General features: G+C 40.9%; 1 pseudogene; it reads right to left on the reverse strand.

The window, feature by feature from the left end:
- Positions 1-245: 245 nt before the first annotated feature.
- Positions 246-40,140, reverse strand: LOC145505251 (thioredoxin-like; annotated as a pseudogene).
- Positions 40,141-72,089: the final 31,949 nt, after the last annotated feature.

A 72,089-nucleotide genomic window follows, 5' to 3' on the forward strand; every position in this document is an offset into this window, starting at 1 on the left:
ATCACTCTAAGGGCCTTAGGAGGATTTAGAGACAGTAGGAGAGACCCTATGTTTCTCTTCTCCCCTCTTTGAGGCTCCTTTTATCCCTAAGTATTTCCAGTACAGGAGAGGTTTGCCCTTTCATTCATAGTAAAATTGATCCCTAGTGTATCTTCTTATTCATCCTTCTGATCTTTCTTTTTTGTAAATAAAAACCTTACAAGTTGTAAGCAGCTATTGCTGGTTACATTTTTTAGGAAACTAGATTAGATTAATTCATTAATGGTGGCTTCCAGTTTTTCCTTATTAGCTCCAGAAAATTCACCTGCCTTTGGTCCCTTTTAAACAGCTGGGAGATTGGCATGTATTTTACTTTACACTCTGAAGCGACATCCTGGCAGTCACCCACAGCTATGTCAAGTTCAAAGGACGTTGCATTGGAGTACTTCTTTTATTTTATTTTATTTTATTTTTTTATTTTTAATAAATTTATTTATTTTAGTTGGGGGCTAATTACTTTACAATATTGTAGTGGTTTTTGCCATACATTGACATGAATCAGCCATGGGTTTACATGTGTTCCCCATCCTGAACCCCCCTCCCACCTCCCTCCCCATCCCATCCCTCTGGGTCATCCCATTGCCCCAGCCCTGAGCATTTGTCTCATGCATTGAACCTGGATAAGGAAGCTGTGGTACATATACACAACGGAATATTACTCAGCCATTAAAAATATACATTTGAATCGGTTCTATTGAGATGGATGAAACTGGAGCATTGGAGTACTTCTTACAGAGGAAATGAAAGGCAGGCTTGATCAGTTTGCAAGGCCCCTACCACGTGGCTAACTCAACTTCTTTGAGTTTATGTCCTGCATGTTGAAGACTTCCTGAAAATCATACTTTCTCTTCATCTGCTTCACCACTTTGACTGCAGCGTCTGACAAGCAACTATAAGAAATAACGGAGGTGGATCCAAAACACTGGACCAAGCTTCCCAATCCTTTCTCTATGCATATTTTTCTCAGTTAAAACATCGGTTGAAATCAACTGTGCAGAAACTCCCTGGTAGTCCAGTTGTTGTGACTCTGTGTCTTCACTGCTGAGGGCTGGGGTTCAATCACTGATTGGGGGAGCTAGGATCACACAAGAAGCAGTGCAATCAAAACATATATACATATATAGTGTATATGGTTGTGTATTCATTATTATGTAGCATTTTCTTATGTTACTAATACTCTTAAGAACAATTATTAATAGCTGCATAATTTTTCACTGTGAATATAACATACCTTTTTTTAAAAACCTATTCTGTGATTACAGATTTAAGGTGTTTTCAGGATTTTGCAATTGTAAATAATGCTGCAATGAACATCTTTATGCATTCATCTTTTTCTGTGAGAAATAAGATTAACTTCATTCAGGCTAGCTGGGTATTTTTTTTAATATACTGGATTGGTAATTAGTGAATGAATTAGTGGCCTAAAAATAATAAATGTGTTTAAATTGACTGTATTTAAAGAGGAACTTTTTTTCTTTTTGGAAGTATGTACATTTACCTATCATCATCAGGGCCGGACTCCTTGTCCCAGAGAATAATTGAGCACGTGTTCAGCAGCCTGGGATGAACACTGCCCTTTTCCCCTTTTCCAGAGTGGGGAAAGACATGGGTGAGTGAGAGAGGAGGAGTTTAGTGGACCAGCAGTGATTCTGTGCCTGAAAACTTCTGCTCTGTGGCCAGGAAATAGTCAAATACTGAAAAATATTTTGTGAATATCACTTTTTCCTGCATTTCCAATTAAATGATACATTCCATGAAAATCGAGTGAACCCCAGACCCCTATGCACTCTTCATCCCCTTGCAGCCATTACAGGACTACACGACTGTAGGATCTAGAAACCCAACACCATCAGGATCTGGGCCAGGAGACCGGGTTCTGGCCTGGGTGGGAGTAATCCCCTAGCTTGGCACCTAGTAGCTTCAAAGGATAATTTGATCCGAAAGCCCTTAGGTCACACTTTTTAACACAGCTGCTAGAACACACACCCTATAAACAGGAAATGCCTTAGGAAGTACAACTGAAGATTTATTTTTATTTTTTAAGAAACTACTAAAAAGCCTGAGCTGAGGATGACATTTATCTGACATTGCAGTTAACACGCTAGAAGTGCTTCCCCAAAAGCCTTGGTTTTATGTTTTGAGCAATTGTGTGCCCACTGCTGTTTAGTAGGTACTAAAATTCTTCCAGTAAATCTTTCACTCATTTTGCCTTGTAAAATGAGTATGTCTAGTCAGGGGATTTGTAAGTTGCATAGTTCATTTTTGCTTTCATAGAAAACAAAAAGATTTACTAAACCCTAAACCAATATTTAGATACCACTGTGCTTGGAATAAAGACAATTTAGCACCAAGAAAAAGGAAAACCGTATAAAACAGAGAATGAGGAGGCTCTAGCTAGTTGAATAGCATCAGGAAAGATTAAAATTAAGAACTGCCTACTTCTAGAAATGAATTATCTGTGTGGTGACAACACTACTCATCTACCCCTGTGCCAGCTTCCTTTCCTGCCCTGGCTGTGTTCCATTTGTTTCAGTCACACAGCCTCATCATCTAGGCTGTTTCACACCATAGGGTCTTTCCACATGCTTCACAGCACCTGGAATGCCACTGTTCCTCTCTTCTCTCTTTATTGAAGTCCTGCTCATCCTTTTTCTTTAAAACATTTTTTACTGGAGTACAGTTACTTTAAAAAGTTGCATTAGTTTCTGCTATGCAGCAAAGTGAGTCAGATATACATATACATATGTCCCCTCTTTTTTGGATTTCCCTCCCATTTAGGTCACCGTAGATTACTGAGTAATGTTCCCAGTGCTATACAGTGGGTTCTCATTTTATCTATTTTGTATATAGGATAAATAGTGTATATATTTCAATCCCAATATCCTGATTCATCCCATCCACTCCCACCTTTCCTCCTTGGTCTTCACACATTTGTTCTCTACATCTGTGCCTGTAATTTCTGCTTTGTAAATAAGATTGTCTATACCAATTTTTTCAGGTTTCACATATATTTGTTAATTACAGTATTTGTTTTTCTCTTTCTGACTTACTTCACTCTGTATGACAGTCTCTAGGCCCATCCATGACTCTACAAATGATCCAATTCCATTCCTTTCCACCATGGGCTTCTCAAGTGGCAAGGTGGTAAAGAATCTGCCTGCCAATGCAGGAGACACAAGAGATGCAGGTTCAATCCCTGGGTTGGGAGTAGGAAATGCCAACCCACTCCAATATTATTGCCTAGAGAATTCCATGGACAGAGGACTCTGGAGGGCTACAGTCCATAGTGTTGCAAAGAGTTGAACATGACTGAGTGACTTAGCACGCACACAATATTCTGTCATATATTAATATTCATACACATATTCTTTATCTATTCCTCTGTTGATGGATATTTAGGTTGTTACCATGTCAACACAATCAAAACATGGGTGGAAAACCTAGATAGACATTTCTCCAAAGAAGACATACAGATGGCCAAAAAGCACATGAAAAGATGCTCAACATTGCTAATTTTTAGAGAAATACAAATAAAAGTACAATGAGATATCACCTCACACTGGTCAGGATGGCCATTATCACAAACTCTACAAACAAGAAATTCTGGAGAGGGTGTGGAGAAAAGGGAACCCTCTTGCACTGCTGGTGAGAATGTAAATTGATACAGCCACTATGGAAAGCAGTATGGAGGTTCCTTTAAAAGCTAAAAACAGAACTACCATGTGACCTAGCAACCCCACTACTGGGCATATACCCAGAGAAAACCATAATTAAAAAGATACATCTACTCCAATGTTCATTGCAGTCCTGCTCATCCTCAAAGGCTAAGATGTCAGTTGATTTTTTTATAGCATGAAGACAGCATAGAATGAGAGATACATGTGTGCATGCTAAGTCGCTTCAATTGTGTCTAATTCTTTGAAACCCTGTGAATTGTAGCCTACCAGGCTCCTGTATCCATGGGATTCTCAAGGCAAGAATACTGGAGTGGGTTGCCATGCCCTCCTCCAGGGGATCTTCCTGACCCAGGGGTTGAAACTGTGTCTCCTGTAGCTCTTGCATTGTAGCCAGATTCTTTACTGCTGAGCCACTGGGGAAGCCCTAGAGTGAGACATAACTGGATTTAAATCTTGGTACCCTTTTTAACTAGATGGATGACTTTAGGCAAGTTAACTTGAGTCCGTTTCTTCCTTAGTTAATAGAGTTAATACCTTGCTCACCGAAGTGTAGTAAATGTTAAGTCATAATATATACAGTGCTTGGCATACAGTAGATACTCAGTAAATGTCAGTGTCCTTGTGCCATGCCTGTCTTCTAAGCCTTCCTTGATTCTCTAGGCAGCATCATTTTATTCAAATCTTAGAGTATGAGCTTGTGTCTTATCTCTGAGTTCCCAGAGATACACTGTATTCAAATTCTTCATGACCCATTTAAGTCATAAGGCTTCCAGATGGAATTTGTAATTCATTTATTTATTCAATAAATATTTGTTTGAGGAAATCAGATGGCAGTTCCTACCACTGTGTTCTTAATATGTTTTTTCTTCCTTTAGACTGCTGCTGCTGCTTCTGCTAAGTCGCTTCAGTTGTGTCCGACTCTGTGCGACCCACTGACGGCAGCCCACCAGGCTCCGCCATCCATGGGATTCTCCAGGCAAGAATACTGGAGTGGGTTGCCATTTCCTTCTCCAATGCACGAAAGTGAAAAGTGAAAGTGAAGTCGCTCAGTCGTGTCCGACTCTTTGTGACCCCATGGACTGCAGCCTACCAGGCTCCTCCGTCCATGGGATTTTCCAGGCAAGAGTACTGGAGTGGGGTGCCATTGCCTTCTCCTTTAGACTAGGGCTTCTCAACTTGGGCCAGATAATTCTTTGTTGTGGGGGGCTATCCCATGCACTGTGGGATGTTGAGAAGAATCTGTGGCCTCTATCAGCTAGAAAGTGGTACCAACTCCCCAACCCAGGTGTAACAACCCCAAATGTCTCCAGACATTGACTGCTCTTTGTTGAGAAAAACTTCTCTGGAACGTTGCTCCCTTGGCTATCCTCTCTCTCTCTCAGTTCAGTTCCGTTCCGTTCAGTTCAGTTGCTCAGTCGTGTCTGACTCTTTGTGACCCCCATGAACTACAGCACGCCAGGCCTCCCTGTCCATCGCCAACTTCCAGAGCTTGCTCAAACTCATGTCCATTGAATCAGTGATGCCATCCAACCATCTCATCCTCTGTTGTGTCCCCTTTTCCTCCTGCCTTCGATCTTTCCCAGCATCAGGGTCTTTTCAAATGAGTCAGCTCTTCGCATCAGGTGGCCAAAGTATTGGACCTTCAACTTCAACATCAGTCCTTCCAGTGAATATTAAGGACTGATTTCCTTTAGGAATGACTAGTTGGATCTCCTTGCTGTCCAAGGGACTTTCAAGAGTCTTCTTCACCACAGTTTAAAAGCATCAATACTTCAGCGTTCAGCTTTCTTTTTGGTCCAACTCTCACATCCATACATGACTACTGGAAAAACCATAGCTTTGACTATATAGACCTTTGTCGGTCAAGTAGTGTCTCTGCTTTTTAATATGCTGTCTAGGTTGGTCATAGCTTTTCTCCCAAGTAGCAAGCGTCTTTTAATTTCATGGCTGCAGTCACCATCTACAGTAATTTTGGAGCCCAAGAAAATAAAGTCTGTCACTGTTTCCATTGTTTTTCTATCTATTTGCCATGAAGTGATGGGACTGGATGCCATGATCTTAGCTTTTGAATGTTGAGTTTTAAGCCAGCTTTTTCACTCTCTTCTTTCACTTTCATCAAGAGGCTCTTTAGTTCCTCTTCACTTTCTGCCATTAAGGGTAGTGTTTTCTGCATATTTGAGGTTATTGATATTTCTCCCTGAATCTTGATTCCAGCTTATACTTCATCCAGCCTGGCACTTTGCATGATGTACTCGGCATCAAAGTTAAATAAGCAGGGTGACAATATACAGCTTTAACGTACTCCTTTCTCAATTTTGAACCAGTTCATTGTTCCATGTTCGGTTCTAACTGCTGCTTCCTGACCTGCATACAGATTTTTCAGGAGGCAAGTAAGGTGGTCTGGTATTCCCATCTCTTTAATAATTTTCCATGGTTTGTTGTGATCCACACAGTCAAAGGCTTTAGCATAGTCAATGAAGGAGAAGTAGATGTTTTTCTGGAATTCTCTTGCTTTTTCTTCCCTTGCAGGCTTCCCTTGTGGCCCAGCTGGTAAAGAATCTGCCTGTGATGCGGGAGATCTGGGTTCAATCCCTGGGTTGGAAAGATCCCCTGGAGAAGAGAAAGGCTACCCACTCCAGTATTCTGGCCTGGAAAATTCCATAGACTGTATAGTCCATGGGGTCCCAAAGAGTTGGACACGACTGAGAGACTTTCATTTTCACTTGCTTTTTCTGTGATCCAATGGATGTTGGCAATTTGATCTCTGGTTACCCTGCCTTTTCTGAATCCAGCTTGAACATCTGGAATTTCTCAGTTCATGTACTGTTGAAGCCTAACTTGGAGAATTTTGAGCATTACTTTGCTAGCGTATGAAATGAGTGCAATTGTGTGGTAGTTTGAACATTCTTTGGCATTGCCTTTCTTTGGGATTGGAATGAAAACTGACCTTTTCCAGGCCACTGCTGAGTTTTCCAAATTTGCTGCCATATGGAGTGCAGCACTTTAATAGCATCATCTTCAGCCTCTTGGCACCTTTCTCTCATGAAAATATACTATATTTTCTAGTCTTTCAAAACAAAACTAGTCAATCAAACAAGAAGCCCTCTCCCTTCACTGTCAAGCTCTCCAAAAGCATAGCCTGAACTTGTGGTCCCTTTCTACCCATTCTTCCACCTGCTGCAGTCAGGCTCCCTCACCCCCTTCATGAGTTGCTCCTACTGAATGGCTAAATCCTGTCTCCTCTTTCTACTGCTCACCTTACTTAACCTCCCTGACATTTGATGCTTCAGAAATTCCAAGATTTCTTTCTTTCCTGTTCTTCTTTGACCCTGTTTCACAAGCCCAAGTGGAGTCTCCTTTGCTCTGTCTTTTAAATTCTGTCATTCCCCGGGCCTCTGCTCTTGGTCTTCTCTCTTCTCTCTCCCTGGCACATGTTCACTTATTTTCAAGGCTTTAATTCTCACTTAAGCATCAATTCCACAATGCTTAGCTCCAGCCCAGATTTCTCTGCTGTGGAACTCACAGACTTCTCAAAGAGAACTTATTTTTCTCATCTCCTCATCCTAAAGTTGTTTCTCCTCCCATCTTCCCATGCCCCATCTCTTCTGACCAATGGATTACAGTATGCCCTTCTGGCCCTGGTGATGCAAACCCTAGATGGGCACTTCAGCAAAGACATTCATCTTAGGTAACTCAGTCACGCAAGACTGAGTTGGTTGCTTGGTGGCCCTCCTCACAACCCTCTGGCTGTAGCCAGTAACCTTAGAATTATATTAAATGATTTCCAGAAAGCACTTGGAACACAGTGGATACTCAGTACATGTTAACTCCCTTTCTTGTTATTTTCTTCTGGAAGATGCACTCCAGAACATTAAGAGTTGTATATGGGTAGTTAGATTATATGGGATGTTTTTTTATGTTCTCTAATACTTTTCCCACTGAAAAGAAATTATTTTTGCAACTAAAGAAAAATGTTTTGTTAAAATGCTCTTAGACAACTGATCATGCTACTTGCCTTTATTGGCTGTTCATTGTCCCTTGGTGAAGTCCAAAGCTCTAAGCATATCTTAAAAGACGACTTGTGATTTGGCCTTGATCTAGTTATGTAAACTTATTTCATGCTCTACCACTGCCCCACCAGTCATCACACACTCTGGCAACTCCAAACCTCTTCCAGATCCCTGAGCTGTTGCCTATTTCTGCAAAAGGTTCTTCCTCTGCTTGATGACTGACCCATGTCCTCCATCCCTTCCCTTCTATCCCACATCCATCACAAGTCCACACTTAGAATACTCTCAGACACCTGACCTACTCTCTTTTCTTAAAACTCAGTTCAAACACATCCTTGTTGGACCCTTTTTCTTTTTCATTCTTTTTCTCTCCTTTTTTTTTCCTTTTTAAGCATATATCCTTCTCAGCTTTATTATATCTGGGTTCAAGAGTGATTTTGCCTGCTAAACAAAATTAGTTCCATTTCTTAATTTTCAATAGTGGTTCAGGGCCTTCTTGCCTATGATGGTAGATCACATTAATGTCTGTTGAGTTCCACACAGTCAACCGCTCTAGGATTTCTGATGTGGCCGGTTGGACACTCCAATACCTTCCTTTATTTTCATTTAAGAGAGGAGATTGGACTTAGACCCTCTTTTCCACAGGGCTACAACAGATGCTGGTGCACAAGCTTGTCCCTGAAGGTCTGGGCCAGCTTGATTTAGTTCTTGATCTGCGTAGGTTGTTAATAAAAAGTGTAATGGGTCCACAAACACAGTTTTTGTGGTAGTGGTGTGTGCAGTGAGCATAAATCATTAGTTTGTCCTGGATCACTGGGACTGTCTGTGGCTTCTGCCAGAGTCCAGGCATAGGCACAGCCAATGGGGTTGTGGGGCCAATCAGGTACTTATAAAGGAGAGAGAGTCAGTCATCTAAGTTACCAGTTTATTAACATCCAGATGGAAGAGATACATACAGCAAGGTGTGGGGAAAGAGCGAGGTGCTTCCACCCTCTCTCCAGGAGTGCTTCTCTCCCCAAATCTCCACGCATTCACCAACCTGAAAGCTTCTGAACCCTGTTCCTATCTCCTAAGTCTCCAAGCTGAAAGTAAACATGCTCTGCTTTGTTGCTCTTTGTCCATTTAGACATTTGTCAGGGCACCTAGGGTACTTGATTATATTTATTTGTCCTCTGTCTCCCTCTAAGAGATGGTATTACTCCTTAAGGGCAAGGACTGTGTCTCTTGTTTGGCAAATAGAAGATGCTTATTTAGATTTTATCTCACTGAGAAGCACTGGGGTAGATTTTAGGGTTGAAAGAGAGAAAGGAAGTAAGCCACAGCCCCTACTGCCTTTATGGGGCTTGCAATGGGATCATGGAAATGAATGTGACTAACTGGGGTAAAGAAAGAAGAAATCATATAAAAAGCTAACACTTTAGGACTTTACTGGTGGCTCAGTGGTAAAGAATCTGCCTGCCTATGCAGGAGGCACAGGTTAGATTCTTGATCTGGGAAGATCCCACATGCTGTGGAACAGCTAAGTCTGTACACCACCATTAGTGAGACTGTGTTCTAGAGACTGGGAGCTGCAACTGCTGAAGCCAGCGCACCTGGAGCCCATGCTCTGTAACAAGAGAAGCCACCCCAATGAGAAGCATGCACACCATCACTAGAGAGTAGCCCCCCTCACTGCAATAGAGAAAAGCCTGCACAGCAATGAAGACCAAGCACAGCCAAAAATAAATAAATACATAAAAATTAAAAAGTTAACATTTTATATTTTTTATCTCTCAGTTAACCCATGATTTACTTGGTAATAAGTACTATTATTCCAGGATGTCTGGCTCTTGAGAGTCCCTTGCACAGCACGGAGATCAGACCAGTCAATCCTAAAGGAAATCAGTCCTGAATATTCATTGGATGTTCTGATTCTGAAGCTGAAACTCCAATACTTTGGCCACCTGATGCGAAGAACTGACTCATTTGAAAAGACCCTGATGCTGGGAAAGATTGAAGGCGGGAGGAGAAGGGGACGACAGAGGACGAGATGGTTGGATTGTATCACCAACTCAATGGACATGAGTTTGAGTAAACTCCAGGAGTTGGTGATGGCCAGGGACTCCTGGGGTGCTGCAGTGCATGGGGTTGCAAAGAGTCAGACACGACTGAGCGACTGAACTGAAGTACTATTATTTTGTAAATATGAAGAATTGAGAGTTTAATGAAGTTAGGTGATTTGACCAAGTAACTGGTAAATGTCCAAAATCCAATGTCCTAATCTAAATACAATAATGTATTTGATTTTCAGTTTGAAGTCCTCAAAAATCTATTTGAGGAAAATTGCCATCAGGGATCATTTTGATCACTTACTCTGCAAGAAACCTGGATTCCTGCAAAAGAATACCCAGACTGATAAACAATCAATCAATTGATTAATCCAGAGTTTCCAGGGGCTGCGATCTCTACTGCTCCACTCTGCCATCTCCAACTCTAGAAAAACATTAAAAAAAGAAGTTTTCCCCCAAGTTGCTGGATCCACCTCTGCTTGCCCGAGGGAAACTCCTGGGTCTCTGGGGGCCTCAGAGGACAAGGAAAATCTAACCTGTGCATGATCAGACAACTGGAAGCGATTACTTCTTGGGGCACAGTTAGAGCACTAAGCCATGACGATACAGATCTGGGGGCTCTACTAAAGATGTTCATCTTAGGTTACTCAGCAACCCAAGGCTGAGTCTGTCCTTCCTCCTCCCTAGGCCCTCTTCCTAAAGCTCTGGCTTCAGGCTCACGTGGAGACTTACCTCCTGATAGCTTTGCTAATGACTTTAAAGTCTGATTGAGATCAGGTAGCCTCCAAGCTGGCACCAACACCCATTATACTCTCCAAAGATAAGGAAACCAAACATTAGCTAGCTGGTGGAAAACAGTGCCATAAAAGCATCCACGCCTTCCTCCCCTCAAAGGAGCAGCAAAATGCCACTCCTGGCCTTATTTAGATAGGGAAATACAGAACTGAATATGACCTCAAGTAGACAGTTTAAGGTGACTTTAGAGAGGTTCTCCTACAGGGATAGCTTTCATTTACCCTGGAATCAAATGCCTTTCTTCCTTCCTTCCTTCAAGAATTCTCCAGATAACTTCACCTGCTCGAGCAGCTTCACTCTCCAACTCTGGATTATACATTCACTTACATAGCACTGAGAACTCTAATCATTATACATAGATACAGGATACAGCTTAGAGAGTATTTCCTTGATGTATTTTGTTTTGTGTCTTTATATCCCCTTGCGGCCTTGGCTTGCAGTCACTGGAAGCAGGATTTTGGTTCCCTGCCCGACATTGAAGTCAGGCTGTGGCAGTAAGACTGCTGAATTCTAGCCACTAGACCACCAGGGAGGGCTTCCCTGGTGGCTCAGATAGTAAAGAATCTGCCTGCAATGCAGGAGACCTGGGTTCGATCCCTGGGTCGAGAAGATCCCCTGGAGAAGGGAATGGTAACCCACTCCAGCATTCTTGCCTGGAAAATCCCACAGACAGAGGAGCCAGGCAGGCTACAGTCTATGGGGTTGCAAAGAGTCAGACCACCAGGGACCCGTAGTCAGTGACAAGGCCCCGGCCCCTTGGCTTTGTACAAATGAATTCCCACAAAAAGACAGAAAGTGAAACAAGTAACATGTTTATTAGGCAGAAAAAGTGTTCGTGTGAATAGATTCACACAGGCGGGCTTAGAGAGAGAGTTTCACTCTCGTTGTGGTTTGAATGATTTATTCTGGACATCTCTTCCAGGTTTCTTCTGGCTGATAATCTTGCTTTGCCTGGTTCTGAGTCTGTATTTGGTTTATCTCAGGTCCTCCCCCGTGTGTGCCTATCTCTTAGCCAAGATGGAGTCTAGCGAAGAGGCCTATGGTTAGGTTGAAATCATTTACTATGGGGTGACGCCCCCTTCCCTATTGACTTTCGAGGAAACATTCTTGGCATGTGTTGTCAGGAATGTCTCCTTGATCTTGAGAATGAGAAATATGTTGTCTCTTTATCTTGAATCTGGGCAGGGCTAAGCTCCTCTCTTGCGCCTGTCCCTCACTTCTGACCCACCTCCCCAGGGGACAAACTCCAGCTGCTCAGCCTGGGGCCCATCTAGCTCTTGCCTCACTTGGGATCAAACAACCAGCTTCTTCAGTGTTGCCTGGTGTGGTCCTCTGACCCGAAGCCTGAGAATCACTCCACCCTTATTAGAAATGCAGACTTGCTGGCCCCACACCCATCCCACTAAATCAGAATAATATCCTCATTTTAACAAGATCCTCAGGTGATTCACGTGCCCTTAATGCATGAGAAGCTCTGGGCTAGAATGTTGTTTACTGACACACAGACTCTTCTGTGATGCCAGCATGGTGGTCAGTATGCAGGGCATGGCAGTTTTCTACAGCCACCGCTCCAAGATTCACCAGTGTGGACAACAATTCCACCGATCCTTTCTGTATGGTTTTGTACATACTAAATAATTTTCGGTGCCCTGTGCAGATATTTTTATTAATCATAAATACTGATAATCATAAGAACAAGAAATGTTACTGAGCATTTGTGTGCTAGGTCATTTATGTGTGTTATTCTTTTAATCATTATCATATTAGTTTGCTGGGGTTGCTATAGCAAAGTACCACAGACTGAGTGGCTTAAACAACAGAAATTAATTTTCCCACAGTTCTGGAGGCTAGCAGTCCAAGACTGAGGTGCCAGCAGGTTTGGCTTCTACTAAGACCTCTCTCCTTGGCTGTATCTTTGCTGTGTCCTCACATGATCTTGTGCCTGTCTGGTGTGTTCAAACCTCCTCTTCTTATAAATCAGATTGGATTAGGGCCTCTGCTAAAGGCTTCCTTTTAACTTAATTACCTCTTTAAAGAACTTATCTCCAAATAAAGTTATCTTCTGAGGTACTGGAAGTTAGGACTTTAACATATGCATTTTGAAGGGGTATAATTGAACCCATAAAACTGTAAAGTGGCTGATAATTATAATCCCCATTTTATAGATGAAGAAACAGAGGCTTTCAAAAGTTGATTAACTTGATTAATGCCACATATCTAGTAATGATAGAGCCAGAACTAGACCTTTTCTGTTTACACATTTATTTACCAAACATTTATTGGATATCTGCTATGCATTGGGATAAGTGATAGGGATACAGAAGTCATAGTGCCTGCTCTCATAAACCTTATATTTTTGTGAATTATTTTTTATTCTGGAGTCTCTATGCTTGCCCTCTCAAATGCTATAGAGATTCATTTTGTATAACTCCATAAAATATTTACCGCCAAATCCAAGAAAACAGTATAACAATCTTAAAAAAATACCAGATCCTGAATCTAGCCTCATAAACGTCTATCTGAGACTGAGACTATTTGTTTCAGGTCAGTCCTGGCCATTTCCTCCAGTGACCAACTCATCATAGTTTGCCTGAAACTGTGGTCTTGGACTTCCTTGTTTTTTTCCCTTGCTTTAGAGCTTGGACTTCCATGGTTTTAGCACTGAAAGTCCTGTGTCCCAGGAACTTCAGCTCCACAAACCCATCAGAGTTGGTTTCCCCAATATTTCCTGATTTGTGCCTTGCTAGGATAGGAAGCAGCAGGAAAGAGCATACATCACATAAATAGAGCCCGATTTCAGATTTGAAATGAATTAACAGGACAACAAAACTTTAGTTTCACCCAGGCCTCTCTCTACTGCTGAGCCGGAAATTGTATGTCAGCCTTTTGCCTCCACAGATTGGAACTGAATCAGAGATTAATGGACTGTCTCCAGCTTCCACTATTCTTGATGTAAATATTAACACTGCAAGTGAACAAGGTATAATCTCTTGAGGTTCCTTAGCTGAAGATTCAGGAATTCCCGAGTACCAAATATCCAACTGTCCTTCCTTAGATAGTCCTCATTTCAGGTAACAACAGGTGACTCTAACCGGCCACCATGGTGGCCCAGGCAGGCGTCTCGGAGTAGCCATCTTGGGGACCGTGAGCCCCCTATGCTTTGTAACACAAGAGCCCTCAGAATGTGCAGAAAGGAGCTCCTAAACAGCAGCCAAATCCTCCTGCATAATGGATGACCATGGCTGGGCCCTGCTGACCTGCTCTGGTACTTTCCTGGTACTGATGCATTTCCACTGCCCCCTGCCTCTGAGATGCAGCTACTCGCCAGCCTATGGAAATGATAGGCTTCTCAGTGGCAGAAGTGCCAAGTGCACTGCACTCCAGCCTCTGCTTTTTGTTATCCTGTTAAAGCTCAAGGCTTCAACGAAGGGGTCAGAGAATAAGGAATAGTCAGGGAGCCTCAAAATTAATTAAATCTCTGCGTGCATGGGTGCTAAGTCACTTCAGTCCTGTTCGACTCTTTGCATCCCTATGGACTGTAGTCCGCCAGGCTCCTCCTTCCATAGGATTCTCTTATGGACAGCAAGAATACTGGAGTGGGTTACCATGCCCTCCTCCAGGATATCTTCCTGACCCAGGGATCAAAACCAAGTCTTCTGTGGCTCCTGCACAGAGCAGAATTCTTTACTGCTAAGCCACCAGGGAAACCCCAGTTAAATCTATGGAAACTCCTAAATAAGAGATTTAGCTTTTTAACAACAGCAAAAAAAAAAAAAAAAAAAAAAAGCCAAAATGTATGTTCTTTCACAAAATTCAAGTGGATGTATGGCAGCATACATTCTCCTGGCAGAATGGCCTGTCATAAACACAAGGGCCCTCCATGAACTTTCTGATTTCAGGGAAAGGGGGTTTCTTAGCCATATTTACTTCCTTATTTCCATTTACTTATGCTTTTTCAATTTCAAGTTAGTCAAGAAATTAACTGACACATGTTTCACTAAGAACATGTGTGTAATTGTGGTCTAATAAAAAATATATGTTTAGTCTTTGTCTCAGATTCTTGACATAGAGCTCCTAAAGCCCTTGGAATTTCCTAATATGAGCATCTTCTGTTATTTATAAAGAGCCTCTTTTGATCACACCTGAGTTTTTGCTAATGACCTGACCCAGGGTGGGACCTCTAGACAGCTTCAAGATGGAGGTTGGTCACTAGAAAGATCAAACTTCCAGCCTCACTCTCTGATGCCAGGGAGAGGAGGGGTCTGGAGATGGGTTACAGAAATAAGGGGACCCAGGGAGTTTCCATCTTGGTGAACATAATAATGTGCTGGAAGGGTGCTGTACCAGACAGAACATAAAGACTCCATGTACTCCCCCACCCCCACCTCACACTTTGCCTTATGTATTTCTTCCACATGGCTGTTCCTGAGTATCCCTTATAATAAACTGGTAAACAGAGTGTTTTCTTGAATTCTGTGAGTCATTCTAGCCAATTATGGAACCTGAGGGGGGTGGTTGTGGAAACCCTCAAATTTGCAGTTAGCCAAGCAGCGTAGCTTGGCACCTCATTTGTGTCTTGTGTCTGAAGTGGAGGCAGGCATGTGGGACATGAACTCCAGGAATTAGTGTCAGAATTGAACTAAATCAAATTGTTGGTGTTGGAGAACTGGAGCATTGATGTGAAAAACTCCCAAACCGCTGATGTCAGAGGCAGAGTTAAAAAACATAATTTGCGATGAACATACTAAGTATCAAGGAAGAGACATAAAAAAAATAGGTGGTCATTCAGAGCTTATAATCATTTGGGAATTTGGATGCCTATGAAAAAATTCATAATTCAAACTTATTTTGGTAAGTACCCAACAAGTGAATGGCTGTAACTTGTCCTTGAATTCTCTTTCAACTTCAATATAATTTCAATTTGTATATATTCTAAGGTGGGGACTTCCCTGGTGGCTCAGTGGTAAACAATCCACCTGCAATGCAGGAGCCACAGGAGACTCAAGTTTGATCCCTTGGTCAGGAAGATCCCCTGGAGGAGGGCATGGCAACCCACTCCAATATTCTTGCTGGAGGATCCTATGGACAGAGGAGCCTGGCGGGCCACAGTCCATAGGGTATCAGAGTTGGACATGACTGAAGTGACTTAGCATGCATGCATATTCTAAGGTGCACAGATTGCAGATTTATAAGAAGAGATGTTTCCTGCCTCCACATTACCTTAGAGAACCTGGGTTTCAGACCCTGCCACTTTGACTAGCTGCAACTCTGGCACATTGGCTCATACAGCGTTTGAATATGTAAGCCAAAATGAAGGTTAGATTGGCAAACTTTTGCACGTCCTTTGGGAAATTAAGACACTTACTTGCACCACACGCTCAGGACACCTCACTCAGCAATTTCTTCCCTGACATTTTATGCTTTGTTGTTGTTTTTTTTTTCAAGTGGAAGTTACACTGCAGAGACTCCTCCTATATCTGGGCAAAGACTTTCTCTATTTCTTGCTAATCAGAACCTTCCAGGGAAACCTCTGAACTCCCACCTCCCACGAATACATTGTGACTTCAAAAGTGCTGAAAAGCAGGAGACTCTGAGACTTCTGAGTAGATAGTAGAATTGTCTGTGCACCCCAGGGTGATTTGATGACCAGTGGGAAGGTCTCCTGGACAGAAGTGGGCTTCCCTGTTGGCTCAGACAGTAAAGAATCCATCTGCAGTGCAAGAGACCTGGGTTCGATCCCTGGGTTGGGAAGATCCCCTGGAGAAGGGCATGGCAACCCACTCCAGCATTATTGCCTGGGAAATCCCATAGACAGAGTAACCTGGTGGGCTACAGTCCATGGGGTTCCAAAGAGTTAGACATGCCTGTGCAACTAAGCACACAAGCATGGGGAGTTCTCCTGGCCAGAAGGATTCCTTCCTGTGGGACCTGGAGGCATTTCCATACTCACAGGCCCTTGAAAGTGACCATAGCTTAGAGTCCTAGAATCACTGAGGCAGAAGGGAGCTTAGGGATGGCTTACCCTACTTCCTCATTTCACAGTTCAGACAGGATTTGATTTGCCTGGGGTCTTATACCCAGGACAGTGGCCAAGCCAGGCTTTTTCTAAATATTACCAGGACTATAAGATAAAAATAAAATAAATTAAAAAGAATGATAACTTCCCTCACAGCCCAGTTAAGGCCAGCTAAGACTTCATGCTTCCACTGCAGGGGGTATGGGTTTGCCCCCTTGTCGGGAAACTAAATCCCACATACTGCTCAGTGCAGCCAAAATAAAATAAAAAGAAATAAACATTACCAGGACTCATTCAGCAATATTAGTCTACCTCCTTAATCTACAAGAATCATTTGCTAACTATGAACTTGACGCTTGGGAGGATGACTCTACCCCCTGGAGGGGCTAAATTGTCAGGAAGAAGGAGAAGGCCCCAAGAAGATGAGGGGACACCAGCCACAGTTCCTGCAACTCCCCTGGAAATACGGAGGGAGGCGAGCACTGGCCCACTGCTCCTGGCTCTTCTGCTTCGAGGCAAGTGTAGGGAGAAAATGACTGCATTGCTCTGGAGGCTTGTCTTGTCTGCTCAGCTGTCGTAACAAAGTACTTACGCCTGGGAGGCTTAAGCCACAGAAACTTATTTTCTCCCAGTTCTGGAGGTTATGAGTCCAAAAACAAGGTGTCACAAAACCTGGTTTCTGGTGAGGCCTGTCTTCCTGGTTTGCTGGGGACAGAGGGAGGGAGAGAGGAAGGGGGAGAGAGAGATAGACATCTATCTACTTATCTCCAGTGTCTCTTCCTCTTCTTATAGGGCTTCCAAGGTGGCACTAATGGTAAAGAACCCACCTGCCAATAGAGGAGACATAGGAGATGCAAGTTCGAACCCTGGGTGAGGAAGATTCCCTGGAGGAGGTTATGGCAACCCATTCCAGTATTCTTGCCTGGATAATCCCATGGACAGAGAAACCTGGTGGGCTACAGTCCATAGGGTCAAAAAGAGTCGGACACAACTGAAGCGACTTAGTACTCACTTCATCTTATAAGGATACCAGTCCTATTGGGTCAGGGCCCCACCCTTTTGACCTCATTTAACTTAATTACCTCCGTAAAGGCCCTACCTATATCCAAATACAGTCAAAAGGAGGCGTAGGGTTTCAAGATAGGAGTTTTGACAGGACACAGTTCAGTTTCCAGCAGGGTTGTCGTTTTACCCTGTGGAGGATCTCAGTCTTAGTAAGACATTTATCTTGACCATGATGAGACTGTCAGAACTAGGGTTGCCATTCTAGGCTCTTCTATTTTCAGTGGACAGATTTTGCAGCTTCATGGTACACAAGATGTTACGCACCCCACTCAGGAAGCCTCCCCAGCCACCCTGCCCCCAGGTGAGCCAGGTGCTCCTCTCTCTGCCCCCTCAACACCTGAGGAGAGAGCTCTTAGCTTCGCATTCCTGATGCAGTTCTATGCTGGCCTGTTTGCTATCTCCTCCACTTAATGCTGGACTTCTTGAGGGCAGGGCCTCTGTCTCATCCCATGCATGTGTCTGTCAGTGTCTTTAACCTTTAGATATTTGATAAATGTTTGAGGGATGAACGAAATGCCTCCTGAAACTATTGGAACCGAGCTAGACATACAGTGAAACTAATAAAGCTTAAGCATCAGGGCCTCTCATTTGCCTGAAGACTGATCTAGCAATTTCAAAGTCACAATTTGGTATTCTTTTCCTTAAAGAGATTGCTAATTCCCACCCCCTCCAAAACAAACAAACAAACAAAACACTACAAAATTCTGGCTCCATAAAACCCGGGTATGCCCCTGGATCGCTAATGTTGGGTGTGGCTCTCTCCTGTATTTAATATTTCTTCCCTACATAGCTTGCCCGTGGAGGGGAGGGAAACACCTCAAATACATTTTTCTTTCCTGAGGCTATTTTCGAGAGACATAATCTTGTTGCTAAGCCATCTATCTTATTATTATTTTAATTTTTACGGCAGTATATTTGATTTACAACGTGTGTTAGTTTCAGGTGTACAGCAAAGTGAATCAGTTATACACATATCCACAATTTTATTTTCTATTCCCATATAGGCCATTACAAAGTATTGAGTAGAGTTCCCTGTGCTAGTCAGTAGGTTCTTATTAGTTATCTATAGTAGTTATAGTAGTGTGTATATGTCAATCCACTCTCCCAATTTATCCCTCTCCCTTTCATCCCCTGGTAACCATAAGTTTGTTTTCTGTGACTCTACTTCTGTTTTGTAAATGAATTCATTTGTACCCTTGTTTTGGATTCCACATATAAGCAAAATCTTATGATACTTGCCCTTCTGTGTCTGAGCTAGTTCACTCAATATGACAATCTCTAGGTTCATCAATGTTGCTGCAAATAGCATTATTTTGCTCTTTTTTATGGCTGAATAATATTCCACTATAAATATGCAACACATCTCCTTTATCCATTCTTCTGTGAAGAATGTTTAGGCTGCTTCCATGTTCTAGCTATTGTAAACAGTGATACAATGAATACTGGGGTGCATATATCTTTTCAAATTATGGTTTTCTCTGGGTATATGCCTAGGAGTGGGATTGCTGGGTCACATGGTTGTTCTAGTTTTAGTTTTTTAAGGAACCTCCATACTGTTTCTCCATAGTGGCTGTACCAATTTACACCCACAGTGTAGGAGGGTTCCCTTTTCTCCACATCCTCTCTAGCATTTATTGTTTATAGATTTTTGATGATGGTCATTCTGACACTTGTGAGGTGATACCTCAACGTAGTTTTGATTGTATTTCTCTAATAATTAGTGATATTGAGCATCCTTTCATGTGCTTTCTGACCTTCTGTATGTCTTCTTTGATTGTTTGTTTTTTTGATATTGATCTGCATGAACTGTATATTTTGGAGATTATTTCTTTGTCAGTTTCTTTGTTTGCAGATATTTTATGCCATTCTGAGGGCTGTCGTTTGTTTTGTTTCTGGCTTCCTTTACTATGTAAAAGTTTTTAAGTATTATTATTATTTAAATTTTTATACATTTTTAAAGGCAACACTCCATTTACAATTATTAGAAAAGATTAGCTATATTTCCCATATTCACCCTGGTAGCCTCTCTTACACCCAATAGTTTGTATATTCCACTCTCCCACCCCTATACTTCCCCTCCTCTCCCTCTGCCCATTGGTAACCACTAGTCTGTTCTCTGTATCTGTGAGTCTATTAAGCCATCTTTTGATCAAAGGAAATGAAAATACTGGAGATGTGTGCCTGGCATCATGGGATATATAGACTTCTAAAATATTGTGTGTGTGTATGCTCAATCATGCCCGACTCTTTTCGACCCCATGGACTGCAGCCTGCCAGGCTCCTCTGTCCATGGAATTCTCCAGGCAAGAATACTGGAATGGGTTGCCATTTCCTTCTCCTCCAAAGTATTAAGGACTAGATAAAATGCCCAAGTGTAATTCCAGGAGGATTTTCCTCCCACCAACTATTACTCAGTGCCTTTCCAGAAAGGGGAAGCCCAGCCATGTGGGGCAGCCCTCACATTCTGAATCTGTTTAGGAGTTTAATTGTCTGCCTGGACATGGCTTCAGAGGGCAGGAATCTTCATACCCACTCAGTCGAAAGTCTAGCCAACCTGAACTCTCATTACTGCTTTATGTTAGCCCACTTCTTTCATTGTCTCCACTGTCACTGTCTTGCTCCCTTGCCTGGTTATTGCACTAACTGCCCTTCCTCCTTCGGCTCTTGCCCTCTTTAATTCATCCTTCACACAATAGCCAGAGAGACCTTTCAACAATTCCAAGCTGATCTTGTAGCTCTCCTGCTTGAATCCCTTGCTGACTCTCTATTATGCTCAAGATAAAGCTCAGATTCCGTGGCATTAGATACAGAGCTCTCAGGCGCTGGGTGCTGTCTGCCTTTCCCTCCTGTCTCCCTGCTGCCTCACTGGCATTTCAGGGCTCACCTCATTGAGTTACATGTAACCCCTGGAAGGTGCTGAGCTCACTCTGCTGTCTGGGCTTTGGCACACAGAGCCTGCTCTGCCTAGAGACTTCCCTTCTACTTTGCCTTGACTCATCTTTGCTTTCAGTTTGCTGCTGCTGCTGCTAAGTCGCTTCAGTCGTGTCTGACTCTGTGCGACCCCATAGACGGCAGCCCACCAGGCTCCGCCATCCCTGGGATTCTCCAGGCAAGAATACTGGAGTGGGTTGCCATTTCCTTCTCCAGTGCATGAAAGGGAAAAGTGGAAGTGAAGTCGCTCAGTCGTGTCCGACTCTTAGCGACCCCATGGACTGTAGCCTACCAGGTTCCTCTGTCCATGGGATTTTCCAGGCAAGAGTATTGGAGTGGGGTGCCATTGCCTTCTCCGGCTTTCAGTTTAGGTTAGTGCTATCTACAGAAAGGTTACAGGAGCCACACGATTTCTAGGAGCCATGTTTTTAAAAGTAAAAAAGCGCGTGAGCACCACAGCCCAACAATAATATCTTACATGATGCAATGGCAAAGGAATGTAGTCCTACCAAAACAATAAAGTTGTGTTTAATAGAAAAATATCCCACACTGTTTCAGCTTTTAAATTTCAACTTATAAAAATTACAAATCCCATTCCTATTCCTCAGTCATACTAGTCACATTTCAAGGGCTTGGTCACCCTATGTGGTCACCGTACGGACATCAGAGGTTTAGTTGTCACTTTCTCTGATGCGCCCAGTCGGCACTGGGTCCCCTCCCAAATATTACTACAGTATTCTGTGGTTAACTCAAGCATAGTGCTTATTACCTTGTGATAGAGTTGCATGCTTACTTGTCCCTGTTTTTCATTATAACCTTCTTGACAGTAGGACTTTGTCTTACAAATCTTGATATTTTCAGCAGCCAACAATCCTGGCTAAGATAGCTGCTCAGTTTGTTTGAATGATGTTGAATGCCTGAACAGCAGCAATCTCCTCAGAGCCTTTAAGGCACTACAGAATCTGGTCCCTGACTTGCTCTTCTCCTACCGCCCTCTCCTTGTTCACTGTGGCAGCCACACTGGCTCCATTCCTTGAATGGTCTGTGTATGTGCTAACCTCAGGCCTGTAGCACAACGTTCTCTGTCCCCAGAAAGCCCTTTTCCCTCATTGAATATATCTTTTTAAATTTTTTCATTTATTTATTTTTGGCTGTGTCAGGTCTTAGTTGCAGCACTCAGGATCTTTGATGAGTTATGCAGGATCTTTTCCTTGTAGTACATAGACTCTCTAATTGTGGTACATGCACTTCAAAGCACATGGGCTCTGGATTTGGGCTTAGTTGCCCTGTGGCATGTGAGATCTTAGTTCCCCATCCAGTGTTCAAACCTGTGTCCCCTGCATTGGAGGGCAGATTCTTAATCACTGGATCACCAGGCAAGTGTAAATGTCTTTAAAACAGCCTCATTCCGCCAGTCATTTTCTAACCCCTTAACTATTTTTCACCATGGTGCCCATCACCACCTGACTCTTCCTTCCAGAATTAATTATTATTTACTTATAGCTGACTCCTTTATATTTACTTGCATTATTTATTTATAATTATTGATCACTCCTAGAACAATAGATCACTGTCTTCCTTGGTGGCTCAACCAGGAAAGAAACCGCCTGCAATGTAGGAGACCCAGGTTCAGTCCCTGGGTTGGGAAGATCCCCTGGAGAAGGAAATGGCAGCCCACTCCACTGTTCTTGCCTGGAGAATCCCATGGACAGAGGGGCCTGGCAGGCTACAGTCCATGGAGTCACAGAGAGTCGGACACGACTGAGTGACTAACACTTTCACTTTTTCACTAGAACACAAGTTTCATGAGAGGAGGCACTTTTCTGTGATGTCCAATGCTATCTTTCCAGAACCGAGAACTGTTCGTGGCACCTAATAGGTGCTTATTAAACATTTGTTGGTTGCAAGTTTAGACTATCTATCTGAGGGGAGCTTAGGGAAATGGAAAAGGCACTCAGAAGCAGAGTTCCAGAAATTTCAGTATTTCTCCCCTTCAAATTTTAAAAAGTCCAAATGGCTTGAAAGTTATTCAACTTTCAGATTTTCTTTGGCTTGTGGTATAAAAGTTGCTGCAGGAGAAAAGGATAATTGTGAGTTAAGGAGGTAAAGTCTTCATGAGTAAGTCCTGTTTTTTGCCCCTGGAACAAGGGAACCCCTGATCCTCTAAAGGCAAAAGGGTTGGATGGGTAGAATGTGGCTGTTGGAAGCTTTAACAGCAGTTGGTAAGGGACACCAGTTGGACCAATACAGGGACTCCAGCAGGTTGCTTGGGAGAGAAAGAGACAAGGTAGGAAAGATGCTGGGAAAAGCAATCAGACCGACACTTGTCCTGAGTGGCAGTGAGACAGAGCAGAAATATGAGCTAGAGGCAAAGATCTCTGTGTCTGTGTCTGCACACTGATCACTTTGAAACACGACTCGGTGATGTGAGGCAAACCACTCAATCAGTGCTTCGTCCTCACTTGTGAATAGAGATAATTTGTATTTCACAGGGTTGTTGTGAAGATGACATGACGTGATATATGTGAAAGTGCTCTGTAAGCAGAGAAATATCAGTTTTTAGCACTGTAGGCATTTTCCCATGAGTTCTCTTGTCTGCCTGCACGACACATTCAATCATTGAATTTCTTTATTGTTTATAACTCAGGGCTCTTATAAACTTTTATTTTGTTATAAAACTCAGCCCTCTCCTCTTGAATGTCCCTCAGGGTTCAGAGAAATATCAATCTGGCTTGGAAAACCATCATAATTTGTGACTTAATGGACTACACTTTGGCATTTCACCAGATACTGCTTTCCATTGATTTCATATATGAATTTCTTCTACCCCAGATAAAGCATAGCTGCTTGGTGCTGAGGACACAGACTTACTGAGGACATTTACTCCTGGGTTTAAATTTTGGCTTTGCTACTTGCTTGCTCTGTAGGACTCTGGGTGGGGTTACTTATTCTCTTAAAACATTATTCTTTTCATCCACAATATTGACATTATAATAATATCATTTGTACTGTGAAGTGTTGTTGTGAGAATTCAGAGAGATAATGCATCAAAGTTGTTAACCCAATACCTAGTACGTGGTAAGAGCCTAGTCAATATTCTGAACAGGAGTTGCCAGCAAAACCCTTGGCACATACTAGTGCTGGGTTTTCCCACAATACTTAATTGAGAACTGGAAGTGAAGAAGAGAAAGAAAACAGTGATTCAAAGCCAGTTTTAGTTTTATTCTTCCAGCCTATCGATAGAAACTGAAAGCCTTATGGCTTCCTGACACAGGTAGAGACTTAAACAATAATATTAAGGCAATTTATTTTCTTGGGTTGACAACTGATAAATCTCACTTGAAATATGGCAATAGGTTTGGGTAGAAGGGGATAGTGGCTATATTAGTACTGAGATGTTGATGGATATACATAGGAGGCAGCATATTTTCAAGGATATTTTCCTATTACAAATCATCCTGCCCCATTTCCAGACCATGCATCTTGATTCTTGTTCAGAAATTTTGATGGATACAAATGTAGATATTATTGTACATCACCAAAAGTATGATTAGCATTATGTTTGTTTGTCTGGCTATTTGTTTAATTTATCCACACAATAAACAGTTTTTGAGCTACTGAGCTCCGTAGTAGGTTTTAGCTATCAAAGACAAGGCACCAATTTTGACCTTGTATTCTGATGCAGGAGACAGACACATAACCGATGGAATTAAAATGCTGCACAAAATTACATGGGGTATATTTTCCACTTATTTCTGTAAATTAAAAAAAAAAATGAGGAGTACATTTTTTTGTTGTTCAGTCACTAAGTTGTGTCCGACTCTTTGTGACTCCATACACTAGCATGCCAGGCTTCCCTGTCCTTGACTATCTCCCAGAGTTTGCTCAAGCTCATGTCCCTTGAGTCGGTGATGTCATCCAATCATCTCATCCTCTGTTACCCTCTTCTCCTTCTGCCCTCAATCTTTGCCAGCATCAGGGTCTTTTCCAATGAATTGGCTCTTTTGAATCAGGTGGCCAAAGTATTGGAACTTCAGCTTCAGCATCAGTCCTTCCAATGAATATTCAGGGTTGATCTCCTTTAGGTTGGACTGGTTTGGTCTCCTTGCAGTCCGAGGGACTCTCAAGAGTTTTCTCCAGCACCACAGTTCAAAAGCATCAGTTCTTCAGCGCTCAGTCTTCTTTATGTCCAACTCTCACATCCACACACGACTACTGGAAAAACCATAGCTTTGACTGTATGGATGTTTGTCAGCAAAGTGATGTCTCTGCTTTTTAATATGCTCTCTAGGTTTGTCATAACTTTTCTTCCAAGGAGCAAGAATCTTTTAATTTCATGGCTGCAGTCACCTCTGCAGTGATTTTTAGGTAGAATTATTTTTCATCTCAGTTTTTGAAAAACTTTATACTTCTCTATTCTGGCTTCCATAGTGGTATTGAGAAATCAGTTGTCAATCTTAATATCATTCCTCTGTAGTGATATCTTTTTGCTTTGACAGGTCTTAAAATGGTCTCTTTGTTAGTCTGTGGTTTCACTCCAACATACCTAGACATATATTTATTTTACTAGGGATTAATTGTCATTTCTTAAGTTTAACATCCCTGTCTTTTTATTGGTTCAGGAAAATTATCAGCCATTATCCTTCTTTAAGTTAAAAAACAATTGTGGTAATCTATAGATAACAAAATTTACTGTTTTAACCATTTTTAAGTGTACAATTCAGCAGCATTAAGTACATTCACATTGTTGTACAACCATTACCACCATCTGTCTCTGGAACATTTTTTCATCTTCTAAAACTTTAATTCTGTACTCATTAAACACTAACTCTCCCTTACACCAACCCCTGGCAATCACCATTCTACTTCTTGTTTCTGTGAATTTGACTACAGTATTCTAAATATCTTATATAACTGGAATCAAACAGTATTTTTCCTTTCACAGCTGCGTTATTTCACTCAAGATAATTTTCTCTATGTTCATTGGTATTATAGTGTGTGTCTTTCCTTTCTAAGACTGATTTTATTGTATTTCATTTCATTGTATGAATCTACCACATTCTGTTTATCCATTCATACAGATTAGACTGTATTTCCATCTTTGGGCTATTGTGAAGAATGCTGCTATGGGTATACCAATATCTGAGACCCTGCTTTCAATTCTTTTGGCTGTATAACCAGAAGTATCACATAACAATTTCATTTTTAATCTTTTGGAACCACCATACTATTTTCCACAGTGACTGTACCATATTAAATTTCTCTGAGCAGTGTACAAAATTTCCAATTTCTCTCCATCATCATCTATACTTGTTATTTTCCACCTGATTTTGTTCCATTTTTGTTTTCTTTTTTGATAATAGTCATCCTAATGGGTATGAAGTGGTTTCTTATTGTGGTTTTGATTTGCATTTCCCTAATGATTAATGATATTGAGCATCTTTTCATGTGCTTATTGATCATTTGTGTATTTTCTTTGGAGAAATATCTGTTCAAGCCCTTTGCCCTTTTTTTTTTTCGGTGTTGTTGTTGTTGAGTTGTTAAGAGTTCCTTACCTAGTCTAGATATTAATTCCTTATTAGATATATGACTTGCAAATATTTTCTCCCATTCCATGAGCTGCCTTTTTACTTTGTTAATAGTATCTTTTGATACTCAAAAATTTAAAGTCCTGATATAGTCCAATTTTTTTTTCTTTTGTTACCTATGTCTTTTTTTTTGGCCAGACCTTGTGGGATCTTTGTTCCCCAACCAGAGATCAAACCCGTGTCCCCTGCAATGGAAGACTAACCCTGGAGTCCTAACCACTGGACTGCTAGGGAATTTTCTGTTACCTACATTTTTGCTGTCATACCTAAGAAATCATTGCCCAGTCCAATGACTGAAAATTTTGCTCTATGTTTTCTTCTAAGAGTTTTATACTTTAAGTGCTTCCATTTAGATTTTTATCTGTTTTAAGTTAATTTTGATATATAATATAAAACTTCATTTTTTTGCATATGTGTATCCAGTTTTCCCAACACTATTTGTTGAGAAGACCATTGTCTCTTTAAATATTGCCTCTCCATTTTTCATTTCTAGTCCCTCCTCTGGAAAGCTATATAGACACAGATTCACTTCATCTTCCATGTTTCTTAGTACTTACTCTCAATTTCCTTTGTTTTTGTAATACTAATTCTGTTTAACTTCTTCTGCTTTGTTTTTCAATTTAATAATTCTTTGGGTTAGTCTACTATTTAACCTGTCCATTGAGTTTTAAATTCAATTATTTCATTTTTTTTTTTTAATTTCTAGAAGTTCTATTTAGTTCTTTCCCAAATATGTCTTGTCATTTTTGACAGTCTCTTACTCTTTGCTCATATTTTCAATTAATTCTCATACTTTTAAAACATATTATACATACTCATTAAATATTCTGTAACCATTAATACTCATACTTAAAATTCTGATTGGTGATTTTTCCCCTGCATACTTCTGCTCTCTCTCATGCACAGAATTTTGTGTACTCATCTGTTTTGTGATTTCTGATTGTGAGCTAACATCCTTTGGAGCTTTGTGGGAACTCTGAGATAACTGAGTGGAGAGAACTTGTGTCTGCTTTTACTAGAAGCTAGGGTACTACCAATCTGGGACCATTTTGAACTAAATTTTTTATTTGGTTTCTTTTTTTTTTTTTGGAACATGAAGGATATCTGAATTCAGGCCCCAATCTTATTTGAGATTTCACATGTGCTTAAAACTTTGCAAAGTTGGCTTTAGACCTTATACCAAATGCCACAAGTGAGATATATGTATACACATTAAACTGTATTCCTTTGACTGATATGTGTGTGTTTCTCGTAATTATTTACTTTGCATACAGATAGTTCTTTTCAACTCTTGGATAATGTTTGGGTCTCTTTTGTTACTCTAGAAATTATGTGGATTTGAGACTTACTGTGCTGCCTCCAAGTGGCCTTTAAAACAAATACTCTAGATTATCATGGATCAGCAAATGCTCGAGAACAGCCCCCTAGCTTTAGCATTCACCCTCCTATGGTTTCATCTTTGACTTTTGAATATTTAAAAAATTTTCTTTCTAAGCAGATGTTTACATTTTATCTGATGCTTATGAGATACTTATAGTAGAAAGGGTTTTCAAATATGAAAATCCTCATTTATAGGTTCTCATAGCTCTGAATTCTGGGTTTTTAACTTGATCTTTGGTGTGCTTCACTATGTTCTTATTACCTTTGGTGTATGGTGTTATTATTTTAATTCTTAAGACAGGTTTGTGAGGTAGGTGTTATTATTATCATCGTTCCCATTTTTAAAATGATGAAACTGAGACGTAGGAATATATGTTCAAACACCCAGGCTCATGAAGCAGAAGCTCTTCTTAAAGAAGAAATGAGCAGTTCAGTTGGACAGGTATAAGGAGCCTGAAAGTCAGATTTTTTAAAAAATTGGATATAAGAGGTAGAACTTAGGTTTAAGGAGAACACCCTGATAATAGCATACTAGATGGAAGTTATAAAAAACCATGTGGGTCTGACATTTTACTCTACCTGTAAGCCAAAAAAGTTAGCCTGCTGCATGGATACGGGCAGAAGACAGAAGGCTCCTGAGTCAGAGACAAAGGATTAAGTAAGCACAGTAAGCAGCATGAGTTTCAGTTTCACATTCTTTCTCCTTGTTCCCAGAGTTCCGCAAAAGTGATATATTGATAGACTTAATGCTCTATATGCCAGGGATTTGCACCACAGCTGAGGAACCTCAGGCCTAATGAACCCAAATCTTCTATAATGGGCTACAAGAAGACCTGCTTGATTTCTTCCAGGAGAGAGACATAATTTTTATTATATTAGACAATGAGCAAACCAGTTCTCTGTGCTAAAGAGAGACAGTCTAAAAGTAAGGCCATCTGTGCCTCTGCGTGCAAGATGGAAGCAACGTGAGAAACCCATGAAAAATTGTATCCCAACAGAAGGAATCTGAAAGATAGCAATATGACCATGAAGTATTTGCAACATTGTCAATAAGCTCTGTGAGACCAGGGATTTGACCTGTTGCTGTAGACTGAATGTCTGTGTCCCCACCAAATTCGTATTTTGTAGTTCTAGTGCCCAGTGTGATGATACCTGGGAGGCAGGGCCTTTGGGAGGTAATTAGGTCATAATCATGCATGGACTAGTTCAGTTCAGTTCAGTCACTCAGTCATGTTCGACTCTTTGCGACCCCATGAATTGCAGCACGCCAGGCCTCCCTGTCCATCACCAACTCCCGGAGTTTACCCAAACTCATGTCCATCGAGTCAGTGATGCCATCCAGCCATCTCATCCTCTGTTGTCTCCTTCTCTTCCTGCCCCCAGTCCTTCCCAGCATCAGGATCTTTTCCAATGAGTCAACTCTTCACATGAGGTGGCCAAAGTATTGGAGTTTCATCTTCAACATCAGTCCTTCAAAGAACACCCAGGACTGATCTCCTTTAGGATGGACTGGTTGGATGTCCTTGCAGTCCAAGGAACTCTCAAGAGTCTCCTCCAACACCACAGTTCAAAAGCATCAATTCTTCAGCACTCAGCTTTCTTCACAGTCCAACTCTCACATCCATACATGACTACTGGAAAAACCATAGCCTTGACTAGACGGACCTTTGTTGGCAAAGAAATATCTCTGCTTTTTAATATGCTGTCTGCTACTGCTAAGTCGCTTCAGTCGTGTCCGACTCTGTGCGACCCTATAGACGGCAGCCCACCAGGCTCCGCCGTCCCTAGGATTCTCCAGGCAAGAATACTGGAGTGGGTTGCCATTTCCTTCTCCAGTGCATGAAAGGGAAAAGTGAAAGTGAAGTCGCTCAGTCGTGTCCGACCCTTAGCGAACCCATGGACTGCAGCCTACCAGGCTCCTCTGTCCATAGGATTTTCCAGGCAAGAGTACTGGAGTGGGTTGCCATTTCCTTCTCTGATATGCTGTCTAGGTTGGTCATAACTTTCCTTCCAAGGAGTAAGCATCTTTTAATTTCATATGCTGTCTAGGTTGGTCATAACTTTCCTTCCAAGGAGTAAGCACCTTTTAATTTCATGGCTGCAATCACCATCAGCAGTGATTTTGGAGCCCCCCAAAATAAAGCCTGTCACTGTTTCCACTGTTTCACCATCTATTTCCCATGAAGTGATGGGACCAGATGCCATGATCTTAGTTTTCTAAATGTTGAGCTTTAAGCCAACTTTTTCACTCTCCTCTTTCACTTTCATCACTTATAAGAAAAGACACCAGAAAGATGATTTCCCTCTCTGTCTGCCATGTAAGGAGACAGCAAGAAGGAAACCATCTGAAAACCAAGAAAAGGACCCTTCACAGACACTGTATCTGCTAACACCTTGATCTTGGACTTCCCAGCCTCCAGAATTGTGAGAAATAAATGGTTATTATTTAAGTCACCCAATCTATGGTAGTTTGTTATAGCAACCCAGGCTGAGACATCTGTTGTCAGTCTCGTTCACTATAATAGTCTTAGAGACAAGAATATACCAGCCCATCAATAAATATTTGCTGAATGCATTTAGTGTGTAACAACTTTTTAATGTTTATCATTTGCTAGACCCAGGACTAATCACTTGACAAGTGTTAACTCATTTAATCCTCATAACAATAGGTACCCCACTTTACAGAGGGTAGAGTTGAAGCATAGAAAGTTTTTTTAACACTATATAATTTTTAAATTAATTAATTTTATTTGGCTGCATCGGGTCTTAATTGTGGCATGCAGGATCTTCATTGCATCACGTGGGATCTTTTGTCATGGTGCAAGGGCTCCAGGGCTTGAGGGCTCAGGAGTTGCTCTGTGGCATTCAGTTCAGTTGCTCAGTAGTGTCTGACTCTTTGTGACTCCATGGACTGCAGCATGCCAGGCCTCCCTGTCCATCACCAACTCCCAGAGCTTGCTCAAACTCACGTCCATTGAGTCAGTGATGCCATCCAACCACCTCATACTCTGTTGTCTGTTTCTCCTCCTGCCTTCAGTCTTCCCAGCATCAGGGTCTTTTCCAGTGAGTCAGTTCTTCACATCAGGTGGCCAAAGTATTGGAGTTTCAGCTTCAGGATCAGTCCTTCCAATGAATATTCAGGAATGATTTCCTTTAGGCTCTGTGGCATATGGGATATTAATTCCCTGACCAGGGATCAAACCCATGTCCTTTGCATTGCAAGATGGATTCTTAACCACTGGGCCACCAGGGAAGTCCTGAGGCATAGAAAGTTTTAATTAACTTACTCCAGATCATATATGTACGAAGTGGTAGAGCTGAGATTCAAACACCAACATATGATTCCAGAATCTGCTTTTAGTTAGTATGATAAACTACCTTTCATTGCCTGTCTGGTGGTGGTGCTGACTGGGAAAAACAGATGAAAAAGGAGTTTTAAAGGAAGAGTAGACTGGTTTCAGTGATTTCCTGGATTAGGGGATGAATAAAAAGGGATGAGTTTTGATCGTAGTGACAAGGGTGAAGTGGGATACTTCAAAAGTCCACCCCTCCGTAAAAGCAACTAAAAATCTGCCCCAAACTGTAAGAATAAACTTTTTTTCCAAACTCTGGAAAACAGATGCTTGCAGGAATTCAAGGAGCACATGTTCCAGAAAAAATAGCTGGATTTTGGGAAAAACAACTAGTTTTGTGGCATTTTAACTTGCCTTAGTCCCATCACCAGGTCCCCAGCTCAGTGGTGGCCTTGAAAATAGCAACCTGCATTCTGGTGGTAACACCAGATGGAGTACTCTGTGTATGCTCAGTCATGTCTGGTTCTTTGGGATCCCACAGATGGTAGCTCCCCAGGCTCCTTTGTCCATGGAATTTTCCAGGCAAGAACGCTGGAGTGGGTTGCCATTTCCTACTCCAAAGGGTCTTCCTGAGCCAAGGATCCAACCCACATCTCTTGTGTCTCCTTCCTTGGCAGGTGGATTTTTTACCATTGTGCCGCAGTGGTAAGAATCCACCTGCCAATGCTGGAGACCCGGTATCCATCCCTGGGTCATGAAGATCTCCTGGAGAAGGAAATGGCAACCCACTCCAATATTCTTGCCTGGGAAATCCTATGGACAGAAGAGCCTAGAGGACTACAGTCCATGGAGTAACAAAAGAGTCGGACACAACTGAGTAACTAAACAACAACAAATTATAGTAGCAATACCGGAAGGAGTAGAATAAATGTCTTTTGGCAATATTTGCCTTTGGTTAGTCTGTCTGGTGAAGACCAGCTCAAAAGGAACTTGCTCAGCTTTGAAGCCACTGTCTGGGATCATTCATTGAATACAGAGGCAAACATTTTAGCCTTTGCTACTAAGGCAAGGGATAACAGTTGGGCAAACAATAGATTAATCAAATACCTGGAAAGGAAAGGCTGGGGAATGAGATACATTTAGAGAATAAGGGCTTTGAAAAGTTCTGACACATTTCTGAAAATCTACAAAGCTGTTCTCATGCTCAAGAAAGACCAAAGAAGTTCTTGAAGTCTGACCTCTAGTTGGTCTGAACAAGCAGGAAGTGAAGGCCAAGGTACAGTTGTTAATTGCTTTGCTGAATATTGAAGGCATGCCCCAATAAGCACACAGAATCTCTGTGCAAAGACCAGGAGTACTTTTGGTGCTGGTGTTCCAGGTGTTTAAGAAAATTTCTGTACAATCATTAACTGTCTACTAAATTAACAGGTCAGAAATTGCAGTGGCTGCTCATGATGAAGAATACAGCCTTCACAAAACTGGTTCAGAGAAGTCAATTAAGAAACAAGGGCTACAGCAACAAAGCCTGTGGAAGGAGTAGAGTATGTTTTTAGAGTTGCCAAACTGTAACACCCAAAATTTCCAGTTTTCAATAAAAAATTATAAGACACACCTTGAAACAAAAGGTTATGGCCTATTCATAGGAAAAAAAAAACAATCGATAGAAAGTGTTCCTGAGGAAGCCCCAGGTATTAGACTTTCTAGTCAAAAACTTAACATTAGCCATTTTAATATGCTCAAAGGTCTAAAGGAAACCATATCTAAAGCATTAAACACGAGTATGAAAACAATGCCTCATCAAATATCAATAAAGAGGTAGACATAAAGATAAACCAAACAGAAATTCTGAAGTTGAAGAGTACAATAACTTAAATGAAAAGTCACTAACAGGGCTCAGCAACAAGTCTGAGGAAGCAGAAGAAAGAATCAACAACTTGAAGACAGGTCAGTTGAAATTATACAGAATTAGGAACGGAAAGAAGAAAGAATAAAGAAAAATGGCAGCACCTAGGAAATTTGTGTGACACCATTAAGTGACCTAACACATGTATAACGGGGAATTCCAGAAGGAAAGGAGAGACAAGAGCAGGAAAAAATGACTGAAGAAATCAAGTCCAAAATTTCCCAGATTTTCTGAAAAAATATGAATGTATACCTCCACAGAGCTCAATGAACTTCATGAAGGATAAACTCAAAGACTGAGATACATTACAATCTTTTTGTCTTGAGCTTTCAAGACAAAAGGATACTCTTGAAAGCAACAAGAAGAAATTTGCCAAGTTAAACTAATTTCTCATCAGAAAACACGGAGGCCAGAAGCCTGTGGGGAGATATATTTAAGTGCTGAGGAAAAAACTTGTCAACCAAAAATTCCACATTTAGCAGAAATATCCTTCAGAAATGGAGGAGAAATCAAGATATTCTCAGATAAACAAAAACTGCGGGAGTTTGTTTCTAGCAAAGCTGCCCAACAAGAGATGCTGAAGGCAATCATTTTGGCAAAAATGAAAGTATACTAGACTGTAACTCAAATCCATTGGTAATGTTAACTACATGGATGAATACAAAAGACAGTATTAACAGATTTTTACTCCTCTTTTTTCCTATCTGATTTAAAAGATGATGAAAACAATAATTATAAATCCATATTGATGGGCAAGCAATGTATAAGGATGTAATTTGTGACAATGACAGAATAAAGCAAGGGAGAGACTGAGATATATGAAGCAAAATTCTGTATAATATTGAAATTGATTGATGGATTAAACTCTCAATTAGAAGAGAGATTGGCAGAATGGCAATTCCACACAAAGAGTAATGGTAAGAGAGCTGGAGTAGCTATTCTAATTATCAAACAAGTATATCAGAGATTAGGACAGAAATTGTCACCAGAGACAACAGATATTTTATAATGATAAAAGGATCAACCCTTCAATTAGATACAGGAGTTATAAACACATGCATTTAACAACAGAACTGATATAAGCTCACAGAATTGATGGGAGAAATAGACAATTCTATAGTAATAGCTGGAAACTTTAGTATCCCACTTTCAATAATGTATAAAACGAAAAGACTAAAGTCCATCAAAGATGTAAAAGACTTTACAACACTATAAACCAACTATACCTAACAGATACCTGTAGGACACTACCTAATAACAGCAGAATCAACATTCTTCTCAAGTGCACAAGGTACGTTCTCTATATTAGACTATATGCTAGGCCACAAGCAAATCCCAATAGACTTTAAAAGATTGCAATCATACAAAATATGCTATCTTACCATAATAAAGAGAAATTAGAAATCAAAAACAGAAGCAAATCTAGATAACTGATGAAAATTTGAAAATGTACTCAATCAGTGGGTGAAAGAAGAAATCACAAGGGAAATTAGAAAATACTTTGAGATAAATGAAAATAAAAACACAGCATAGTAAAACTTATGGGATACAGAGAATGTTAGAGAAATGCTCAGAGGGAAATTCATGTTGTAAACACCTTACCTTCAGTAAGAAAAAAGAAAGACCCCAAGTTAGTAACAATCTTCCATCTTAGGAAATGAGAGAAAAGCAAACTAAGCCTAAATCAAGAAGAAGGAAGGAAATAATAAAGATCAGCGTGGAAATAAATGAAACAGAGAAAAGAAAAAAAAATAATAGAGGAAATCAACAAAACCAAAAGTTTATACTTTAAAAAGAGCAAGAAAATTGCAAAGCTTTATCTAGACTAACCAGAAAAATAGGGAGAAGGCTCAAATTACTAAAATCAGGAATAAAAATAAGCACCTTATCACTGACCTTAGAGATATGAGAATTATAAGAGAATTCTATGAACAACTGTATGCCAACAGATTAGACAACCTAGGTGAAATAGAGAAATTTATAGAAGCGTGTCAACCACCAAAACTGACTGAAGAAGAAGTGGAAAATCTGAACAGATCCGTAAAAAGTAAAGAGATTGAGTCAGTAATCAAAAAACTTCCAACAAAGAAAAACCCAGTATCAGATGGCTTCACTAGTTACTTCTATCAAGTGCTCAAAGAATTAGCACCAATCCAAAACAGATACTTCGAAAAAAATAAATAAAGTGCATCAATACTTCCTAACTTGTTCAAGAGGACAGTATTACCATGATACTCAAACCAGACAAAAACATCAGAAGAAAAAACTACAGATCAATTTTCCTTTCAAACATAGATGTAAAAAACTGAACTCAACAGCATATGACAATATTATAAAACATGACCAAGTAGGATTTATCCCAGAAATGAAAAATTGGTTTAATATATAAAAATCAATGCAGTAAAAACAAGATAATTTTAATAAAAATAGAAAAATATTTGACAAAATCCAATATTCTTTCACCATAATAGCACTTAACAAAATCAAAAATAGAAGGGAAATTCCTCAGTTTGATAAAGGTACCTATGAAAAATTCACAGCTAACATCAAACTTAAACGGTGAAAGGCTGAAATTTTTCCCCTTAAAATTAGGAAAAAAGACAAAAATGATCACCCTCAACATTCTATTGGAAGTTCTAGACAGGGCATTTAGGAACCAAAAGAAATAGAAGTCATTGAATTTGGAAAGAAAGACTAAAACTGTATTTATTCATAGCTGATATGATCTGGATACAATTTAAATATAAAAAACCCTTTAGGTTTTCTTTAAAATGTGCACATTGTGCACACACGCACACACACATTGCATACACACACAATTAGAGCTGGTAAATGAGCAGCAAAGTTGAAAGATATAAAATTAACATATAAAAGTTGTGTTTCTATACACTAACAGTAAACAATCCAAAAATCAGATTAAGAAAACAATTTCATTTATAATGCCATCAGAAAGAATAAGATAATCAGGAATAAATCATTGTTAAGGTGGCATTATTGCACTTCAAACCCCCCATTAGTATGACTGCTAGCAAAAAAGATAACTGAAGCTAACTAAAACAAAAAAATGGAAAATAAGTGTTAGTGAAGATGTAGAAAAACTGAATCTCTTGTGCATTGCTGGTGGGAATGTAAAATTGCTTAGCAGCTATGGAAAATGATATAGTGGCTCCCCCCAAAATTCAAAAATGGAATTATCATATGATCCAGCTTCTGGGTATAGAGCCAAAGGAATTGAAAGTAGGAACTCAGATAGGCATTTGTATACCCGTATTCATAGCATTATTCACAATAGCCCAAAGGTAAAAGCAGCTCAAATGCCCATTGACAGATAAACAGATTAACAATGTGTGGTATATACACACAATGGAATATTGTATGTATATATGTATACATATCTTTAAAAGGAAGGAAATCCTGATACATTACAACAGGGTGAATTTTAAAGACATTATGCTATGTGAAATAAGGCAGTCACGAAAGTGCAAATTCAGTATGGTTTCACTTACTTGAGGTACCCAGAACAGTCAAATTCACAGAGCCTAAGAGTAGAATGGTGGTTGCCAGTAACTGGGGGGAAAGAAGAATGGGGAGTTATTGTTTAGTGGATATGAAATTTCAGTTTTAGAAGGTGAAAAAAGTTCTGGAGATGGATAGTGGTGATGGTCAGAACAATAGAAATAAAGAAAATGTGGTATATCCATATAATGGAATATCGTTCAGTCATAAAAAAGGAAATGAAGTACTGCTTCAATATGGATGAACCTTGAAAACAATGCTCCATGAAAGAATTCATATATAAAAGGTCATATATTCTATCATTTCATTTTTAGAAATGTTCAGAACTGTCAAATCCATGGAGACAGAATGTAGATGAGTAGTTTCCCCATTAGGGAGTGGTAGGGAGAAGAGGGTGTTGAAAATATGGGGTTTCTTTTTAGGGAGATGGAAATGTTCTGAAACTAGTGGTAATGGCTATACAACATCGTGAATATACTGAAAATTACTGAGTTATACACTTGAAAACTGGGAAAATGAATTTTATGTCATGTCCATTTGATTGCAGTTTTTTAGAAGGAATGAATCAAAGGTGAGTGAATCCCCTTCAGGTTTCAAGTCTGGGCAATTAAGAGAATAATACTTTTGATAGAGATGAATAAGTTAGAAAAGGAGACTTCGTTTTGAGGACAAATGGCAAATTTGACTTTAAACATGTTGGCTTCAAATTCGAAACTCAACTTCGGTTGGAGACTATGACCTCTGAGAGATGTCTAATGAGAGTTTGGGGCCAGACATCAGATTAAGCAATCTTCAGCATAGGATGTAGTAGATGTTGAGAGAATGAAGCCCTCTCCAAGAAAAGGGCACTTCCCTTGCAGATCATAGCCTACTTTTTCTGTCTCTGTCTTTCTCTCGGAGAAGGCCAGATGCTTTAGAACAAACACAACCCCAGCAACTTCAAAAATGGCTCACTGTAGGTTGGCAAGATGAATACTCCAGGTTAATTCTATTTTAATATGAAGTTCTCCAATTTGTGCTACAACTTTTCCCTTGCTCTTCGTCAAGGTAGGGACTAGTCTTTCAAAGAGGGAAAATTACTTTTCATTTCATCAAAGCATTGACACATCGAGAAATGATTGTGCTAACATTTTGGGGGCACACTCTCCAGCGTGAGTTTGAAGTAGAAGAGAGATATTATCCAATTATGTTTCTGAGATCACTTCAGTTGCTGTGAGTTGAATGGATGGGAGACCGTAAATAGGGAGACCAGACACAGAATTCTTCTGTCTAAGCAGTGAATCTCCTCAGAAATGAAATTCTTCAGTTTTTCTTTCAAAATCAAGTTCTTCTCTGATTGTAAGTTTAATAATATACATACACCTGAGTTTACACAGAACAACTTTAGTTTGCTCTTTTTTGGTTCATCAGTAAAAATACCCATAAAAACTTCATTTCACAGTTGGGTTACCAAAAATTCTTAACCCTATGCTGTGTGTGTTTGTGTATTTAGCAGAAATAATTTCTTTAGAGTTGTTCCAGATATTATAATCCAACGGAAGAAACCTGCAGATAGACTTTTGATTTCAGTTTCCCGACACATTCCAAATTATACTTCTTATGTTTTCTTCTCTCAGGAGGAAACTGAGTTTGTGAAGGAGGAGACATACGCAGTTACTCATCTGGCACTTCAGCAGGGCTGGTTGCCAGTCTCCCAGAACAAGTGAGATAAATAGACATCTGCAAGTAATACTTTGGTAAGATACTGTGGGAGTCAATACTGTTGAATCAACGCAGGTCTGGTTAGTTTTTCTGTGTGAGTGTTCAGAGAATTAGGAATTTAAAATGATGCTTTCAGAGATTCTAGAGACCAGAAAATTCTCTTTTGTTCTTTGGTTATCCATAGGTACTGAAAAAGAAAACCACTCATGGTAAGTTTTGGATCTAGGAACTGGTCTGGATATGGTCAAACATTCCCAGTATTGTGAAGTCAAGCATAAGAGAAATGCTTCCTTCACACTGTAAACCACAGATGAAAGGACATTGATATGGCTGTGCTGCATGAAGTCTGCACTTATTTAAATTAAATTTTCCCATGCCCAGGGGACTGTTCCCTAACTTCACTTCTCCCTTCAAACTCTCTACACTTCCTCTCTCAGTGACTGTGCCTGGTACTTCATCAAATAAATAGAGGTCACCAGGCAGCTCCCTGGGGCTGTTGCCTCTCCCCCAGCACGGTCCTTTCCACTCCTGTGGGAAGAAGGAGCTGCACACCTACTTCTCCTGTATCTAATATCTGCATCATCCCCAGGTTAAACAAGTATTTAAAATAGGGAATGTCGCAATGTTCACTACAGCACTATTCACAATAGCCAAGACATGGAAGCAACCTAAATGTCCATTGACAGATGAATGGATAAAAAAGTTGTGAGATATATACATATACACACACACAATGTAATACTCAGTTCAGTTGAGTTCAACTCAGTCGCTCAGTAGTGTCCGACTCTTTGCGACCTCATGAATTGCAGCATGCCAGGCCTCCCTGTCCATCACCAACTCCCGGAGTCTGCCCAAACTCATGTCCATCAAGTCGGTGATGCCACCCAGCCATCTCATCCTCTGTTGTCCCCTTCTCCTCCTGCCCCCGATCCTTCCCATGATCAAGGTCTTTTCCAATAAGTCAACTCTTTGCATAAGGTGGCCAAAGTATTGGAGTTTCAGCTTCAACATCAGTCCTTCCAGTGAACACCCTGGACTGATCTCCTTTAGGATGGACTACTCAGCCATAAAAAGAATGAGATAATGTCATTTGCAGCAACATGGTAGAAACTAGAGACTGTGAAAAACAAAATATCATATGATATCATCTATATGTGAAATCTAAAATATGATACAAAAGAAACAGAAACAGACTCAGATATAGAAAACAAGCTTGTGGTTGCAGAGGGAAGGGGAAGGATGGAAGTGGGGAGTTGAAATTAGCATAAGTAAACTATTATATACACAATGGATAAACAACAAGGTCCTACTGTATAGCACAAGGAACTATATTCAATATCCCATGATAAACCATAATGGAAAAGAATATGAAAAAAGTATATATATGTATGTATAAATGAATCATTTTGCTGTACAGCAGAAATTAACACAGCATTATAGATCAACTATACTTCAATAAACTAGATTTTAAAATATAAAGACAAGAATGCTAATAGAATGACCATGCTCTGGTGACTGCGTGCGTGCATGCCAAGTTGCTTCAGTCGTGTCCAACTCTTTGCGACCCTGTGGATTGTAGTCCGCCAGGCTCCTCTGTCCATGGGATTCTCCAGGCAAGACTACTGAATTGGGTTACTATGCCCTCCTCCAGAGGATCTTCCCCACGTAGGAAGGAACCTACATCTCTTTACATCTCCTGCATTGGCAAGTGGATTCTATACCACTAGCGCTACCTGGGAAGCCCTGCTCTGGGACTAGACTTCATAAAAATTCACACCTTGCTTCTCCTCATTAAATGTTTCTTTTGAAAGCATTGGCCTTGTTCCTGTCTATTTCAGTTCTGACTTAACCAAATTCTCCAGCACAGTTGACCCAGGTTTGTTGTAGTCACTCCCAGTGTCTTGAAATATCCATTTCCTCAGCCTCTGTGAGGCTATTCTTTTCTTGGAGTCTTACACCCCTTAGGCTCTTTCCTGGGTGCTCATCTCCCCAGCTCAGGGCAGCATCCAGTCCTGCAGTTGCTCCACCTCCTCCTGGATCTTTCTTGAGCTTTTTTGACTCCTCAGCCAGGTGAATGTTTAGCTCCATGACAAAAGGTGCCAGCTCCTTCTGAGCCCCTAGATAAGAGACAATGTGCATGAGCTCCATCAGTGCCTCCTGCACCAAACTTTTGTGCATCCAAACATTATGGCTTCTGCTTCTCCTCTACCTTCCAATGCTTGCACAACATGTCCCAGTGGGCTACCCTAACCAGAAACATGCAGGGAAGAGAGTTCTGGGAAATAGTTATTTTAACCAACTTAACAAATTACAAACCACCACAATCACATTCCCAGTTACCAAATTTTTCTTTCAAATATTTCAAGTTCTAATTAAATTATATTACATTTTAGTTAAATTTTAAAATTTTTCTAATTAAATTATATTTTCTGTTTTTCTGTGTATGCAGTCTTAAATAATGGTGCTCTAGTCAGTAAATTCCTGAAACTGGGTACTTGGATGTCTTCCTCTCCATCCATGTCACTGGTCATTCATCAGATCTTGCTCACTCTTCAGGTCCTAAGTATATTTCTAATATGTCTGTTCTTCTTCAGCAGTTAACTAGCACTTCCCTAGTTCAAGCTTTCCTTATCTTTTGCCTTATTTCACTACCTAACCTCTCTCTCTGCCTTTCATTTTATCCTGCTTAAAGCCATCCTCCTTCCTACAGTTGGAGGAAACTACCTCAAACTCAAATTGAAACACTTCATGTATTCTCCCATTCACTACTCAAGTGTTATATTTGGTACTGGAGATTGGGAATATTGTGTAAGGTTATGAGTAACTATTTTTTTAAAAAAGAGATTTGGCTGATTTTTAAATTTTTATTTATTTTTGGCTGAACTGGGTCTTCATTGAGACACACAGGCTTTCTCTAGTTGCAGCGAGTGGGGGCTACTCTTTGTTGTGGTGCATGGGCTTCTCATTGTGGTGGCTTTTCTTGCTGCAGAGCATGGGGTCAGTAGTTTGGGTACACGGGCTTAGTTGCCCCATGGCATGTGGGATCTTCCTGGACCAGGAATCGAACCCACGTCTCCTGCACTGGCAGGTGGATTCTTAACTACTAGACCACCACAGAAGTCCATGAGTAGCTTTCTTGCTTTTCTGTGTTTCTAGGGGCTTTTTCTGAAGTAAAGATTAAATAAAATTTACTGTATTACCCACTTTTAGTATGAAGTTCAGTAATACACTTACATTGTTGTGAAACTCTTACCACCATCCATGTCCAAATTTTTTTCATCTTTTCAAACTGAAACTCCATATCCATTCAACATCAACTCCCTGTTCCTCCCTCTGCCTACCTCCTGGCAACCACCATTCTACTTTCTGTTTCTATGAATTTGACTATTGATTACTCTTGGTATTTCACATCAGTGAAACCATATAATATTTGTCTTTTTGTGACTGCCTATTTCACTCAGTGTAATATCCTCAAGTTTCAGCCAAACTGCAGCATGTATCAGAAACTCCCTTTTAAGGGCTAAATAATATTCCATCGTATGCACACCATTTGTTTGTTGATGGACCTTTGGGTTGCTTCTATCTTTTGGCTAATGTAAGTAATGTTGCTATGAACATGAGTATACAAATATTTGCCTAAATCTTTGTTTTCAGTTCTTTTGGGGTGATATACCCAGAAGTGGAATTTCTGGATGATAGTGGTAATTTTATTTTTAATCTTTTGAGGAACTATCACACTGTTTTTCACAATCCTAGCAGCAATGCACAAGGGTTCTAATTTCTCTGTATCCTCACTAACACTTGTTATTTTCTGATTTCTTCATTTGTTTGCTTGTTTTGTTTTGGTAATAGCCATCTTACTAGATATGAAGTTATATCTTACTGTGGTTTTGACTTGCATTTCCCTAATGATTAGTGGTGTTAAGTATCTTTTTATGTGCTTATTGTCCATTTGCATATCTTTTTGGAGAAATGTTTATTCAACTCAGTTTACTCATTTTTTAATTTGGTTGTTTGTTTTTATGTTGCTGCGTTGTAGGAATTCTTTATATATTTATGTATTAACCTCCTATCAGATATATAATTTGCAAAAATTTTCCCCAGTTTCATGGGTTGCCTTTTTACTCTGTTGACAGTGTCCTTTGATGCACAAAAGTTTTATATTTGATGTAGTACAATTTAGTCATTTTTTACTTTATTGCCTATGCTTTTGTGTCACATTCAAGAAATCATTGCCAAATCCAATGTCACGAAGTTTTTCCTTATGTTTTCTTCTAAGAGTTTCATAGTTTTAGTTTTTATGTTTAAATCTTTGATCTATTTTGAATTAATATTATAGTGTAAGGTAAGTGTGTGTGTGTTCAGTCATTCAGTCATGTCCGACTCTTTGTGGCCCCATGGATTGTAGCCTGCCAGGCTCTCCTGTCCATGGAATTTTCCAGGCAAGAATACTGGAGTGGGTTGCCATTTCCTACTCCAGGGGATCTTTCTGACCCAGGGATCAAATGTGGGTCTTGCATCTCCTGCATTGGTAGGCAGATTATTTACTAGTTTTTCCATCACTATTTGCTGACAATACTGTCCTTTGTATTGAATGGTCTCCACAGCCTTTCATTTGACCCTACATGTGAGGGTTTATTGATAGGCTTTCTGTTCCATTCCCTTGACCTGTATGTCTGTTTTTATGCCAGTACTTCAATGTTTTGATAACCACAGCTTTGTATTAACTTTGGAAATCAAGAAGTGTGACACCTCCAAAATTTTAATTTTTTTCATGATTGTCTATTTGGGGTTTTTGTTCCTAGTTTTTTTTTAAATAATGAATACTAATTTTATTGATAATAAAACATTAAAAGGTAAATTAAAAAATACTGTTCAACCAAACAACATCCTATATAAACAAAACAAAACTCACCAATGGGTACCCATTATGTACTGAATAAAGTCTGAACTCTATAACAGGTCATTCAAGGTTCTCCATATCCTCTCTTCTGTAAATTGTCCCTTCCTTTGTCTCATCTCTGTCTCAATCTTCCATTTTGTAGTTATTTTATAACTTCTCAACTAATGCCTAACTATGTGAGCATCTTATCACAGCCCATTCTCTTTATACTGCTGTCCTCTGCTTATACTCTTTCCTCTGCCAAGAACACCCTTTCATGATTGACACCCCCTAATTCTTCCTTTAAGAGTATCAACTTATATATCATCTTCTCCAAGAAGTAATTCCCAGACCCTCATGTTGGGTTATGATTCTCTCCTCTGAGTTCCAATGCCCTCTACCCACAGTGTTCTATGTTGTTTGGTTAAGACATTATATTATATAGCAATTGTTTATAAGCTCTTCAAGCTCAGAGACCAGATCTTCTTCTTTTGTTTAACTTCCAGTGGCTAAATACAATTTTTGGCACATAGATAACATCTGCTAAAATTAATTTAACAGAGCTGAAGGGAATTTTGTGTCTTAACGGCAAGGGCCTGCTGCTGAGAGTGGGATAGCACTGCCACTGCCAAAGAGAGCCTCGGGTGAGAGGAACCCTTCAGCACTGGTTTTGAGGATCAGGCTCACTAGGGTGCAGACTATATGGACTCTTGCAAAGGAATTTGATTATCACATGACTTCTGTATCATGGGCTGGGAAAATGCTCCTGTTGCCAGGTCATCGTGCAGGGCATCCATTTGAAAAGAATATAAATTTCAGGTCATTCCAAAGGCGAATAGGCAAAAATCCAATTCCTCTGTGGTGTGGTAGTCCTTTCCTGGAGGAAAGCCAGAGGTCCTGGGAAGTTTTCTTTTTTTAATTCTCCAGTGCATTTGGATGAAAAAAACGTATTTTTTAAAAAAATTTTTTATTGAACTTCAGTTCTTTAACTCTGGAGAAGGTTTCTCCAAATGCATTTCAATGACTGTAGATGCTGCAATTATTTTATAGATTGTTATTGTTGTTCAGTCACTAAGTTGTGTCCAACTCTTTGCGACTTCATGGACTGCAGCATGCCAGGCTTCCCTGTCCTTCACTATCTCTGGGAGTTTGCTCAAACTCATGTCCTTTGAGTCAGACCATCTTGTGCTTTGTTGCCCCCTTCACCTCCTGCCCTCAATCTTTCCCAGCATCAGAGTCTTTTCAAATGAGATGGCTCTCCACACAGGGTGGCCAAAGTAGTGGAGCTTCAGCTTCAGCATCAGCCCTTCCAATGAATTATTTTGTAGATAATATAGTTCCAAACCTGAAGGAGACCCAGTGAGCTTGGTTCCTGGGATCAGAAATGAGCCAGGGCATTTAGAACAAATATGAAGTAGTAGTAGGTGCTTCCCACTAGGCAGGGCCAAGTGCTGGGAGCAGACTGATCCAGCAGTCCCAATGAAAGAAAGACATCCTTACTGAGAACCTCCTTCTCACAGCCTTCTCAGAGTCAGTCGCACACAGACATGAGGTGGGTCCAAACAATGAGCCTGGTAATGGAAAGATCTTGCAATTTCTGTAGATGCATGAAGGGTGTGAGTAATGAACTTCCCAACTCAAATCTTCCTCCTGTATTTGGTCAACCTGAGAGCAAGGAGTTGCTCATGTACTGCTTGGTTTTCTGCACAGCATCTTGTCCATAATATGTACTTGATAATGTCTGATACAAGAACTATTTGAGAAGAACAAATTAAATTTTCCAGGGAAATTGCTCTAGTCTTCTGCTTATCATCTGAAGTGTATTTTTAATGGCTGACATCATCCATGGTATCAACCTGATATGCTAAATTTTCTGATCCAATCATTCTCTTAAACACTGTGAAAGGATTTCCTTGGTGGCACAGTGGATAAGAATCCACTTGCAAATGCTGGAGACACCCATTCAATACCTGGTCCGGGAAGATCCCACATACCACAGAGCAACTAAATCCATGTACCACAACTACAGAGCCCGATCTCGAGAGCCCCAGAGTCATAACTACTAAGCCCATGCACTGCAACTACAGAAGCCTGTGTGCCTAGAGCCCGTGCTCTGCAACAAGAGAAGCCACCACAATGAGAAGCCCGTGCATTTAGCACAAAATGTGAAGTAGTAGTAGACTACTACAATGAAGAGTAGCCCTCGCTCACGACAACTAGAGAAAGCCCATGCACAGCAATGAAGACCCAGTGCAGCCAAAAATAAAAATAAATTTTAAAAAATTGTGAAAATGCTGTATGAGCTGACAAACAGCAAACAAGTCATTGATAATTTTAAATGCTTAGGTATTTAAGGAAAGTAAAGAAAATAGTAAGAGGCCCATTCTGGTAAGTAAGGGCATGGGGATAACATCTTGAATAATAAACACCCTCTTGAGTAAATATATAGCTATTAAAGTGGTTCAGTGGAAAAGATCACATCTATTCTCATCCAAGTTATTATAGCCCTCATGTTGTCTCATGTTGCTAACTACATTCTTCTTAAAATGTATTAATTTCAAATTAAATATGTCTTTCTTAGGCTTGATGAAGAGAGATTGTTTCCTTTGGAAACATAATATTTTTATTCCTTAGCATTAATGAATGAGTTCAGACTCCCATCTTTTTAATTCTTTAATGTGTCAAAAAGGGAAGCTTCCCCTTGAAAGGAGAACTCTCCCATGTCCCAAAACAGCTTGTCCTGGGAACAGTTTTAAAAATGCTGCTTGAACCTTGATTCTCTTTGGCCCAGGTTACTGCAAAAGGGAAGTTTCCCTTTAAACAACAATGCTCTTATGAACATAGTTTCGATGTCATAATTGCCATTTACATCCCTGCCTGAATCACTGGGTGTTGAGCTCTGATGTCAGGTTACCTTCAAGTGCCCAGCAAGTCTTCACTGTGCATCTGCAGTGAACTCAGCGCTGCTCTAGGAGCTATTCATTCATTGTATTCACGACATTTATTGAGCACCTTTGCTCTTCTGGACACTGGAACAGGATATCAAAAGGATGGTCCCTGTGTTCAAAGAGCTCAGAGTCCAGGTAAGGAGATAGCCGAGGAACAAATAACCATGCGGCAATCTGAGTAGTCTTCTACTAGAGGTGAGTGCCCAGGGAGGTCTAAGAGGGAGTGATTATTGTGATGCTGGGGAAGAGGAACTTTTCAGAGAGTAAATGATACTTGACCCCAGGCCTGGAACAATGAGTGAAATTTTGCTAAAGAAAATAAGAGCTATGTGAGAATGAAGGTGGAGAAGGCAATGGCACCCCACTCCAGTACTCTTGCCTGGAAAATCCCATGGATGGAGGAGCCTGGTGGGCTGCAATCCATGGGGTCGCTAAGAGTTGGACACGACTGAGCGACTTCACTTTCACTTTTCACTTTCATGCATTGGGGAAGGAAATGGCAACCCACTCCAGTGTTCTTGCCTGGAGAATCCCAGGGATGGGGGAGCCTGGTGGGCTGCCGTCTATGGGGTTGCACAGAGTCGGACACGACTGAAGCGACTTAGCAGCAGCAGCGGCAGAGAATGAAGGGGAAATAAATTTGGGTAGATAAGGTGATTGTGGGAAGATTTAAAAACCAGGGGGAATAATTTGGACCCGAATTGATTGACAATAGGAAGCAAGCAACTGTAGGTTGAGGAGCAGAAAGATGACTTAACAAGTGACTGTTAAGCAAAATTTGGAAAATTCATCAGAAGTGATGTTCTGGAGACAGAGGGTGGCCTGGAAGTAGCCAGGTAGTTCTTGCAAATACCAGTCAATTGGAAGGTGGCAAAACCTGAACTGGGGTGATAACAGAAGGAACAGAGAGAAAAAGAAGGTATCCCAGTGGAAAGGGACAGCGCTTGGCTCAAGGTAGGAGATGACAAATGTCCACTGTAACAAAGTTGGAATATTTAATGAATAACTATGACTCTAAAAATTTGAATCAAAGGGACAAAAAGGGTGATTTATTATTTTATTGACAGGAGTGAGAGAGGAAGTGAATTCAAAGAAAAGAAGATTTTTAAAAATTTATTTATTTTTTAATTGAAGGATAATTGCTTTACAGAATTTTTTTGCTTTCTGTAAAACCATTAACTCCTGCAGGGTAGAATTTTGCCTCCTCCTGAGCGCAGGACTCAGTATGTAACAATTTACCAATAAGTGTTGATGGGAAGTTAGTAGTGCAAGTAAATGGAGGAAATGAGGGAGTGACTTTCAGCATCTCCCGTGTCCTAAGATGGCTTGTCTGGGAGCTACTGCTCAAAGTGCTGCCCGGGTTGTTAACCTTTTTGGCCTCAGTTTCCTCCTCTGAAGAATGTGGAAATTGATTGGTAGCTGGCTAACACCCTTCCAGCATTAAGAATCAGTGACTGTTCTTTTTGCTGGTATCTTTTTTCTCAAAAAGCAGTTCAAAAAATGAACCCCAACTTATCAGATCCACCCCTTCTCTCTGAAGTGAGCAGAGGAAACTAGTGTAAGAGGTACAGAATCGAAAGGGCCAGCAAGCTGAAGGGCTGTGTTTCTCACTGTTTGAAGATCCCATTGCCAAAAATGGAAGTGGCGTTTCAAGTGTGTTTTTGCCATGTCCCCTGGACTTAAATGGAACTAAATTCTCTTGCAAAGATGGAAAGGAGAGGAGAGAAGAGGAGGGGGTGCCTGGGCTGGGAGCTGGCTGCTAAGCTATGCACTGGAGGTCCAAGTTCAAAAATGCTTGCAGGAAAGCTCCAGTTCAATTTTTTTCTCCGTACACAATGACACTGTTGTGTGTCCAGAGCTGGGAGGAGGCAGCTGGGTTTCTAGAGCTCAATGGCCAGTATCCTTTTTTATTCTTTTTTGATTCTCCTCTTTTGAAGACACCCCACAGGACACGTTGGTCTGGAGAGAAAAATGCTAGTCAGTCCCATATCCTAAAGTCTAGAAAACAAGAAACATATCTTGAGCGGGACTTGCCAGCTCTCATTAGCATGAGGCTTCAGTGAATATGTGAATAATGACTTTCAGTAAAACAAGGAACATGAAACACTCTACATTCACCTGAACATGTGCCCTGCCTCTGATGATCATTTTAGGTGGGTAAGCTCCTGCAGTGCTGGGTCCTTTTGCAGTGTTAGCTTAATTTTGTAAACTACCCTGTACAGGAATGTGTTGAATAAATGTCCATCTGATTTCAAAAGTCCAGAGGTATTTCTGTGCCTACTGCTTTACAGGATCTAATCAGATGTTTCCCGAAATGGGATCTGACCCTTTCTTTGGGGAAAAATTTCTAAAATGATAAATTATTTCTTCTGCTAAATCTTTGTAGTTTTTATGTGATTTCTCTTCAAAGAGATGAACTTTAAGGAATTTACACTAAAGGAATTTGGGGCTTAGAGATGAGGGTAGTAGAATACATTGACACACAGGATAATAATAGTTGACATTCCATGCTAACCCTGTGCCAGGCACTGGTGTGGATCTTTACAAATTTAATTCGTTTAATCCTTGAAGTGACTCTATAAAATAGATATTATCATCTTTGTCACTTTAAAAAATGAGGAAGCCATGACACTGAAAGGTTAAATCATGAAGCTGATAGGTTACTGAGCCAGGCTCCCAAACGTAGTCCTTAGATCTGGAAGTGAAAGTAAAAGTCGCTCGGTTGTGTCCGACTCGGTGACTCCATGGACTATATAGTCCATGGAGTTTTCCAGGCCAGAATACTGGAGTGGGTAGCCTTTTCCTTCTCCAAGGGGATCTTCCCAACCCAGGGATTGAAACCCAGGTCTCCCACATTGCAAGTGGATTCTTTACCAGCTGAGCCACAAGGGAAGCCCCCTTAGAGCTAGACATTATACTAATTTCCTGTGAGTAGTGTGTTTCCCTAATGTTCATGCCTCTTGGTTTCCTGACAGCTATGACTTCACTTTCACTTTTCACTTTCATGCGTTGGAGAAGGAAATGGCAACCCACTCCAGTGTTCTTGCTTGGAGAATCCCAGGGACGGTAGAGCCTGGTGGGCTGCCATCTACGGGGTCGCACAGAGTCGGACACGACTGAAGTGACTTAGCAGTAGCATGTTGTATTTTTGTTCTAGGTACAGGACTTGACTATTCATTGTCTTTATACTCTGGTTCCCCAACATAAGATGAACAGAAAATCATGGGAGAGTAAATAGGGCTAGACAGGAAGGGAAGCAGTCATGATATCAAGGCTACACATGCTGTTACACACACACACACACACACTCACAAATACACACATACACACTCGCAATAAAGTTTATTTATTTTATCCTCACATCACTCATGTGCTTTCAAATGCTCCCTTCCTGCCAGGTTTTACATAGCATTTCCCTGAGGGCTCACTCTTTCCCACTCCAGGTCATGGGGAGGGGTGGGAAGGAGATGATTTCCTTTCTAAGGGTCTGCCAGAAGGCCATGTTTGGAGAGGCACACTTAAAAGGTTTGATCGATAAGAATAGCAACTATGAAAGCCAAACCTCTCTGAGTGAGAGAGTGCCATCACCAGCTCTCTGATCATAGAAGGAAACCAGCTCTGCCCTTGAGGAACTCAACATTGACAAAGCAAACCCCAGTTCTGATATGTCATCCCCACACCCTAAGACTGTCATCTTGGGACATATTCTGTGGAATGTGGTTGTATACTTTATAGTTTGTTTTTTTTTAAATTTTTATTGGAAGATAATTGCATTACAATATTGTGCTGGTTTCTGCCATACATCATCATGAGTCAGCCACAGGTATACATATGTCTCCTCCCTCTTGAACCACCCCTCATCTCCTTCCCCACCTCACCCCTCTAGGTTGTCACAGAACCCAGGGTTGAATTCCCTGTGTCACATAGCAAACTCCCACTTGCTACCTATTTCACATATGGTAATATATATGTTTCCATGCTATTCTCTCTTGTACCCTGGATTTAAAAACAACTCCAACTCTTGCAACCATACTGTGGGACAATATGCTGTCATTACAACAAGTGAGATTGTACTAATACTGAAAGTTACTCTTGGTGTATTCATTAGGTGAAATAAGCTTGCAGAACAATATACATGGTGTACTCCTCTATTTATGTAACAAAGATAAAAGCATACACATAATAACAATAATAAAAATTCTTATTATACACAAGGCATTGTTCAAAGTGCTTTACATTTATTAACTTAATCTTCCAAATATTCCTATAAAATAAATACTAATATCAGCTCAATTTTATATGAAGAAATCAAAGTATGGAGAAGTTAAGTAACTTGCTCAAGGTTGCCCAGCTAAGTGGCAAAGTCAGAATTCAAACCCAGGCCTCCTGGCTCCAGAGTGTCTACTGTTAACCAGCATGCAATACTCTAAATGCCTTGGAAACAGAGAACATTTCTAGACAAATACACAGCAAAGTGTTAACAATGGTTAGCAAAGATGTGGAAATCAGGGATTGGATGAGGGACAGGAGAGGAAATTTTATTTTTATAATACAGACAGCTGTACTTTGGGGCATTATTCTTACACTATCCAATTAGTTACAGTTTAAAAAAATCCTTTAAGAGCTGCAGACAACCACTGAATTTGAAGTAGCCTAGTCAAGAGAAAGTGGGCTTCCCTGGTGGCTCAGTGGTGAAGAATCTGCCTGCAGTGTAGGAGGGGCACATATAATTCCTGGGTCTGGAAGATCCCATAGAGAAAGAAATGGCAACCCATTCCAGTATTTTGGCCTTGGAAATCCCTTGGACCTAGGAGCCTGGCGGGCTACAGTCCATGGAGTTGCAAAGAGCTGGACATGACTTGACAACGAAACAACAGTATCAAGAGAAGAGATTAAGAAGATTCTGTTTTTAGAGGAGAGAATGGGAACTGCATTAGGTTTATAAGTAAAAAGGAAAGAGAATGGATGTAACTTAAAGAGAAGGGGAGATGTGAAGTACATAGGAGAAGTCAACTTCATAGAGACAGAAAGTGTAGTGGTGGTCACCAGGGGCTGGGGGGAGAGGGAATCAGAGGCTGTTGCTTAGTGGGTGTAGAGTTTCCATCTTACAAGATGAAAAGTCCTGGAGATAGATGGTGGCATGGTTTCACAGCAATGTGAATGTATTTAACACTATTGACCTGTGCACTTGAAAATGGTAGTGCACTTAAGATAGTAAATTTTATGTTAAGAGTATTTTACTACAGTAAAAAATACTGAAGAGAAGAAAAGGGAGAAAGATGATTGAGGAGCCAGCAGAAGCAACAAAGAAGGCAAGGAGTTGAAATCGATGCACGGAGGTGTGATGAGAAACTTGGGCATCTAACCCTGTTGACTTTAATGATCCACACTTATATATAAGGTCTCAACAGAGGGAAAACCTGTCATCTCCATGTACAGAAATGAAATATTTTACCCATTTTATAAGTTAACCAGTAATTGTCCTTTTGGCCGATGGCTGGAGAGTTCTGTGGAGAATTCCAACACATAACACAGTTGTTTCTACCCTGAAATCGAGTGTTCTGGTTTAAAGGAAAGGTTGCCGTTTTAAAGCAGGAGTGGGCTCCCAGTCTCTGAAAAATGCGAAAACAGACTGATCCTCTGCTCTGTAGAGCAGTATGGATAAACAGAGCCGCCTACCACCACGGCAGGCAGCCTGAGAGGGAAGGGATCAGGTTTCAGCTGCTGGGACACCTTGCTGGCCCGGAGACAGGCCTCTGTGAGGTGGCCCTGTTCCAGCAGACCCCAGCAGCTCCTTTGCCAGGTCTGCTATTAGCTCCTCCACGTTTTCTCTTGAGCTCAAGCCAAGGTCTCTGGAGGCAGGAGCGTGCAGTTGCCTTTCATATCAGGCCTTCGTGATACACAGTGGACAGGTAGTGCTCAGCCCTGAGTGACTCCCAGGGTCGGGTGTTGGGGGCACTTTTGTCTCTGCAAAAGCTACCCTCTAAAGAACTGGGCTTCCCTGGTGGCTCAGTGGTAATGAACCTTGCCAATGCAGGGATGCGGGTTCCATCCCTGTGTTGGGAAGATCCCCTGGAGAAGGAAATGGCAAGCCACTCCAGTATTCTTGGCTGGAGAATCCCATAGACAGAAGAGCCCAGAGGGCTACAATCCATGGGGTCGCAAAACAGCTGGACATGACTTAGGGACTAAACAACGACAGCAACAAAGGACTCTCAATCAAAGCCAAAATAGCCATTCTCACTTGAGAACTCGAGATACTGATATTTCTTACAGTTTTGGAGTACACATGAGATTTTCTTAGTTTGTTCCCCCCCCCCCCAAAAATGTTTAGGACTGGATTGGATGGATTCCATCTTAGAGTATGACATATTTTCATCTTGACAAGTAAGAAGAGGTCCCACCTTTCTTCTTCCTACAATCATTGTTTCATCCTCAGATAGCTAGCATAACTTTAATTATAGCTATATTTGCTAAGTGAATATGATGTGCCAGGAATCATACTTGAACATTTCTCACAACAAAATGCTGCAACAGAGAGTATCACCCTCATTTTATAAGTGGCTGCAACTGATCTTCAGAGAAGTTAGGAGTCTTATTGGGAGGCCACTCAGTTTTGGCAGAGGTGAGATTTGAACCCAGGTCTGTTCGACTCCGAAGATGGTAAATTCATTTATTAACCATATATGTTATACAATATGCTAGACTGCCCTTTCAAATGCAAATAGGAACGATGTTTTTCCTTTTTTTAATAGGAGAATAATTACTTTGCAAGGTTGTGTTTGTTTCTGCTGTACAACAATGTGAATTGGCTGTTAAGTATATATATATTCCCTCCCTCTTAAGCTTCCCTCCCCACCCCCACCCCACCCCTCTAAGTCATCACAGAGCACCGAGTAGACATAGAGAACGGACTCGTGCACCCAGCAGGGGAAGGAAAGGGTGGGATGAACTGAGAGAGTAACACTGACATATATATGCCACCATGTGTAAAATAGCAAGTTTCTGGGAAGCTGCGGTATAACACAGGGACAATATTTTTAATCAAGTAGCTCCATAATAAATAAGGGGTCAGAGCTGCCGCATAAATGCAGAGTCGTACCTTGCCTGACATCTCAGATTCTCCTCTGCCTTACTATGTGTGCATGGCACTTGCACGTGGACACTTTGGAAGCTATATTTACTCAGCTACTAAATACCATGAGGTCCTAGAAGAGGGTTATCCCCGTGTAACTCCGTGTACGCATGCGTGCTCATGCTCAGTCGTGTCTAACTGTTTGCGACCCCCATGGACTATAGCCCACTCTGTTCTTGGAATTCTCCAGACAAGAATACTGAAGTGGGTAGCCATTCCCTTTTCCAGGGGATCTTCCGAACCCAGGGATTGAACTTGGGTCTCCTGCATTGCAGGAAAATTCTTTACGATCTGAGCCACCAGGGAAGTACATGATCTTAATGATTACTTATGCTCCTTGAATTCAGGTTTTCAATCTTTATACAAGCTACTGAGTGCCTTTACAAAGGCAACTTGGGAGCACTCTATTAAAGAGGTGATTTTCTAAAGCCGGTTGACCTTTGTAAGACCAAACTCTGCAATGGATGGAATTTTTATTATGTATGGAAATATGTCTTCAAAGATAGCATTTTTATACTTCCCCTCATCCCACAACCCATATAAAAATACGTAATAGACTTTTAATTACAGAGAAGATGGAGTGAAAGGAAGCAGATTTAGTTTCCTGCCAGAAATGAGTAATAAATCAAACAAAATATATGAAACAACAATATTTGAACACTGGGTATCAAGCTATGAAGACAGTGGTCCCTGAGAGAAGGAAAACAAATGAAGTTAGCTCCACAATTACTCCTAGCTTACTTCTGGGAGAGTGTCTAGGTTTCAAAGCAGGGAGGAGAAATCCAGGCAGACCCTGATGATTGAGGAGACAGAGGTGGGGAGCCTAGGGAGGACAAGGTGGCTAGAATCTGCAGAAGAGAGCCGGGAGGGAACCAGAGAGAGCTTCACAGAGAGAAGCCCCTGCTCAGTGCAACTAGAGAAAAGCCTATACGAAGCAATAAAGACACAGTGAAGCCAAAAATGTTGTTGTTCAGTCGTTCAGTCATATCTGACCCTTTGCAAACCCATGGACTGCAGCATGCCAGGCTTCCTTGTCCTTCACCATCTCCTGGAGCCTGCTCAAACTCATGTCCTTTGAGTCAGTGATACCATCCAACTATCTTATCCTCTGTCATCTCCTTCTCCTCCTGCCCTCAAGCTTCGCCAACATCAGGATCTTTTCCAGTGAGTCAGCTCTTCACAGCAGGTGGCCAAAGTAATGGAGCTTCAGCTTCAGCATCAGTCCTTCCAAAGAATATTCAGGACTGATTTCTTTTAGGATTGACTGGTTTGATCTCCTTGCAGTCCAAGGGACTCCCAAGAGTCTTTTCCAACACCACAGTTCAAAATCATGAATTCTCTGGTGCTCAGCTTTCTTTATGGTCCACGTCTCACATCCATACATGACAACTGGAAAAACCATAGCTTTGACTAGACAGACCTTTGTCAGCAAAGTGATGTCTCTGTTCTTTATACACTGTTTAGGTTTTTCCTAGCTTTTCTTCCAAGGAGCAAGCGTCTTTTAATTTCATGGCTGTAGTCACTGTCCAAAGTGTTTTTGGAGCCCAAGAAAATAAAGTCTGTCACTGTTTCCATTGTTTCCCCATCTATTTGTCATGAAGTTATGGCAAAAAGTCAAAAATAAAGTAAATGAAAAAATATTGAAAAGAAAAAAGAAAATACACTGGATGAGATCAACAGATTAGATTCCACAGTATAAAAGAGCAATAAACCTGAAGGTCTAGCAATAGAAATGATGCCAAATGAATCAGAGAGAAAGAAATTTTAAAAAATTTAAGAACATCAGTAAGTTGTAAAACTTCAAGTAGCCCAATATGCATGTAAATAGAGACCCTGAAGGAGAGAAGAGGGATAAACAGAAAAAATGTTTAAAAAGTCATGGTTGAAAATTTCCAAATTTGATGAATACTATAATGCCACAGGTCCAAAAAGTTTGATGAACCCCATGTAAAACAATCATAAATAATTACAGCAAAAAACAAATTGCTCAAAACCAGAGATAAAGATAAAATCTTAAAAGCTGTCAGAAAGGGAAAAAAAGAAGACACATTACATATTGAGCAACAAAGAATGAAAGACGATGAATGTCAGGAGCAATGAGACACAAGCCCATGGAGCAAAATCTTTGAAATGCTGAAAGAAAAATCTGTCAAAACCTAGCAAAAATGTTTTTAAAAAATAACTTTTGCAGATAATTCAAAAATAGCTTTTCCAGGCATACAAAAACTGAAGGAATTCATGACCAGCAGACCTGCACAACAAGAAATGTTACAGGAATTTCTACAGGGAGAAGAATGATACGAGATGGAAATCAAAGGAACAAAGAGTAGTAGAAATGGGAAATAGAGATATAAAAAAACTTCTTTATTATTAAAAAGTTCTTTAAAATAATTGATTTTGGAAAGCAAAAATAATAACAATGTATTGAAAGGTTTATAACATTTGCAGAAGTAAAATGTATGGCAATATCACAAAGGCCAGGGAGGGGAAAATGGATATATATTGTCTCTAGGTCATTATATGATGTGTTAAATGGTATAATATTATTTGAAGGTAGACTGTATTTTGCAAATCTTTTGTTATAAAATAATAAAGTTATGGCTAATAAGCCAACCAAGGATATTAAATGGAATCATTTAAATTATAATTTCAGTAACAGGACAAGGATGCCCCCTCTCATTATTCCTTTTCCACATTGTACTGAAAAAGTGAAAAGTGAAAGTTGCTCAGTCGTGTCTAACTCTTTGTGACCCCATGGACTATAGAGTCCATGGAATTCTCTAGGCCAGAATATTGGAGTAGGTAGCCTTTCCCTTCTCCAGGGGATCTTCCCAACCGAGGATTCGCATCCAGGTCTCGCACATTGTGGGCAGATTCTTTACCAGCTGAGCCACAAGGGAAGCCCATCCTAGCTAATGCAATAAGACAAAAGGAAATAAAAGGTATTCAGACTGGGAGGGAAGAAATAAAACTGTCAGTTTTTGAAGATAAAATGATTATCTATGTAAAAAATACCAAAGAATCAACAAAAAGCTCCTGGAATTAAAATACAATTATTGCAAGGTTGCAAGATACAAAGTCAATATACAAAGCTCAGTTGTTTCTCTATATATTAGTAATTATCTTAATTTGAAAAAGAAAATACAATATTATTTACATTAGCACCCTAAAAAATTAAATACTTGAGAATAAATAACAAAAATATTTATGTGATTTATGTGAGGAAAACTATAAAGCTCTGATGAAAGACATAAAAAAGGAGATAAATTAGTGGAAAGATATTTCATGTTGATGGATAGGAAGACTCAATATTGTCAAGATATTAGTTCTTCTATCTAGAGTTATAGACTCAAAATGATCCCAATCAAAATCTCAGCAAGTTATTTTGTCAACAACCTAAAGTTTATGTGGAAGTGCAAAAGATCCAGAATAGCCAACACGACGTTGAAAGAGAAGAACAAAGTTGGAAGACTGATACTGCATGAAATTACCATATAGTTATAGTAATTGAGACATCACAGTATTGGCAAAAGAACAGATGAATAGATCAATGGAATGGGATAGAGAGCCAAGAAAAAGACCTACATAAATATAGTCAACTGATCTTTGACAAAAGAGCAAAGGGGATACAATGGAGAAAAGACAATCATTTCAACAAGTGGTGCTAGAACAACTGGACATCCACATGCAAAAAGTATATCTAGCGCAGACCATATGTCCTTTACAAAAATTAACTCAAAGTGAATCATAGACCTAAATGTAAAATGCAAAATTATGAAATTTCCAGAGGATGCCATAGGAGGAAGTCTAGGTGACCCTGGGTATGCTGAAGAGTTTTTAGATACAGCAGCAAAGGCACAACTATGAAAGAAAGAATCCATAAACTAAGCCTTGTTAAACTGAAAACATTCTGCTCTGCAGAAAGACACTGTCAAGAGGATGAGAAGACAAACCAGAGTCTGGGAGAAACTATTTGCAAAAGACATATCTGGTAAAGAACTGTTAACCAAAATATACAAAAAACTCAAAATGCAGCAATAAGAAAATGAGAAATCAGATTAAAAAAGGGCAAAAGGCAACTCACTGAAGAAAATATGCAGATTTTCAAATAAGTATATGAAAATATGCTCTATGTCATACATCGTTGAGGAAATGCAAATTAAAACAACAGTGAAGTACTACTACACGTATAGTAAAATGGCCAAAATCTAAAACACAACACCAAATGCTGGTGGTTGGTGGGGATGTAAAATTGTACTGTCTCTGAAAGACAGTTTGGCAGTTTCTTGTAAAACTAAACATACTTTTATCATGTGATCCAGCTATTGTGGTCCTTGGTGTTTACCCAGATGAGTTGGAAAACATGTCTATGCAAAAACCTGCATATGGATTTTTATGGCAGCATTATTCATATGGCCAAAACATGGAAACAACCAATATGACTTTCAGTAGGTGACTGGACAAACAAACTGTGGTACATCCAGACAATGGAATATTACTTGGCACTGAAAATAAATGAGCTATCAAACCATGAAAAGATAAGAAGGAACATAAAAGGCATATTACTAAGTGAAAACAGCCAATCTGAAAAGAGCACATCCTGCATAATTCTAACTATATCACATTCTGGAAAAGGCAAAACTGTGGAGACAGTAAAAAGATCAGTGGTTGTCAGGGGTTGGCAGGTGGGATTAATAGATGGAACAGTAAGGATTTTTAGAGCAGTGAAACTATTTTGTATAATATTATAATAGTAGATATATATTGTTATACATTTGTTAAAACCCACTGAATGTACAACACCAAGAGGGAAAAGTAAAGAATGAACTTTTGGTGATAATTGTGTGTCAATGTAGGTTCTTCAATTGTAACAAATTGTAACAAAAGAGCCCCACACTGTGGTTGTTGATAGTGGTGGAGGCTATGTGTACTGCGGGGCAGGCGATATTTGTGAACTTTGTACTTTCCTCCGTTCTTCCTGTGAAATTAATATTGCTCTAAAAAGTAGTTTATTTTTTAAAAACCTTCTTAAAAAATAGTCCAAAAGAAGACACAGAAAGAGGAAACAAGGAACAAAGAACAACAGAACAAATAGAAAACATATAACAAGATGGCAGATTTAAATCTAACCATATCAATAATTACATTAAATGTTAATTAAAAGGCACAGATTATCAGTTTATATACAAAAGCAAGAATGAACTACATATTGCCTCCAAAGAAATCCACTTTAAATATAAAGATAAAAATAGAATAAAATTAACAAGATGGAAAATAATATAACATGGAAACACTAATCAAAGGAAATCTGGATAGACTATTAATATCAAGCAAAGTAGATTTCAGAGCAAAGAATATAACTAGGAATAAAGAGAGTTATTTCATAGTGACAAAAGGGTCAATTCATCAAGAGGACACAGTAATCCTAAACATTTATGCAGTTAATAATAGAGCTTTAAAATACTTAAAACTGATAGAACTGCGAGAGGAAACAGATAAATCCACAGTTAGAGCTGGAATTTTAACACCTCTCACTCAATAATTATTAGAACAAATAGAAAGTCAGCAAGTATACAGAAAAGCTAAATAACAACCATTAATTAACTAGGCCTAATTGGCATTTATAGAACTATCCATGCAACAACAGTAGAACATGTACTCTTTCCAAATTTACCACAAAAACATAAAACAAATCCCGAAAAAACTGAAAAGGGCTTAAATCCTACAAACTTTTTCCTGACCACATGGAATTAAGTTAGAAATAAATAATAGAAAGATATTAGGAAAATCTCCAAACATTTAGATATTAACACACTTCTAAATAATTTATAAGTCACAGAAGAAATCAAAAGGTAAATTAGAAGGTATACTGAAATGAACAATAAAAATATAATATCAAAATTTGTAGACACAGCTAAAGCAGTGTTTAAAAAGAAATTTATAGAACTAAACATCTCTATTACAAAATAAGAAAGGTGTCAAATAAATGAGACCTTAAGAAACTAGAAAAAGATGAGTAAATTTAACCCAAAGCAAGCAGAAGAAAGAAAATAATAAAGATAACAGCAGAAAGCAATGAAAGAGAAAACAAAAATAATAGAGACAATCAAACAAAAGCTGACTCTTTAAACATATCAATAAAATTGACAAACCTCTAGTTTGACTAATCAAGAAAAAATGAGAAGACAAAATTACCAAAGTGGGGACACATCACTACATGTCCCACATACATTAAAGGTATTTGTTATTGTTGCTCAGTTGCTAAGTCGTATCCAGCTCTTTCCAACTCCGTGGACCGCAGTATGCCAGGTTTCCCTGCCCTTCACTATCTCTTGTAGTTGCTCTAATTCATGTCCATTGAGTCCGTGATGCTATCTAACCATCTCTTCCTCTGCCACCCCCTTCTTTTGCCTTCAGTTTTTCCAGCATCAGAGTCTTTTCCAATGAGCTGGTTCTTTGCAACAGGTGGCCAAAGTATTGGAGCTTCAGCTTCAGCATCAGTCCTTCCAATGAATATCCAAGGTTGAATTCCTTTAGGATTGACTGGTTTGATCTGTGAATATTATTTACAGTCTTACTGATAAATTCAACAATTTAAGTAAAATTGTTTAAAATTTTTGAAAGACAAAGCTAAATAAATTTAAATTCTAGTTAATCAATCTTCCTATAAAGAAAACTCTGGGGCCAGATGACTTCATGAGCAAATCTTATCAAATATTTAGGGATGAAATATCATCAATTTAACCAAAGCTCTTTCAGCAAAATGAAGAGAACACTTCCCAAATGGGTCTATGAAACTGGTGCTGTTTTGATATTGAAATCAGATTTGCCCTACAAGAAAACTATATACTGATACCCTTCATGAATTAATGCAAAAATTCTTAAAATTTTAGTAAATTGAATCTAACAATACTTAAAAAGGATAACATATATGATGTCCAGTGGGATTTATCCTAGAGCCCAATCTATAATTTAAAACCAAATCTTTAATTCCTATATTAACAGACTAAGAAATAAAAAGAAATCATGTTATGTCAATAGATGCATAAAAACTATTTGACAAAAGTCTAATATCACTGACATAAATTCTTAGTAAAATAGGGACAGAAGGGAACATCCTCAATCTGATTAGGCACCTATGAGAAACCTACAACAAATATCACATTGGAAGACTAAAGTCTTTCTCCTAAGATCAGAAAAAAGGCAAAATGGCCACTGCCACTATTTCTATCCAACATTGTAAAGGAGGTCCTAGCCAGTAGAATAAGGCAAGGAAAGAAATAACAGATATTCTGTTTGGAAAATGAGTAAATTGTCTTTATTTGCAGATGACACGATTGTCTATGTAGAAAATCTTATGTAAGTTCAATATGCAAAAATTAATTGTACTTCTTTACTCTGGTAATGAACAATTAGAAAATTGAATTTAAAAACAATACCATTTGTAACAGTAATAGCAACGAACAATACTTAAGGATAAAACTAACAAAAAATATGCAAAATCTGAATACTGAAAGCCAGATAATTGCTGAAAGAAATTAAAGAAGGCCTAATAAAATGGATACATTGTCTTTAGATACTGTATTTTAAGGTTCTGTGTTGTTGAGATGGCAGTTCTCTCTACCAAACTGATCTCTCAAACTTAATACAATCTCAATCAAATTCCCAGAGACTTTTTGAAAGAAATTGAAAAACTAATTTTAAAAGTGTGTATGAAAATCCAAAGGACCAAGACTACTCAAAACAACTTTGAAAAAGAAGAACAAAGTTGGAGTACTAACACTACTTAATTTCAAGACTGACTATAAAACACAACAATTAAGATGATATCGTATTGGTATAAAAATAGATAAATAGATTGATGGAACTGAATATAGAGTCCAGAAGTAGACCCACACATAATGGTCAATTGATTTTCAAGAAAGATGCCAAGACAACTGAATGGGGAAAAGACCATCTTTTCAGCAAATGGTGCTGGAACAATTGGATAGCCATATGCAATAAATGGGGCTTCCCTGGTAGTTCAAACAGTAAAGAATCTGTTTGCCAATGCAGGAGGCACAGGTTTGATCCCTGGGTTGGGAAGATCCCCTGGAGAAGGAAATGGCAACCCACTCCAGTAATCTTCCCTGGAAAATCCCATGGACAGAGGAGCCTGGCGGGCTACTACAGTCCATGGGGTCACAAAAGAATTGGACATGATTTAGCAACTAAACAACAATAACAAATGCAATAAATGACCCTCAACCCTTATTCAACATCTTATACAAAAACCAACCTGAAATGGATCATAGACTTGAATATGAGGCTAAAACTATAAAATTTGTGGGAGAAAACACAGAGGAAAGTCTTGGTAGCCTTGGACTTGGCAAAGATTTCTTAAATATGATGCAAAAAGCACAAAGTTCAGTTCAGTTCAGTCGCTCAGTCGTGTCCAAATCTTTGTGACCCCATGTATCGCAGCACGCCAGGCCTCCCTGTCCATCACCAACTCCCGGAGTTTACCCAAACCCATGTCCATCGAGTCATTGATGCCATCCAACCATCTCATCCTCTGTCATCCCCTTCTCCTGTCCCCAATCCTTCCCAGCATTAGGGTCTTTTCCAATGAGTCAACTCTTCGCATGAGGTGGCCAAAGTACTGGAGTTTCAGCTTCAACATCAGTCCTTCCAATGAACACTCAGGACTGATCTCCTTTAGGATGAATTGATTGGATCTCCTTGCAGTCCAAGGGACTCTCAAGAGTCTTCTCCAACACCACAGTTCAAAAGCATCAATTCTTCGGCGCTCAGCTTTCTTCACCGTCCAACCCTCACATCCATACATGACCACTGGAAAAACCATAGCCTTGACTAGACGGACCTTTGTTGGCAAAGTAATGTCTCTGCTTTTTAATATGCTATCTAGGTTGGTCATAACCTTCCTTCCAAGGAGTAAGCGTCTTTTCATTTCATGGCTGCAATCACCATCTGCAGTGATTTTGGAGCCCCCAAAAATAAAGTCTGACACTGTTTCCACTGTTTCCCCATCTATTTGCCATGAAGTGATGGGACAAGATGCCATGATCTTAGTTTTCTGAACATTGAGCTTTAAGCCAACTTTTTCACTCTCCTGTTTCACTTTCATCAAGAGGCTCTTTAGTTCTTCTTCACTTTCTGCCATAAGGGTGGTGTCATCTGCATATCTGAGGTTATTGATATTTCTCCCAGCAATCTTGACTCCAGCTTGTGTTTCTTCCAGCCCAGCGTTTCTCATGATGTACTCTGCATATAAGTTAAATAAGTAGGGTGACAATATACAGCCTTGACGTACTCCTTTTCCTGTTTGGAGCCAGTCTGTTGTTCCATGTCCAGTTCTAACTGTTGCTTCCTGACCTGCATACAGGTTTCTCAAGAGACAGGTCGGATGGTCTGGTATTCCCATCTCTTTCAGAATTTTCCACAGTTTATGGTGATCCACACAGTCAAAGGCTTTGGCATAGTCAATAAAGCAGAAATAGATGTTTTTCTGGAACTCTCTTGCTTTTTCGATAATCCAGTGGATGTTGGCACAAAAGACACAACCAAAAATAAGAAAACTGGGTATAAATGTAAAAATAAATAATCAAAGTTAAATCTTCTGTTCTTCCAAAGGCACTCTTTTTTTTTTTTTTAAAGTAGAAGGGTTAGCTAAAGACTGGAGAAAATATATGCAGAATATATATCTGACAAAGGATTTGTAATTAAAATAAAGAACTCTAACACCTCTATAAGAAGATAAGAAATCTAATTAAAAATAGGCAAAAGATTTAACAGTCACTTCACTGGAAAAAAAATAGACAAAATCAAATAAGTATACGAAAAGATGCTCAATCTCATTGGTAATTGTGTGTTTAGTTGCTCAGTTGTGTCTGACTCTTTGCGACCCCATGTAACCTGCTAGGTTCCTCATGGGGATTCTCCAGGCAAGAATACCAGTGGGTTGCCATGACCTTAGTTTGACTTATATGAGAGGTGAAGTGAAGTGAAGTGCTCTCAGTTGTGTCTGACTCTTTGTGACACCTTGGACTGTAGACTACCAGGCTCCTTCGTCCATGGGATTTTCCAGGCAAGAGTACTGGAGTGGGCTGCCATTTCCTTCTCCAGGAGATCTTCCTGACCCAGGGATCGAATCCAGGTCTCCTGCATTGCAGACAAACTCTTTATCAGTTGAGCCACCAGGGAAGGTCCTCATTGGTCATTAGGGATGGACAAATTAAAACAATAATATACTACTGTGTAACCACTAGAATAGCCAAATTAAATCAACTGGCCATTCCAAGCCCTGGCAAAAATTACTGGCATTCATTATTGGTGGGAGTGTAAAATGGTAAAAAATAAAATAAAATGCTTTGGAAGTTTCTAAGGAAGCTAAATATACATCTACTGTATGATTTATTTATTCCATAATCATATTTTTATCCAAGAAGATATGTGTCCACATAAAAACTTGTGTATGAATGTTTATGGCACTTTTATTTGTAACAGTCCCAAACTGGGAACAATCCAGATGTCCATCAACAGGTGATGCATAAGCAAATTGTGATAGATCTATACAGCAGCATCCTACACAGCAATGACAATGAATTAACCATTGATTCTCATAAGAACATTGATAAATCTCAAAGTAATTATGTGAAAAAGTCAATGAAAAGGAGTGCATACTTACTGTATGACCCCATTTATATAATTTTCTACAAAGTACAAACTATAGTAACAAAGAACAGGTCAGTAGTTAATGAGTGAAGCAGGGATTATCGAGGGTCATGAGAAAACTTTTGGGAGCAATGGATATGCTATCTTGATTATGGTGATGGTTTCACATATGTAAAACTTTATCAAATTTTGTACATTATGTATGTAAAGTTTTTAGCATGTTAATTATTTTTCAGTAAGGGTGTAAAACCAAAGGAATTCGTTTTCAATTGCTATCCACTGCACACTGGAACAAAACTGAAACAAAATTACTTTTGCTATGTGCAGTGTAATCTGACACACACATTTCATTCCATTCCATTTAATCGAAAATATACTCTGATCAGATCAACTATAAGTTGATTCTGTACTTCTACAGGGGATTGGGATCTGCAGTTTGAAAAACACTGCTTCAAAATATGTTTGAAAAATGGATGGCGTGAGTCCCAAATAGTTTCTTACACTGACAAGTTCCTCTGAGTCCATTTCTATGTCTTTACCACTGACTTTCATCTCCCCTTCTGTTAACATGGTTGAGAAACTATAAAACTTTATAAAGTAAAAGTCCCAATCTTTCCAATTCTTGCATTGGAAACTGAAACTTACTCTCACCCTTTTGCCACCATCTGCCCACTGTCTTGTTCTGGAGACTGTTGATCTTATGATCTCATAATGAAAATTCTTCTGTGATGACTCCAGACGAGAGGAACACTATAGGGGGCTTTTGAGGAAATGTGAGATGGCAGCTACCGACCACACAGTTACTGCGGCTGCCAGGGCTTTTGGACTTTATGAACATGGGTCGCAGCTGCTGTTATCATTTCCCTCATCAAAGCAAGCAAGCGGGCTCCAGCAGTGAACCTATTCTTTGTGATGACTTAGTTTTCAGCAGAATTTACTTTTAGTAGTTATTTTTGCATAAAGAAGGCCATATGAAAAGTGGTTCTTTGTTTTCTAACATCCAGCGTGTTAACAGTGATAGCTATCTGTGCACAACAGGGTTCAGCAAAGAAGAGAAAAAAACAGGGGAGGGAAGCAAAGAATGAAAAATGATGAAAGAAATCTAGGCTTGGAGTTCTGCTATGACGGATGTTTCTGTATGCAACTTTATCTTCATGTGCCTGGCAGTATCTGTTCAAGTAGGCATCAATCTGTGTCACAGGAATTGATATAATGTGCAAATTTAGCCCATTTAATGTTCATGAAGATTTTATCTTATTGTTTTTTAATTTTTATTGGAGTATAGTCGATTTACAGTGGTGTGTTAGTTTCAGGTGTACCGTTAAGTCATACATTAAGTTCTACTTATACAGTTAAGTTCTACTCTTTTTTTATTAGATTTTTTCCCCCATATTGGCCATTACAGTGTATTGAGTAGCATCTCTGTGTTATACAGTAGATCCTTCTTAGTTATCTTTTTCATATATAGTAGTGTGTATATGCCAATCCCAAACTCCCAATTTATCCCTTTTCCCCGTTTCCCCCTGATAACTGTAAGTTTGTTCTCTACATCTGTGATTCTATTTCTGTTTTGTAAATAAGTTCATTTGTACCATATTTTGTAGATTCCACATATAAGCGATACCATATGATGCTTGTCTTTCTCTGTCTGACTTACTTCACACAGTATGACAGTATGCCCATGAAGGTTTTAATCAATAACTCAGAGCCAAAGGAGATAGAACTCAGGCAGAAGTTTGGGTTGGGATTCTGGCCTCAGCATTTTTCTAGAAAGTGGCTGTGGACAAGCTGCTCGAAGATCTGCCGTGATTTTCCAAAGACTGCAGCCTTCCCACAGTTCCAGAAGAACCAGTGTGGTGGATGTCCAAACTAAGCTCTTGGCACATGTAGGGGAGACAGGGTTGTAAAGAAGAGCTTAAATCCCCACCCTTGGCGGAGTGGCCTAAATCTCAGTTGATTTAACTCCCAAAGTCTAAGATCTAGATTTTGCTCCAATAAGCAGCAGCCAGAAGTTGTAAGTTCAGAATTTGAACAGTCTTAGGGGGTGGGGAACCAGTTTATTGATGCTATTGCCTCTGGGCCAATAGATTTCAGTATTGAGTTCACACCTTCCTTATATAGTCCCGGGACTTCCCTGGTGGCTCAGATGGTAAAGAATCTGATTGCAATGCAGGAGACCTGGGTTCGATCCCTAGGTTGGGAAGATCTTCTGGAGAAGGGAATGACTACCCATTCTAGTATTCTTGTCTGAAGAATTCCATGGACAGAGGAGCCTGGCGGTCTACAGTCCATGAGGTGGTCAAGAGTGGGATACGACTGGGTGACTAACACTTTAACTTTATATAGAACTAGGAGAGAGCATGTTGTTGCTGTTGTTGTTGTTGTTCAGTTGCCCAGTCGTGTCTGACTCTTTGCGACCCATAGACTGCAGCAAGCCAGGCCTCCCTGTCCCTCACCATCTCCCGGAGTTTGCCCAAATTCATGTTCATTGCATCGGTGATGCCGTCCAGCCATCTCATCCTCTGACACCCTCTTCTCCTTCTGCCTTCAATCTTTCCCAGCATCAGGGACCTTCCCAATGAGTCAGCTATTAGCATCAGATGACCAAAATATTGGAGCTTCAGCTTCAGCATCAGTCTGTCCAGTGAATATTCAGTGTTGATCTCCCTTAAGACTGACTGGTTTGAACTCTTTGCTGTCCAAGGGACTTCCAGGAATCTTCTCCAGCATTTGAAGGCATCAGTTTTTTGGTATTCGGCCTGCTTTACTGAAAGAGCATGACAGACTGGTAAACACCTGGTTTTGGTGTAGGCAAACTTTGGTTCAGATTCTATCTCTGCTGACTGCCAGCCTTATGACCTTGGGAAAATTGCTTAACTTCTGAATGTCAGACTTCTCATTTAGTGCAGTAGTTCTCAATTGGGAGTGATTTTGCAACCCCCACCCTGCCCAAGGAACATTTTGTAACATCTAGATACATCTTTGATAATCTTGACTTAGGGGAGGAGGTGTTATTGGCATTTAGCAGGTAGAGGCCATGGATGTTGCTAGACATTCTACAATGCACAGATTGCTTCTCACGGCAAAGAATTAAGTCAATAGAGCTGAGGCTTGGAAATCCTGGTTGAGAGATAATGTATACAAGTGTCTGGCATAAAATATGAAGGTGCTAGATCAATGGTACTATCATTACCCAGTGATCAATTCAGTGTGGTTAACTGAAAACCAGATTCTGGGGAAGAAACGACTGTGCAAGTCTGTCTTAGGTTCTGGGAAAGTCCCCAACAGAGCTATTCAGCAGTGCACTCAGTAGTTAATGCAGGAGTAGCAAAGAGGTTTTAAGTAGTGACTCTGGAGCCAGCCTGCCTGAATCCAAATCCTGGCTTAACCATTTACTACCTGTATATTCTTAGTCAAGTCATTTAACCTTAGTCTACTTATCTGTAAAATGAGGACAACAATGATACCTGCCTCACAGAGATGTGTTAAGACACACAAAGGACGTATTTGCATAGTTTAGCAACTGCTCAACTGATATTTTCTGTTATTACAAGGGGAGTAGTTATGGAGACAGTGCTGAGAGGAGCACTGATTTTAATCAGAAGCTCTGAACTTTTTTATATGAACCATGAAGGGGAACACAAACCAAACAGAAATGGACAATTTGCACAGCAATATAAAGTTCATCAGGAGAAGGCAATGGCACCCCACTCCAGTACTCTTGCCTGGAAAATCCCGTGGACGGAAGAGCCTGGTAGGCTGCAGTCCATGGGGTCTCTAGGAGTCGGACACGACTGAGCGACTTCACTTTCACTTTTCACTTTCATGCATTGGAGAAGGAAATGGCAACCCACTCCAGTGTTCTTGCCTGAAGAATCCCAGGGATGGGGGAGCCTGGTGGGCTGCCGTCTATGGGGTCGCACAGAGTCGGACACGACTGAAGTGACTTAGCAGCATAAAGTTCATCAACCCTCGAAGGACCCAGTATGAGTTGCTGGGCAAGTTGCCAGGTGTTTATAAATATCATCTCATTGAATCCCCTTGACAACCTTTGATATGGCTCTCATTAGCTGATTTCAGTCTTATTTTACACATATGGAAAGATGCTCCAAACAAAGCAACTTGTTCAAACCCACACAGTCCTAAGTAGAGCTGGGGTTCTGAATTCAGGTAGGACTCTGTTGTTGTTTAGAAGCTCAGTCATATCCAACTCTTTTGTGATTCCCATGGACTGCAGCCCACCAGGCACCCCTGTCCATGGGATCCTCCATCCATGGGATCCTCCATCCATGGGATCCTCCAGGCAAGAATACTGGAGTGGGTTGCCATTCCCTTCTCCAGGGGTCTTCCTGACCCGAGAATTGAACCCAGGTCTCCTGCATTTCAGACAGACTCTTTACCACTGAGCCACCAAGGAAGTCCCAGTTAGGACTCTAGCCTGTGCTTTGAGGGGTTGAAATTCAGAAATGCCCACCTCAGGGCATATTCTAGGATATAAAGTATCCTACTTTATATTCAGTTAGTTGGCGTGTTCTGTGTTTAAGGATGGAAAGAACAACGTAAAGGCAAATCTCTATCTCTAGTGCCAGCTGGGACAAACAGCCTGGGGTACGTGAGGACAAGTGAAGGGGAGCTGGACACAAGTGACAGGAACAGTTCTTGCTGTTATCCAATGACAACCAGTAAGTCCAGGAAAGTCTCCTTGCCTTGCTGAGCAGCGTCAAGCTGCTCATAGAGAACATTCTTGGTAATGGCCAAGGCCGGGCATCCTAAGAGAGATGTAGACCAATATTCAGCATTAGTACTTTCTGCCATGTGGGGATATTTTCAAGAGGATTCCTAAAACACTCCTCCTTTCACTAAATGTTTCATGAAGCTAGTACTCTGTGTGTGTGTGTGTGTGTGTGTGTGTGTGCGTGCGTGTGTGTCTAGTGGGATGAGACCACAATAGCCTTGGCCCAGGGAGCCAGAAGAACCAGGAAAAGGTCCCTGGTAAAGATGTGGTCTTCCTCTAAACAAACAGCTCTGTTTAGATAAGGGTGGAAATGGCAGCTAAAAATAGCCAAGAAGAATGCATTCATGCTAAGTCACCAGTAATGTCCGACTCTTTGCGACCCCATAAGCTATAGCCCGCCAGGCTCCTCTGTCCATGGGGTTCTCCAGGCAAGAATACTGGAGTGGATTGCCATTCCATTCTCCAGAGGATCTTCCTGACCCAGGGCTTGAACCCGTGTCAGGTCTCCTACATATCCTGCATTGGCAGGCAGGTTCTTTACCACTAGCACCACCTGGGAAGCCACCCCCCCACCCCCCCGCCAAAATAGCCAAGAGGCCTGACTATATCCAAAGACTAGTTGAGGGGTTGCATCCCCTGGTGCTCAGAGCTGGGGCTGTGACATAGGTGTTGTTTCATGGATCTCTGGCTTTCCTGGGGGTCCCCTTCACCCCATTCAGTGTTGGAAGGTATCACACACTGCTCACACCCAGAAAACCATCTGGGCACACCCTCCCCCCACTTCTCCTGCCTCACTGCCAGGACCATGGGGCTGGAGGCCTTCTCCAGAACTCTGGGCCCCACTCACCCAGCAGAAGCTGGGGAGGAGCCCAGCACAGGCCACAAGGTCTCAGGGTCATCCTATGCCCTGTGTGTTCCATGGGAAACTGTGTTCTTCCTGGGGCAGGCAGCAATGCTCTCTTCAGTTCACCAACCTGGTTGTTTAAATATAGGGGAGGAAACAGCTGCTGGTTGGGCGGAAGTTTCTGAGAAGACAGGGTTTTGGCAGGGGCTTGCTAAGGCTGATAAGGACACAGGGTGTGCTCCCTGATGGGTGTCTGCTGATTCACTTTGGGCCTTTCAGACACTGCCTTGAGCCCCGGCTGTCAGAACTTGGCTCCACGTGCACTCTGACATGGAGGGGAGAGTTATTTTTAAGCTGATCTTTGTGACTTCCTCTTGGCCCTCCTCCTTGCTCTCCTTTCTCAGAGGCCCTGAGAGCAGCTTCCTGCTTAGGCCACTGGACCACAGGTGATGTGTGCAGGATCGTGGAAGGTGAGGGCGGGCTGTGTAGCTAGGCAGGTGCCAAGGACACTGTCCTGAGAAGCAGAGTCCAAGCCTGGCTCCTCTTACAAGAGGATTGTGGGAGGATCCCTGGCTCTGGTGACGGGAGCAGGGAAAGGAGACACAGCCTCCAAATCAGTCAGTCACCCATCCCGGTGACTGCAGACCACGGGCATAGCGGAAACTGCAGTTCCAGGCTTCTTGGGGCTGCCCGCAGAGCATGAGCACCCCGGCTGGACCTGATCCTGACAAGGGCGCCCCTCTCTGGGCCAGGCTATGCGGACCAGACTAGCTCACACCCGCGGTCTGCGGGGAACACCCCTCCGGCGTCCAGTTCTCTCAGAGTTCCGGAGGAGCGCCTGGGGCGGCCGGGTGAACCACCAGCATCCTCAGATCGTGTGGCGAATGAATCAGCCCCACAGCCCCACCCTCTCCTCACCGCGTTAGAGCCAGGGAGCTGAGCTGATGGTACTGTGACTCCTAGCGGGTGCCCGGGGCACCAGTCCCACCCTCCCGCCCTGACACTACCCCCTCCCCCACACCAAAGACTCCGTGAGCTTCACCTCCGTGTTCCTGCCTCTGTCCAGTTCTCAGGCCCACGGCTGAGCTCAGCTGCCTGTGAGGACGGGTCCCGCAGCCTCGGCGCCAAGGGCTCGTTGGATCTTTGCAGGGACCTCCTTCCTTGTCATCTGCTGGGGGTGACTGACATGAGGGAGCACGCAACCCCTTCCTCGCCCCTCTCCTAGCTGACCCAACATCCAGGGCCTGAAAACTCCTTTCAGCTGGTGTTTCCTTCATCAAATAAGCCAGGCTGACGACCAGCAGGGGGCAGTTTAGGAAACTGGTGCCTCCTCTCCCAGACCCAGGGACTGAGGCTCAGTCTTACCTGGTGGGAGTCCTGGCTGGGCAGCCCCTGTGCCCTAGTCTATGTCATGTGGTGTTGTTCCCCCACCCTCCGCCCCCACCCGCCCGGGGGACAGTAACCGGTCCACAGGATGCTCAGAAAGGCCTTCCCAGGTTAGAGTCTAGGTCAAGAATGTGCCCTTTCCTCTAGAGGTTCCCTCTTTAGGAGAAGAGCAGCCCCTGAGGCCGTCTTACTGTCCAATTCAGGATTTGAGCTGCTCACCTCTGTCTCTCATCCACAGAGACTGGCAACGCCCACCTCCCAAGTTTGCAGTGGGACTGAAGGAGTGGCCCAGGGCAGGTGGTACAGGGGTTCTTGTATCTCCCTCCCCCGCCCCTCTCTGCCTCCCCACGTCCCACCCCAGCCAGTGGCTGCCCTCGCCTCCCTGCAGATGTTTTCAGTTCATAGATTGCATGGAGTTCACGTTGGTCATTTGTTCCATTTGCTCAGAAACAACAGCCACCATTATTGGCAGGAAAGGGAGAGGGTGCCAACTCCCAAATCACACAAAAAGCCCTAGTCATGGCCACTGGGCGCAGGACGGGAGTGGGGAGAGGGAGGAGCACAGGCTGGGCCATCTTGCAGTGACCTAGAGTTCTGTTGCCCCAGCTGAAGTCATGGTCATTAAAGCAGGGTCTAGCCTTCCCCTGGGAATTGCCAGAGCAAGTTGACTCATCTTGGAGGGACAGGGACAGAATACGATGTTATCTTGGAAGACCGGAGTGATTGGAACCGGCTCCACAGTCTGGCTCTGAGCCTAAACCCCTGACCTAAAAGAAATTTATTTCTTTGTTCCTTTGAAATTAGGAAATATTCCAGGGGTAATGAAAGATTGGATGATGTTTGGTGTTTAGGGTCAAGAACAGATACAAATAAATGTAATTCAAGTTAAATGATGGACCTCATGTGCTCCCTGTGATTGCCGTGCAGCTGTTTTGACAGAAGTTGGCTGGAATATTCAGCAACCCTCACACCCTGTGCAGGAGGGGCCCTTCATATTGGTGAATAGTGTCAAGTGATGTGCCAGGTCCTCCAGAATGAATGACACATGAGAAATGGAAACTATGATTAGTGCCTGGGATAATCTGAGACTGGCAGTGGGAGAGCATCGCCTATGGCAAGTGGGGGGCCTGAGTGGCTCTTAGGGGCTAGTGACCAGCAGGCTGCATGTCTGGAACTGAGTATTTTTAGATCTGAGGCACTCAGAAGAGTCATGGGTGGGACTTTTGTGAGCCCAGCAAGGTCCCTTGCTTCTGCTTCCCTGGGTGGGCACCAGGAATGGGTGGGCACCTTTCCCAGTGCTGACACACCACTCGGAACAGGGTAAGCAAGGTTACTCTGAGAGGAAGAGGGTACTGCCTCCTCCAAGTCTCCCTTGGAAGCTTCCTGTTTCAGAAGCCAGGAGCACCGATGGGGGAGCTGGATGGCAGTAGAGCTGCTCCCATGAGACTGGGAGAGTCAGCCCTGAAGAGACCAGTGTCTGGGGAGCATGTCCTCAGTGGTTCCCAGCAAGCCTGTATCTCACA

Source organism: Giraffa tippelskirchi, chromosome 5, assembly GCF_054371585.1.
Source record: "Giraffa tippelskirchi isolate mGirTip1 chromosome 5, T2T-mGirTip1v1.2.pri, whole genome shotgun sequence".
Lineage (NCBI taxonomy): Eukaryota > Metazoa > Chordata > Mammalia > Artiodactyla > Giraffidae > Giraffa > Giraffa tippelskirchi.